The sequence below is a fragment of the Motacilla alba genome, chromosome 1, assembly GCF_015832195.1.
Source record: "Motacilla alba alba isolate MOTALB_02 chromosome 1, Motacilla_alba_V1.0_pri, whole genome shotgun sequence".
Taxonomy (NCBI): Eukaryota; Metazoa; Chordata; class Aves; order Passeriformes; family Motacillidae; genus Motacilla; species Motacilla alba.
The window spans coordinates 13,002,131-13,072,571 of NC_052016.1; the positions used below are offsets into that span (position 1 = coordinate 13,002,131).

The window sequence follows — 70,441 nt, forward strand, 5'->3', positions numbered from 1 at the left end:
TCCTGGTTCAGGTTGCCACTGACACACTGCTGCTATGCTCAGATTTGCTGTGGCAGGAAGCAGGTAACTTCTATAGAACAGGGTAGTCAGGAGGAAGAAATAACTTCCTCCTTTCCCAGGATCACAGTCATGTCTCCATGAAAGGAGGGCACAAACTGCACCAACAGAGGGGACATTCCTGCAGGGATTTCATCTGTTACTAGAAGCATAGCCTTGGGTGTATTGAGTTATTGCTTGAACGTGAAAACCAAAACAGGGAGATCATCTGTGTATGTGAGGTTCCTGTAGGCAATGTCCACAGCTTTACTAAGACAAGGCATGAAGGGTACCCAATCTAGACCTCCATCAAGGGACTTGCAAACACATCATATTTTCCCAGGGCTTTGGCCTTATTGTTGTCATAGCCTATTTTTGCATCTGGGTCCTACACTGGATGCTCTTTACCTTGGCTACTCAATTTCTCTTCCTGCCACTCAGCCCTGTATTCCTGCCATGGCTGGAGCGAGGTGTGGAGGTTATGGGACTCATCCCAGCGCAGCGCTCCAGCTTTCAGCTTCCCGTGGTGCTGATGTGCCACCAGCAGCCCAGTGCTCCCCCCATGGTCGTGCCGGGCACGTTCAAATCTTCCTCTCCCCAGCTATTTTTTGGGACAGATAATGCTTGCAGTAAAATCAAAAGGTGATGACACTTTCTTGTTTTAAACTCAGAAGGCTGTTAATGATGCAGCTGCACCCATGGGTGTGGTGGGAGCCCCTTCCCCGCGCCGTCACACTCGATTATACACTCGATCACACACCAGAGCTGGGGGCAGAACGGGAAGGCCACGACAAGTCCCTGTCAGAGGCAGGAGGGGACAAGGATTTCCCACCGAGCAGGGGGACAGAGCTGGTGCCATCAGAAGCACTGGGTGGAACTGGGGAGGGGGAGGCGTTTGCTGTGCGCCGGAGGGAACAGGGGGAACGGCGCTGTCGGCAAGGGATGCAGGCAGGGATGGCAGCGGCAGAAGGGACGAGCTGCTCCTCCCCTGCCTTCTGCCCGGCCGGCTCCTTCCTCCGCAGGGCGGGCACACAAAGGCTCTGCGCTGGGAGCGGCTCCAGAGCCCGGCCCCGGCTCCATCCCGGCGGGCGGGATGCGCCCAGCCTACCTGCGGGGCTGATCCCGGCTCCTGCTGCTGGGCAAAGGGCGCTTCCTGGGAGGGGCGGGAACCGGGGAGTCCTGGGGGGGCTTCTCCTCTGCACCGGGATACCCCCACCCATCCCCGGGATAACCTCCCGCATCCCCAGGATAACCCCCCACCCCAACTCCAGCCCCGGGTACCCCCCCGCATTCCCGGGATAACCCCGCCCGCAGCTCCACCGCCTGGGTTCAGTTTGAGAAATAATGTTGATGGCACACCGGTGCAGTCGTCTTTATCCTAAGTCAAGGACTTTTTATTTTCTTTCTTTTCTTTCCTTTTTTTTTTTTTTTTTTTCTTTTTTTCTTTTTTTATGTGTTATGCTCTGCCAGTGAGGAGCTGCACTGAAGAAAACTGGGAGGGGGCATAGCCGGGATGGTGAGTGGAACTGGGTGGAGGGGTATTCCACACCACAGAACTCATGGCCAGTGTAGAAACTGGGGGGTTACTTGGAAGTGGGACCAATCTGGTTTCAGGAAGGGGATGGTGAGCAATTGTGTTGTGCTGACTCTTTTCTTTTTGTTTGTTTGTTTTTTCCCCTTTCCCTTTATATTATTGTTTACCATTATTATTATATTTTACTTCATTTTCAATCATGAAACTGTTCTTATGTCAACCTAAATATTTTACTTCTGATCCTCCCCACTGACAGGGCTGAAGAGGAGAGAGAGGGGTTGAGCGAGAGGTTGTGTAGTCCTTCATTTCCAACTGGGCTTGTACCACGGAGCAAGCAGGAGCTGTGACATCTCCCTGCCAGGTGTGGCTTCAGGGCAGAAAGGAAAGCAGCTGGTGTGGGGGGGTATAGCACTTAATCAGTGGTAGAAAACAGGACACACAGGAGTTCCTTGTGAGGACACCATGCTGTGCGAGGTGGGAGAAGAGATAGGAAGTCACTGTTCTGGAGTTATTTGCCTTATGTGGAGTTTCCCCAGTGGAAGGAAATGTACACATGTTTTTACACTGTGGTACCTGCTCTTCTTAATTTCTTTCTTAACACATACCTGGAGGGAAGAAAGAATTAGACTCTGCATGTTTCCATGAAACGTGGTGGAAAATGGGAGAGCTTGGGTGTGTTTGCTTGAGTTCTTCCCACGCTGATGCTGGAGAAGCGCTCCCTACACAGGAGGTGACGTGGGAAGGGATTTGCTTAGGCATGGCAACACTTGGGTTTCCCTGCCACCTTTCCTGAGGACCGTGAGCAGGTTTGCAGACAGAGGAAGCCACCCTGTGGCCAAAGGCATGAGACAACAGATGGGTTTCCCAAAGCTGTAAAACAAGTTGTTTTTCACTGTGACCTCGGTATCCCAACTGATGAATACACTGCATTTATGGATGATGGTTTTGCCCCCAGGTTATAATACAGAAAATTACCCAGCCTTTCTAGGAGCTAAAACACCCAAGTACCTAGTTTGTGCTTAGCAGTGGTACAAAACAGGCTGGCCATGAGTTGAGGACCCATAGGATAACAAAGAAAGGAGTGTTTTTTCAGGAATGTGAAAATCATGGTAACAAAGAGAAAAATACTCTAAAAGCCTCCAGATTCCTTTTTCACTTCAAGCTATTGTTAGCTGGGCACAAACAATATGAATTAGTCAGCAACCTTAGTCACTGTGTACCCCAAAGTGTCTGGGAATTGCTGTAAGAGACAGATGAACAGGGTTCAGTGATGTCCTGCTGAGGCTTTGTTTGTTAGGGTTAAATTATCAATTTTCATTAAAGACCTTTTCTGTTGCAGAAGTGAAAACTGATACAGGCTCATTAGACTCCATGGCTGTGTACAGATGGAGAAACAGTTGTCAACAAAATAAGATGGGAATACTGAAATAGAATGAAAGGGAAAACATAACCCCATCAATTTACAAAACACTACAACTGGCAGGCACATTGCTGTATCCTCTTCATGCTTGTGCCATGCAGCATATTTGCTTACAAGTGTGGAGGGTTGGAGATCACTGTGCTCACAGGCAAAGTATGAATGCACGCAAAAGGACAAAAGGGGAAGGTGGCTGGTTGCTGGACCTCCATCATGGGAGGTTTTTGGAGTGTGGCCCTATTGTATTTGTGGGGTGCCCCATGGCAGGAAGGAATGATGAATCTGACTCCATGTTCTTGAATGCTAATTTATTATTTTATGATACAATATTATATTAAAGAATGCTATACTGAACTGTACTAAAGAATACAGCAAGGATACTTACAGAAGGCTAAAAAGATAATAATGAAAACTCGTGACTCTTTCCAGAGCCCTGAGACAGCTTGGCACTGATTGGCCAATAAGTCAAAACAATTCACATGAAAGCAATGAAACAACCACCTGTTGGTAAACAATCGCCAAACACATTCCACATGTGAGCACAACACAGGAGAAGCAAATCAGATAACTATTGTTTTCCTTTTTCTCTGAGGCTTCTCAGCTTCCCAGGAGCAAAATCCTGGGTGAAGGGATTTTTCCAGAAAATATGATTGTGACATGGCCCTGCCTAACCTGATCTGGTGCTGGTGATAGTCCTGCATTGAGCAGGAGGTTGGATTCCAGAGGTTTCTTCCAATCAGCATTCTGTGTATTATTTCAGCAGTTTCTGAACTATTACATATATTTTGAAATATGAGAACTCGTTTTATGCCATACTGTCTCCATCCTGCAGACAGTTCAATAATTAAAAGTTGGTAATTTGGGAGAAATCTTCAAGAAAAAGATTTAGCTGTCTTGAAAATGTGTAAAGCAATGAAATGTACAAAATGGGTAATGAGACTATTTCGAGGAAAAGGGAAAGAAAGTAACTCCAGGTTGATATAAATGACAAGCCAGCATTTACTACATCACTATTAAAATAAAACTGCCTGAATCTAGACAGAAGGTATAAAAAAAAATCTTGCATTTCAAAATATCTGTAATAGTTCAGAAACACCACCATATCAAGCCTTGGCTCCATTTTTTTACAACATCAGAGCAATTTCAGTCTTGATTACTTTGAGCTTCAGAGGGTTAGTGACTTAACAATCACCTTTATTTTTGGTTTTGTTTTGACAAGACCAATGTATCAGTTTTAAAAGTCTCTATGCTTTTATTGTTAAAAAGTATTTTGTCTCTAAAAATACGACGATGCTTAAATAATTGAGATTACCAAACTCCCATGTTGGAGAAAAACAATGAAAAAGCCCTGTTGGGAATGACAGAGTAAGGAGAGCTACTGAACTGTTTTTCCACTTAGCAGCAAGCTCTAGCTAGTCTTAGCCTTTGCATTTCTCTTGGTATTGCAGTGCTGAAAGGAACACCCTACCTACCCAGCAGCTTTTACAGAAATTCATTTACGCTAAGCAAAACTGCCATCTAAATAGAATGAAGTAAGTTTAATAAAGACATTTGAAGAACTGTGGCTGTCCACTGAAGATTGTTTCTTAAACTTAGGTATTGATCAACCATTTTCACCTCCACTGAAAAAATTTTTGGCATGGAGTGATACATCAATCACTTATATGCAGAGAGCACCAGCACTCTGAAGAGCTGCTAAAAGAGAAAGAAACAAGCAGAACAGTTTGCTGTCTTACTCTTCTTCAAGCCCATTTGACAGGAAACTCTATTCCAAGCATTTCAGCTCCATCAACACATGCAGTTTTCGTAGCCTAGAGAAGATTGCTTGTTAATACTGCAGAAAGTTAAGTGCTTTCCAAGCAGATAATGGCAGCCCTTGGTTTGGATGTGAAGTATTAAATCTTCCCTCTCTCCCAGTGGTTTATGCTGTTGGAGTTACAGGCTCACAGGTTGGAAGGCAGCCCTGGACTCCACCTAGTCCAACTCCCTGGTGAAGCAGGGTCAGCCAGAGCAGGCTGCTGAAGGCCAGGTCCAGTCAGGTTCTGAGGATCTCCACATCTCCATGGCGTTTAAGGGGAAAAAAATGGCAGAAAGCAAACTGACACCAGGCTGATTGAAAAACTGGAAAGCAAACAGTTAATGTATTAATGCTAAAACACAACTACCTTAACCTAGGCATGTGCTTGTGGAAAAAACAAGTGAACAAGCAAACCACCAAAAGCCTGCCAGCATCACCACGTCATGTTCCATTTTTTTGTACTTCAGGGCACCTTCCCTGTGTTTAGAGGAGATGCACATTCTTTACACCAGAGCAGGTGTCAATAGTGTGAGAGGATTCCATCTTAAGGTAGTCATATTTTGTTTGATTAAGAACTGCTGCTTTGAGCTTCTTAAACTGAGGTGAATCTACTAGCAGCCTTAAAAATGGGTGCAGAAAGAAGAGTTTTCTGTCAGGACATTCAAGGGCACCTGTGACAGACTGGGACTGAGGTGGCCATCAAAGCGATTCCAGACACATGGTGAGGGCAACAAAGGGGTACCACAAGCTTCTTGCTAGGTTTGATTAAAGCTTACCCAGACTGGATAAATTGCAGATTTTCCAAATAAAAAATGATGGAAATGCGTGCACTTCCGTGGACCTGCTGTTTTTAATGCCCTGTTTTGTTTACCTGACTCCCTTTAGGAAAAAATTGACCTCTGTGCTTGGTCAATTACATATGAAATGCAAAATCAAAGTGATTTTCACCAGGTTCACCACTTTGGCAAGTGACATGAACTTGAGGACATTTATCACAGGGGGTTTTCCTAGGTAAACACTTGCGTACCAGCAGTCTGTAGCTGACATGTGTGAGGGTTAATGTAAGGAATCTGAGAGGGACCCTTCCCTCACCCAGAACACAGAGTAGCTGTCATTGTGGGATTTTTAAGACCCCCTAAGGAAAATTCAAGGAAAAAAATCCCTTGTGGACATAAAGGAGTGTAACAGCTAGGGGAGGAGAATCAGCCAGGGGCAGCAGAGGCATTCCTAGCTTTGAGTAACTGGAAAAAAATATTAAAGAGAACAAAGAATAAGTGAACACACCTGTGTGAATTTATCAGAGATAGCTCCCAAGACTCCTGGGACAGCTGGCCAACACACTGGTGCATCTTGTCAGGAGAGGCTGCGTTTGTATCCCCAGAAAAGCTAGTCAGTTAGTTACATTAATTGCCTAATTACCTGTTACCTGGATTTTTGGCCATGCACTTACAAAACCAGCTAAGGGCTAAGAGCTGGAGAAACCCTAGAAAAGCAACCAGGGAAAGTGCATTGGGAAGTTTTTCAATGGGTGCTCAGTTTTGTTACCTCTTTAGAGACAAGATTTAAATAGTTGGCTGGTTAAATGGGCCCCAAGTTGTAGCAGGGGAGGCTCAGATTGGATATTAGAAGAAAATTCTTCACTGAAAGGATGGTTAGAAAGGACTGGCATACTGACTCACACTGAAGATCCTCTTGAAGATGAAGGTCTGCCCATAAGAAAGGCAAGTTGTTGAGTGATACTTCCTTTGTGAGACCCTTCTAAGTGCAGCTTATCTGTGCCCTCACTGCTTTCCCCAAAGGTTGTGCCCCCCAGCTTTGTGTTCATGTGGTTGCAGTAGCAGGGCTCTCTTATGTTGTAACTTGTATTGTCATTTACATCACAGTTTGGCAGATTTGTTTTAAATAGTGTTTTCCTTGTTAATATCTGAATGTGATATTCTAGTAAACTCCTTTCTTGAGCTTTCTGTATCTGCAAACAATACTACCTACTGATTTCTTAGTTTTAATGAAGCTCAAAATGTAATCTTAGAGGTCTAGAGGGAGAACTGAACATATGAAGGGTAATGTGCCCTTAAAATATGTAAGTTTTGCAGTGAAATACTGTGGTTGTCACTCTTGTTTTTCACAGAGGCATTTCAGACTGCTTCAAGTATAATGTGGTCTCCCTTACTTCACTGACACTTGCCTGTGGGAGGAAAAAAGGCTTGTTGAAGGAATGTGGATGAAACACCCTCAAGTAAAAGGCAAACATCATAGATCATGGCCTGCAGTTGTCCCTTGAGTCTGGCATTGATGAAGTTTGCTGTTGTCTGCCAGTGTATTTATAATACCCAGACAGATTTCAATATTGTACTTGGTGATTTGTGAGTCAGTTCTCTCATTATTTTCTGTTTGTGCCAAATGAATTAGGAGATCAGTTCCACTGGGGATGCGGATTCTGTGTCAGAGCATTGATTAGATGTTTAGAAGAAAACATTCAAAAAGATCATGCTGAGCAGCAGAAGTTAGGCAGAAGGAAGTGACCAGTATTGCATGCATTTTTCCAGCAGTTTTCAGGGAAGTAACAAAGCAGTTCCGATGAAGCCCTGTGTATGGAAGGACATCAGGCAGATAACAGCATTGGGAAGCCAGTCAGATTGGGTGAAGGGAAATATTGTGTACATTTGTGGGAGAATTGGAAGGGGAAGCACGAATGAGGTGCTTGTTATCTGTATTTGACTTGTTTTTCACCAGAGAGAACTCGAAACTTGTTTTTAATCGCTTTAACTCTGCTTTGTTAATTTTTAAAATTACATAAACATCCTGGGGTGTGCTAAGAAAGCTGTATGAAATCTGGGGAATAAGACGTTCTTGTACTGAAGGGGTCAGTCTTTCCCCACTTTTTTCCTCAGGCAGTGTGGTGTTGAACGACTTCATTTCAGGTTATGGCTGATCTAGGGACTGAGCTATATTAGCATGGCTATTTGTTTAAATATTTATTTTACCAGCCTCATCAGGGTAATCACACTATGCAAAGTAAAAAGGGAGCAGCCTCGGGTCCCTCTGCAGCTCCATTTCCCGGGGAACCCATGGGCTGACAAGCTCCAAGTGCATCTCTGCACCTGAAATTGCCTGCAGCAGCCTTATCTGCCCAAAGGTAATGGCACATGCAAATTATCTGGGCTCCAGTGCTCTGTGGGTGCAAAGAAATGATTAACAGTGATTATGAGACTACTGCAGGCTGCTGCTCTGGGAAGGTTTTGCTCAGCAAGCCTGCCAAGGGAGGCTGGAGTTATTCAGCTGCTTCCTCCTGAGCTTTCTCTGATTACAATGCCAGCCTGAGGATCCAACCAGCAAGACAAAGCTTAAAACAAAAAGCTTAGGCATGGCTGCCTGCAAACACCTGCACAGCTACAGGCACAGCTGTGCAGGCACACAGTTCTTCAGAGCATGAGAGTAATGAAGGGCACAGTGGTTTTAGCAAGACTGGTGCTGCAAGGCAGCAACTTTCCACTTTAAACTTGGTGTAAAACTGTAGCCAAAACCCCAACTAGCTCTGCTCATCAGGTCATGCTGCTGGTTTGTATTGTATTTGTGGGGTGCCCCATGGCAGGAAGGAATGATGAATCTGACTCCATGTTCTTGAAGGCTAATTTAGTATTTTATGACACAATATTATATTAAAGAATGCTATACTGAACTGTACTAAAGAATACAGCAAGGATACTTACAGAAGGCTAAAAAGATAATAATGAAAACTCGTGACTCTTTCCAGAGCCCTGAGACAGCTTGGCACTGATTGGCCAATAAGTCAAAACAATTCACATGAAAGCAATGAAACAACCACCTGTTGGTAAACAATCGCCAAACACATTCCACATGTGAGCACAACACAGGAGAAGCAAATCAGATAACTATTGTTTTCCTTTTTCTCTGAGGCTTCTCAGCTTCCCAGGAGCAAAATCCTGGGTGAAGGGATTTTCCCCAGAAAATATGACTGCCACAGGTTTGGGCTGTGCGAAGGCTCAGCCACTTACTGGCTGCCTGATAAACGTGCTGCCTTGTTAGCCACATGAGGAGCACCCCAGTTTAGTGTGGCAGGCAGAGGAGCTGTGCCATTGCCAGCAGATCTGCAGGAGGGTGGTGGATTGGTGCCTCTGGGCACCTGCACTGCTTGTGGAGGTCATTTCATGAGCCTTTGTGTAGATTGTTGTGCAAGGATTGATCCTGGGGAAGGTGCCTCTGAGGCTGCACTCTAACCATCTTTGTTCCAGCAAAATATGTTAATTATTGGTGTAGCTGCTCTCCTTCAGAGATCTTGGGAAGCTGAATGGCATTTGCTGCCAATGGCACTGACAGACATCCGGCTTTTATCTGCTTTCATTAAGCTGCCCTGTTCCTTTAGATCTCTGCACTTGCTGCAGATGGTTTAGACTTCTTGTATTTGCTGGCTTTTTGCGCTTGTTTCTTGCTATTTTAATATTTAATTTGGTTGCTTTTGTGTTGAAAGGAGCTGGTTTGTGGCTTCCCCCTCCCTTTTCTTATGAATATGTAATCATAGGTGGTTTGTTTTCCAAGTGCTGTGGTTTTCACAGCAGTCTCCATGTTTGCAGGAATCAGGCAGTAAAGAGACCCACAAAGCTGTGGTCAAACACATCCCATGAAGGTAGCAATGAAAGTTATGGGGGCTCTGGTAAAGTTAGCATGTGAGAAGTGCTTGACTTGTTTGATTGGATGGCAACACATATTTTTAGTCAGGCTGAAGTCTTTCAGATGGTTGCCTTTGAGATTTGTCTCATTTCTGTGTGTCTGTAAACAACAGCAAGCAGGTTCTTTTTTTTGGATAGTCACTGTGAGGCAGCTGACATTTGTTTCATTGTAAGGCTTTTGGAAGTGTGCTCTTCTCTGACCATGAACTTGCTGTATTGGGATTCAAGGCATTGCTTGACAAGCAGGGAGACAGCCTGTTCTCCTCAGCAGTTCTGTCTGTTTTTGGTTCTCATCCTGAGTGTCAGCCCCAAATGTGCAGTTTGCCTTGTTCCTTGTTGAAGGCAGTGATTTGTACAAAACAAAGCAGCAAACACAGGTTCAATCAATAATTCGCTGCTCAAGTTGCAGCCTTGGTGCAGTGCATGTACTGCAAAGGGAAACTTCCTCCTGCAGGCTGCCTGTCAGGCTGGGAAATCAGATTCTGTGAACTCCAGAAATGAATTTACTTCCTGAGGTGACTGCTCAGCTGGCAGAGAGGCGTTGGAACCACAGGCTTCTCCAGAGACTTGCAGGAGTTTGGCTTCTTCACGTATGCTCCCTTGGCACATCAAGGAGTGCTTTGCAGAGTCTCCTGTGGCTTCATATGGCTTGTCACATCCAGAGGCAGATCTGGAAGCTGAGGAGGGTGCATGGCACTGCTTTGGGTTTTTGTGTGAGGTGACACTATTTCACATGAATTTCGTTTCCTTGGGGGAAGCTCTGATGCTGCAGGTAACTGTAATGTAGGGTTTCTTTCTGAGAAATTTTCACATATTTGATGATAAAGACCAGACACAAACAGGAGCTTTGGCAGTGTTAGAGGATTTTTGCTGAGGGCCAGAGGAGCAGTTTTTAGTCCTGACATGCAAGTCCAACTCTAGCAATTAATCTTCCTTGGCTGACCTGCAGCTACACCTTTGGGTTTCCTTTGCCTCTGAAAAATTGCCTGACGATGCGAATCTCCAGTGTCATATTTGTGGCATGGAAAAAAGGGAAGCTCACCCACAAGTTCATAGCAGACACTGCTGGCAGCTGATTACAGGTGTGGTTTTTTTTAATGAAACAGCTGTTCTAGCTAAGAATTCTCTGCTCAGATTCAGTAAGGAAATAATTAGCATGCAAGAATACTTGGATCTAAGTTAATGGGATTTGAAGGTTACTTGATGAACAAGCCCATGAAGAAATGTATGCAAATTGCAAAGAAAAGGTCACTTCTCACATGCTAACTTTACCAGAGCCCCCATAACTTTCATTGCTACCTTCATGGGATGTGTTTGACCACAGCTATTTAAAAATGATTTCATAATTATTCATGTTTTATAATAATTATTAAAATATTAAATATTCTTCATTAGAGACTGCTTTGTGTGCAGTTGTTATTTTTGAAGGTAAGAAAATTTATGTAATTCCCTAGTGGCAGCATGTTTTTAGGCTAATCTGGTTTGGAATACCTGGTTTGGCATGGATGTGTTCTTAGATGTTTAGGCTTGTGGGTTTATTAGCTGCAGGACCAGAACAACATTTCAGTGCTGGGTTGAAACAAAATTATGTTCCTAAAGTGTTTAAGCATGCTGCACTTGCTGTTGTTAAGCAGCTTCTGCTTGAAATGAATTCCAATGGGAAATAAGAGGCCTTGGCTAATGGAATTACGTCAGTATATTTGGAATATGAAAAAGGCAAGCAATTAAAAATAGAATATTAATTAATTAAGCTTACAGCTTCCTCTTAAAGATTTAATGTTTGAAGGAGCACTGTAATAAACTCTAGCAATATAATAATAATAAACCAAATATAATTTGACAGAGTTGGCTTATTAGATATTATTAATTGAGTATGAGTTGAGAGTTGTGTTTTAGTGTTTACAGGGAATAGAAATAGCTGGTTCATTAGCTGTCAGTAATACTTTTTAACATCAGTTTATGCCTTTTGTGCCTTTATTTCATAAAAAATCTTGACAGGAGTTAGCAGAAATTTCTCATTTAAGCTTTATGAAACTGCTAAGGAGGAAGACTGGTACAAAGCCTTCTGTGCATAGTTCGTGGCACTTGGACAAGCCAGGCTTTAGTGCTTATTTAGAGACCATACTCTTCAGTAGCTGGATTTGGAAGTGAATCCCAGTTCTCACTTTTAAATCCCAGCTCCCAGGTGACGTTCTCAAACCCCCATCATCGTCAGAGTTTCAGCCTGATGCCTAGAATTGTGTTGAGCTCTTTCTTTGTGACTTTTTCCATGTGCTGTGTTTTCAGCTCGCAGTGATGTGTCCATGATAGATGGGAGAGCATGTGGCTGTTGTTTTTTGACCTTGGAGCAGCATTTTTGGATCAACTGTCATCAAGAACTAGGTCCTCACAGTGCTGGATGCACAGGAACACTGAGCTTGGCCACCACATTCCTGTCTTCCCTAATGGGGCACCGGGGCTCCACATGCTTGGGAAAGAGGATGGGGGATGGCATAAGGCCACGGTGTGCAACAGCTCTCACAGCTTTGTCTCTCCAAAGAGAGTTCCAGGTATGTGTGTGGGTGGAAGTTCTCACTCTAAGTCCTTGTCTTTCTGTGTTGGGCTGCGTGATCAGACACTTGTTTGTGTTTTGCTGTGTATATTATATGTTGAAGTTGGCAGCTGCTGCCTCTATTTTCCAAAAAATCATCGAGGTTGGAAGAGACCTTTGAGATCATCCAGTCCAACTCTCAACCCAGCACCAACCATAATCACTCCTAAACCATATTCCCAAGTGCCACATCCAGATGCCTCCAACACTTCCAGAGATAGCTGCCCAGGGAGGTGATGGAGTTGCTTATTCCAATGCCTGTCCACTCTTCCAGTGTAATTTTTTCTTTTTTAATATTTAATGTGAACCTCCCCTGGCAAGAGTTCATGTCAGTTCATTTTGAGCTCATGTGATAATTTAAATGAGACTCCTGCATGTTATATTCTTGATTTAAGTTTTGTTATCCTTGCAATTAGCATTTACACTTCTGCTTCAAGACTGAAAACAAGATGTTACAATTAGACTTTTAAACCCAGCCATTTAAGCTCCTAAATGTACTGAGCTCTTACTGAGCTTCCTTGTTTAATTGTTGGGTGCTAATTTTAAATTCTTTCACATCCCATCTTGTTATATATATATTTTTTTTGTCTCTATACAGTGCTTGACTTTGCCAGCTAGAAATTTTTTAAAATTTGTGTTAACATAGATATTGAGGTCAACCCAGGCCAGCAAGGCTTACTGAAAGCTGCCTTAGCCTTCATGAAGTCTGACCCACAGTGGAATAATGTGGAGATTTTGTGACCAACAAAATACTGCTTAGGACTCTCCTCCCTATTCTGAGCATCCTGGTCTGTGAGATGTTTTTGGTTTTTACCTGGCACAGAAGTTTGAGTGTTATGCCTGCTTCTGCCTTCTTGCTTCCCTGTCTCACCCCCCCCCCCCCCCCCCCCCCCCCCCTCTGTTTGTGATTTCAGGGCTGCTGGAGAGCCACAAACTCAGTACTTGCCTCTCTCCCCAGTGATTCCCTGTCTTCCCAGCCACCTTCCCCTCTGGTTCCATCATTTTGCAGTCGGAGTAGATGATGGGACTGAGTTTCCTCCTTGCACTGCTCCTTTGATGCTGTCAGTACCCAGCCAAGCACTCTGGCTGCCCTGCCCTCCTGGTAGCCCTGGATGTCAAAGGAAATTTCGTGTTTTGTGTTTCAGTGGCTTGAATTTGCCATCTCTGACTCAAGCCAGAGCAATACAAGAACATGAAGTAGAAAGTGGGTTCTGATGACACTGCTGTGTGGAGTGACTTGGTTTTTGTGCCCTTTTGTTAGTGCTTTTACCCTGGTTCCTGGAGACAGGAACCAAGGAATTTTTTTTTCATTTACTTTGGATGAGAAGACAGAACAGACCAATAGGAAGCTGTTTGAAATATGTCCTATCTTATTTTGAAATAGCTAAAGGACTCAAATGCCTTGTGGCAGGTGGTTTCAATGTGGGCAGAATCTTTGCTAGTCAGAACAAAATAATCTTGGCCCAGAAGCAGTTAGATTTTTAGAAGCAAGCAATTATCATTTGTATGGGAGTTATTTTCATTCAGACTACAGTAATTGTATAACTCAGACGTGCCAAATTCAACTTATGACAAAAGGATAGTGTTTGTTTCTGTTTCTGACATAGCAGCTGTTGCAAATGTCAGGATCCAGTTTTGTAGGGAAGCTGTTAAAAATGACTGGTTTAGTTTTTTGCAGTGTCAAAGACAATATTCTAGATGTGTCCCTTGGCATTAATATATCTGATGGACACTGATTCAAAACACACTCTTGCTATGACTTGTGACCTCCCAGTTGGATTCTCTCTTTCTAAATCAAATCCAACTAAAATGCTTCCTCAGCCTGACAAAGAAATGGACCTTCTTATGGTGGGGGAACTGTTCAGGGACCTCATTTTTTACCTGCTGCCTTTTCAACAGCAAGCCCTGGCTGTGTGCAGGCTCCCACTTGATAATTTGTAAACCTGTGTGGCAGTGCTTCCAAGGTAGTAGGAGATTTCAGAAAGCAAATATATATGGTTTCCTGTGCATCCCTCCTGCACACCTTGTTGTGGTGAGGAAAATCTGTGTAAGCATCTGAGATGGAAGAAATGCTGTTAAAATGAAAAAGCTATTTTATTACAGGGCAAGGTATTAAAGCACTCACAGTGAATCTCGCTGTATTGGCTTCAGGCTAGTATTTCAAATAAATATAGTAAAGGAAGAACATTTCCAATTAACAAGAGATAAAAGGAATAATCCTGCTTGTGGTCACTCTCTGTGGAATGTATCCCAATAATGAGCAGATACGTTTTTCTTCCCTCAGGAGCATAAACATTTAAAGGCATTACAGAACTTATTGGTGAAACCACATTCTTGAATCTAACAGAGACAAAGCTGAAACACTTATTTCAGGTGGTCTGGGGAAAAAAAGAAAACACAGAAATGGCTTGGACAAATGCTTCATGCTTTTGATACCATGAGGGATATGGGAAGAGTTCTGGGACTGTTCTAGACCATCTCAGACTAGGCAGGATGCAGGAACATGACACTGGCAGATGCTCTACACAGGTAAATGGAAGAACCTTTCCCTTCAACACCAGGGTGTGATCTGCAGGGAGCAAAGGGAGCAGGCTCTGCTGGCACCCTGGGCTGCCTGTGTAAGGTGTGGGCAGAAGTGATTCCTGCATGGGAGTGCAACACTAGAGCATCACGTGTGAGCTGGGCTGTCCAGGGAGCAGATGTGTCTTTTTGGGCTCCTTTCCTGCTGTGTTTTGTAGTTCTAGGAAGTGATGGAGGTAGTGGGTAAAGTGAAGTGAAATTCAAATGTTCTGCTTGAGAGACGTGGCAAAGACTGAGCTTTCAAATTTACGCTTTTTCTGAGTTTTCAGTAAATAGACAAATCTAGTAACTGTAGAAACTTGGCTTCAGCTGTCAACAGACATTTTTGTTTGCTTTCTGCTTTAAACAACATACTTCCTCGTGGAGGATGTTACTCAGCTCAGATTTCTATAATTACTTATGGAGCATCCTGTAGTTAGTTCCTACCATGGTGTGAGTCCCCATACTGATTATTCTCCTGCCAACACCAGACTGATCAGTGAGGACCCAAGGAAAACAAGTTAGACTCTTATGGGAATGCTTTGCAGGGAGAGTTGTAATGATGTTTGGGTGAAAATGCTTTAAAATGGCAGGTACAGGTCACAAACTGTCCTTGCTGGTGTTTGATGGCTGTTCTCCTGCAGAATTCAGTTACTGCAGCCCTCCAGGACTGGAGAATTTGAAGGGTGACTGTGTTATTTTGAGATTTCTTAATTTTTGATTTTCAAAACTGATCACAATATCCTTGCTGAATTTTGAGGTAGTAACAGCCATGAGGTGGAATGTTGGCAGGTTGCTCTAAAGAGAGGGATTAATAAAGAACAACTTGTGCTGGGCTGTCAAAGGGGAAGGTCTGGAGCTGTGCCTGTGTTAACCACAGGGTGGCAAAGGCAGTGCAGAACTGCATGTCTGAAAATGCTATAAACATTCTGAGCATGAGGGAAGAGGGCAAAAGTGTGTCTGTGTGCTGTCAGATGACCATGCTTAGTCTTTCTTTCTAGTTGTTTATAAATTCCTTAAAAATCCCTTCTGATGAAGGAGGGGCCTCATAATCATGAAATAAACACTTTGGAGTTCTGTTCTTGTGTCCCTTTCTTCCTCAGTTGACAAACATCTCAAATCAATCCTGCAGCAGAATTTTTAACCCAGATGGAACCCCCTCATCCACTGTTTGGCTGTGGTATCTCATGGGTAGTGTCTGATCTGTGGGACAGGTGAGTTCATCTTCTTCTGTCATAGTGCTGGGACCCAACCAGAAAGAGGTGAGGTGGTGGCAAGTTGAATTTCTGCAATTCTGCATAATTCATTCAGTTTGGGAATGAGACAAGGCTTAGGGAGAGGTACTTCATTGTTAGAAATCTGGAGTAATTGTAGAAAAATTGGTGGGTACCCATGGATTGTCAAGAAAAAGGACTCTGGATTTGTTGAGATACCTGTCTGGCTGTGGCTGCATTTAGGTGCAGAGACTAAAAGGGGCCATCAGTGGGCAGTTTTATCTGTGGCTGCATAATGTGTTTAATGCTAATATTGAAGACCATTTTCCAGCTCGGACTGATTTGTGCTATGTTTGGAGTAGTTGGTGGCATGATGGATCTAATGACCATTACACAAGCCAGTCTTACAAGGTAAGGTAAAGAATGAGAACAAAACCAAGTCGTCTCCTTAGTCACTGCTATGCATGCAAGCTCAGACAGCTGCTGCAGATGTCTCCGTTTCCTTTGCTTCCCATTTGCTCTATCACTCCTTCTGTTCCTCTTTCTGCACCTTCTGCTTTCCCTTCAGCAGCTATGTGAGCCCCCAGTCCTTCTGCAGAAGTGGGGGCAGCAGCAATGGTGCCATTTGGTCTGGCAGATTTGGTGGTTTGGCAGCAGCAAATGCCCAGGCTCCAGGAAGGAGTCTGGAGTGAGAGGCTCAGTAAGTGATTGGAGGAATTTTTACTGCGTGTGACCCTTTTTGTTCAGATGTTTGATGGTTCATGGAAACTCTGTTTACCCCATAAAGAGAAAGTGTTGATTATGCAGGAAAATAAAGAACTGTCTGCTGGATGGTAGGACTGTGTGGGCAGAGCCAGACACTTCCTATTACCAGACAAAGGCAGGATCAGATGCCTTAAAATTTTGCTGAAGAGGTTTTAAGAAATAGTTAATGAGAAAAAGGGAAAATAGTGCTGACAAGGCGTTCACTAGGTGGTGAAATGAACCCAGAAGCCCTGCCCAATGGGTCTTTGCTTGTCTCCTTATTTGTAGATCCCAGATGTTAATAATTTTAACCAATGTTTTCTGTTATGGGAAGCTCATGGAGGAGATATTAGTTATTGGAACATTTGTGTGTAATGTAAGGGATGAGTTTAAGATAAAGCAGAAGAGAAAACAGCAGGAAGAGAAGGCTGGCTTGTTAGCAGCTGCTCTGCAAGGCAGGAATTTCACAGGACAAAGGAGTAATAATGGAAATAAGGGAAATGGAAATTTAAATTGGAGAAGTCCAAAGGATTACTGCAATAAAGCCAAGACACTGGAAAGAGAATGTCCTGTGATCCTGAGGCAGGAACGATGAGAGCAACAAAGCGAAAATCAAATCAATCGGGAGCCGAATGAAAGCAATGAACAATGATCAGACCAGACCCCCAAGCCCTAGCAGTGGAAGGAGATACAAAAGTAATCACCTTGGGGGACTTCAGTGAACCAATTATAGATTAAAAATTTGGAGATGAAACTTAAGGCATGTCTGATAGATACCAGCAGAGTTTATGTGACATTAACAAACTCCCAGGAAGGATCAACAATTAAGGGTAAAGTAAATGTTGTATGAATAGAAGGTAAAGCTACCTTTGTACCCAGGATGGCACAGGTACGTCCACAGTCTGATAATCATTCTTTTTCTGCTGTTGGAACCAGCACCAGCAAACTTGGTGGGGAGGTATTTGTTACACAATTTTGGACACAGTTGAAGTGCCTCACCACAAGGAATTTGTGTGTTCACATTGTGACTCTGTGGGTAATGTGCCAAAACATGATGGTTATGTGACTGAAGGGGGAAAGAAATATCCCAGGGACTCAGAGGTGTCCCGTGGGTTGTTAAGGTCAGCTAATCCAGTACAGCTCAAAATGCAGGGAGGCAACCTCCCTCCTTAAAATAGTACCTGTTATCTCTGGAAGCAAGGGAAGGTATAAGACAAATAATTGAGGGGTGTCTCCCTGTAATACTCCTGTCTTGCTGATTAAAAAAATCTGAATTAGGCTTAGATGAAAGATCAGTTTATAGATTTGTCCAGGACTCTAGCTTCTGATACTTCAACAGCTATAAACATGATACTGGCCAATGCAAAATGTTTTGCAGTCATTGATTTGTGCCCAGCTTGTTTCAGTATAATGGTGCATCCAGAATATCAGTATACTTTTGTCTTCACCTGGGAAGGAAAACAGTAAAAGTGGACTGGATTTCCTCAAGGGTTTTGCAGGACTGTCAACTTTATTTTTGAAAATCCTAGGCAGATTTAGAGGAGAGTTAACCAGTAACTTTATATTAATACAGTGTGTGGATGATGTGCTAATGGCAAGTACAAATAGGGAAAATTGGAATACACATGTAATGTCAGTTGCTTTGAAGCTAAAGGCTATCTAGTCTGCCCAACCAAATTACAGTTCTGTAAAGAAAAGGGAGGGTATTTGGGAGATACCACATTACTGAACAGAACCATTCCAAGACGTGTCTAAGCCTACAACTTAGGAATAGAGAAAAGTTGTGTTCTCTGTCCCACCCTCAATCATTAGAGAGAGTAGAAGGAATTAACTGAAGCATTAAAGACAGCAAAGGTTTGTGCAGAGAGCTAAATGGCCAGATGCTGTACCTGTATTCCTGTTGCTTCAATGCACACGAGGTGCAAAGGCCAAGTAAATTGAGACTGGCCCAGCACAAGTGTTAAGTGGCTGGAATATTTGAATTATCATTTGAACACAATCTTGGCTGCAAAAGTACTCCAGTTTGTTGCCTTTTTTAATGACTTGTATTACTGGAGAGACCCTGAGATCCAAATGTTTGATAAGTACACACAGCTCTCCTTATCTCTAAGGAGATAAAAAGAAATATGTATGTAGAAGGGTTCTAGAGGAAAGAACCAGGGGTGGATGTTAGCTTGATCTGTGGGTCCAGGGGTTGCTCTCAGTGCATGGTCAGACATTCATTTCATGTGGTGCCTCCATGATTGCGCTTTCAGAAAATCTTACTCATTTCACAATATCAGGCTATGCAAAAATTTAATCTTGTCTTAAAAGGCCTCAATTTTTTGCTGTTTTGGCCCCAGCCAGACCACCTTGTTAAAGAGTGTCATGACCAAGGACTTTTCAATCTGCCTTTTAAGTCCTACTTGTCTTGCTGAAGCTGTGTTTCCAGCTTTGATCCTATAGAACACTATTTTTCAGCCTCTTTCAGTTTGTGGCTCTTGTAAATTTTTTTTTCAATGCTGTTCTGTAGCCTTTACAATGAATTTTAGTCTGTTGTGAAGACAGCCATTATCCCAAATGTCTGCATTTTCTGAGCTTTTCTAGTAAGTAATACAAAATTAAGTCACCCAGGGGTTTTGGTAGTTTTTTCTTTTTTTAATCAAAGAATATTCTCTGCTGCTTAAAGGAAACTTTTTAAAGCTCTTGAATGCTTTAATTTGCTGCAGGTATCAGTGGCTGCAGTTTCTTGTGTATGGTAGCAAAGCTTCAGGAAAAAGCACAAAGTCTTCTGAGTGTCACTTTAGGTTATTCATGCACTAAAGTGTGACAGATAGGGAATCCCTGTCACAACCACCTGCAATCTTGTGGCTGTAAAGCTGTTCTGCTGGCTTTTGTCCCCATTCTGCACTGTATTTGAAGATTTTTTTAAAATTAGTCTGGTATTAACCTTCTCCTAACCACAGCAGATGTGACTCTCAGGCTGCTCAGTGAATCCTGCAGAGAATTTTAACCTGTGAAATCTCATTGCATTTGTAAATAATTCTTATTAGTTTGAAGGTGGCAACATCAGTGAAATTTCCAAAGTTCATCTTCCAAGTTGGGGTTTTGCAAAGTCTGCTTTCCCCTCAAAATGAGGCAAGACAAAGCAAGGAGGAAGAGGAACATGCTCCTGCAGTTAGTGTTGCTCATGTAGTGACAGGATTGAACCCATATGTCTGAATAGCTCTGCAATAATAAACCATTTGGTTTGGGTTTTATTCTTTCTTTTTTTTCCATCAAATGCAAAGCATTTCACCCTGCACACAGCTAAATATAAATTGTGTCATTTCTAGCAGTTTTTCTGTATATGGGCTCTTCTTTTTCACTTGTCATCATGGGGCAGGCTGGGAGAGTCGTGTCAGAGGAGCTGTATGTGCTTGTAGGATGTTGGACATTCCTTCCATCTCTTAGCAAGAGAAGGATGAAAATATCCATGGGTGCTCTGAAGAAGAGTGTGCATTCTTATTGGCCCTGTCTCTTGCAAGTGCTGGACTGTGCCTTCCCCAGAGGTACTAGAGGATGGAGAAAACCACATGTACCTTGTCTATAATTAGGTCTGGAGCCTTTCTGATCTCAGCACGTTTCTGCAATGTCCCTTTTCTTAATTTGTGGGTTTCTTTAAATGTCCCTGTCATGGAGATATCATCTGTAGTTGAGGCTCTGACATTAGCGTTTGCTTTTATTTTTGCTTGCTATTTCTATTGCTATGATCAAGAAAGGTCTTGAAGATAAGCATAGCTCTCTGGCTAGTTTAATGTACCAAAGGAAGAGTTTATATACATATGAATATTTATCACTCTCTGGGGTGCTGCCCCACACAGAAGCGTTTCTCAGGTGTGTGCCCTGTTCCTGCCTTGGATGGATGGACAGGAGGGCCACTGCAGCTGTGCATTGCTGGAGCTGCAGGCCTATTTTCTGTTTGCATGTGTTGAGTTTCTGCATTTAGCTCTGCTAGCTACCTCTGAGTGAACCTGGGCCTGTGTGTTTCCCCATTGAGCACTGACACACATTAATGACAGTAAAAATAGGTGTGCTGCCTATGCTTACCAGCCTGTGGAAAGGGAGATGTGCAGAGTTGATATGTACAGATTTCTCCATAATATTTCACGGGTTATTTCCTGCTTTACTTGCTAGCTCAGGTTTTCCCATCTCCCATGCTCCATCAAGGCCTTATGCCATCTCTGGAATGAATCTCTATTCACCTTTCATGAAGCCTTCAGTGTGAAGGGGCAAAATGAGCCTGTGAGCTTGCAGCTCACCAAGTAAAAAAGGTTTTAGTTCACCTTCCAACTACAAATTCTTGGTTTTTTTTATTTGGCTCACCTTTCCTCCCCCCTTTTTCTACTTGTGATTTCTGCTAAGCCTTACAAGGTGTTTTTTGTCTGCAGTAATCACGCAAAGCTCTGTGTCTTTTTATATAAAAAGGGGAACTGAATTCTCTGCCTAGCCAAGGGTGCACTCATTAGCCAATGCTAGAAATTAATGCCAGATCTCATCTAGCAGTTTCATTATGTGTGAAATTTGAGAGTGTTGCTCTTAAAAGAGGCTGCTGATTGATGACAACAGAGATTGTGTGTGTGCTGTCATCTTTATCCCGGCTGTGATTCCTTTTGGGATTTTTTTTTAGCTAGTGAGGATGTGAGGGACAGAAGAAGCCTAATGGGACTTCATATACTGTGTGATGTATGGGGCACTTGCAGTCAGGAATATTGAACTCATAAATGTGCTCATTTGCCCTGGAGTCACCGAGAGGGAGACGAAAAGCAGGACACCGCAATGTCACAGTCGTGCAGAGTCACTTCTGTGACAACAGTGCAGCGGCAGAAGAGCTGTATTTTTCTTGGATTTTACTGCAAATGGGCTTTGCTCTCGTTGGCTGGAAGAGAAGGTGAACTTGTGCTGGATTAGTCTTTATGCAGACCCCTTTCGCACCTTGTTTTGCTGAGATTCTGAGGTTTTGGGGTGCTGTTAGGAAGTGACCCTGCATGTGCTGTCTGTTCTGTCTCGTGTCTCCACCACAGAACTGCAACCCTAAGTCTACCAGCTTGCCCTTCAAGCATGAAGGTGAAATGAAGTTGAATGTGCACATCCGAGGCATATGGTTAGCCCCAGTCTTGCAGTGGTATTTGAGAGAGATTTTCTTCATGTTATTTCAGCAGCACAGAAGGAAATGAAAGTGTTTCTTACTGTAAATACTTTTTTCTCTCTCCCTTCCTCTGCACTGCTGTGAGTGTCTGAAGACTCACTTCACTGCTTTTCTCTGAGAAGTCTATTTCTGTCTCATCTTAGATCAATTTAGGCCTGTCCTATGCACATATGATGAAGACAGCATATTGCTGTGATAGCCTTGAACTAAATTTGTAAGTTTGGGACACTGGGAGCAGGAGGTGAGGTGCAGTTGTCATTGATAAGAAGTCAGAGTGACCAAACCAGCGGCTGAAATGTGGAATTTTTCAAGCATAGCCAGGTTGGTCTGCACTATTTTTCAAACACAATGCAAAGATTTTACCCACTTCTCAGAAACGTGTGTGTACATGTGAATGCACTGCCTGGAGCTTCCTTAAGGGGCTATGTCTACATCTGTGTCCAGAGAAACAAAAATATAAGGTTCCCAGCTGCATCCTAAACCCGGCTGTTGTAGTTATTCCTCAGCACATCTGCTAAGCATCTGAAAGCATCCAGATGTTGGCTCTAATGATATACCAGTGTACTTCCTCCAATGAGTGAGACAGTTCCTGCTGTTGCTGTGTTTGTGTAACCCATCATGGCACTTGTTGCAACGCCCAGTGCACTTTAAGCCAGCTCAAAAAGTGCCAAGTATCTGGCCCTAGGAGGTCTCCAAATAACTGGTTCACAGAACTTCTTCAGGATTGGCTTTTCAGTCTCATCTTTGAGATTTGCACTCCAAACAGAGCTGGGGTGGCTTCTGGGCTACATTCAGTTTAGTTTTGCAATGCAGCTTAATTTCCCATAAGCTTTGCTCTGCCTGGGGTGGCTGTATGGAACCTTTCCTGCATGGAAGGTACCAGTCAGTCACTAAAAGAGCCTGGCAGAGTTCACTTTGGCAACACAGCCTTTGGGAACAGAGGGAGAGCCTTGTTCCACACCTCCTTCCTGTTGGTGAGGTGTCAAGGAGTTATCATTTTTAGTATTTCAGAAAATCAGCTGGTTTTCATGTGCAGTGCTTTATCTGACTGGACTAATTTCTTCTCCCTGGGTGGGGATGCTGCACTTTTATAAACTAGGAAAGGATGAAAGAAATAGATGTTTCTCCTTTGCCTGCTGCATTAGCATCTTCTTAAATGGGGTGAGCTGACCAGGAGATATTTTTGTCTCCCCTCACCTCTCAGCCCTATTCTCACACTCGCAGCTACCTTTGAGCTGCGGGACATTGCAGAGCACGTTGTGGCTTGCATTGGCTCAGCCCAAGCGAGTTCAGTCACCCAAAACCTTGCAGGTCTATTTTGAAACATCATTCAATCTGTCCACCATGGAGTTTCTTTTCTTTTTTTTTTTCCTACTCTTGCTTCTGACATCATTTCCCCAACACTATATTCACTGAGCTCTGTAGCCAGATCGTCTCCTCAGCATATGATGCAAGGAGCTCTTTGAAATGGATTTCGGCTCTCCTTTGACTCTGCTCTGCTTGCTGGTGATAATAACGGTCACTCAAGGTAGGTAGGATATTTCTTTATTGGGGTTGGCACAGATTTGCCTAGATGAGCAGACACCCTAATTTTGCTCCAAGATCTTTTAAGGACGCTACCAGATTTGGGGTGACATCAAATAGTGTAGCTGCTAATGCATGAAAGGGGAAGTCAGACCAAAGTAAGACAGATTATTTTTTGAGTAAAGTAACAATAACTAACAATATTGTACCTTCTGAGTGTCCTGTGTCTGTAGAAGCTTTTCAGTGGGGATTATGAGGTCCTTGTATGCAGAGTGCTGGCTGGAGAGCGACGTGGTCCAGCTCCCAGCACTTGGTGTGACCTTGGGTTAGTCCCCAAGCTGCTGTCACCCTGCCATTTACCCATCTCTGATTTACACACAACAACTTAATAATGTGCAAGACCTGTTCAAGTTAAAATTGTGACCTTACTCTTTGGGTGAAAGCAGCTGTGCACCTGCAAGCTGTTGTTTCTGCTACCCTCTGTGCAAGACCCATGGCACTGATGCCCTGAGAACCTTTCTTTGCAGTCTCTCATCTCTGATGGGGGCTGGTAGATGGTCATCTTAAATTTAGAGAGAGAAAAGACCAGCTGTTCAGCCTTTTGTTTCCCTGTTGTGCATGGTGTGTACACCATTCCGGTGCTGTTGGGGTGGGGGAAGTTGGATATTATAGAAATCCTCAGATTTTCTATCACTGGTGATCCAACTTGTCCCTAAGGTTGGGTCTGTCCCTCTTATGTCTCACCTGGGCATTTTCCTTCCTGGGAGGCAGCCAGGAGGGGATGGATGGGCATGGCAGACTTGCTCTCCTTTCAGGCTCTGCCATCTGGACTGGTGCACTCAGCGGCGACTCAGCAGTCTTTTCTTTGGAAATCCAAAGCCTGCAGAACTTCTCCAGCATGAGCAAGGAGGATAAGAAATGCTCTACAACTGTCCTAAATGATACCTTGTTGGCCAAGTGTGGCACTTCTGCCAGTAGATGGCTGAACTTAGAGAACGGCTCCCTGGTGCTGAGGAGTGTGGAGAAAGATGATGAAGGAAAATATGGATTTGTTTTTCAGAACACTGCCAGAAATTTTACACTGGAAGTATTTGGTAAGTGGCCTTCTTAGCAACAAAAAGCTTTTGAACTCATGAACCTGGTTGGAAGCCTGATGCCTTGAAATTTTCCCAAAGTAACTGCTTGAGCTTGCAGGAGCTATAGGTGCCTCTGGGAGCCGTGCCTATCTCCCTCCTGTACCCTGTAGCCTCAGAATCCCTGCTCCCTTTTGTGTGCCCGCTCATCCATCTGCAGGCAGCAAAGACAGAAGCAAAGTCCCTTCTGTACAGGATCCAGCTCATTGCTTGGGTTAATATGGAGAAGGCTTAGGAGGGTTTGTCCTCCTGCTGGACCATGCTCCAGGCAGACAGAGAGCGTTGCTCTGGTCCTCATTGCCGTTGTTCCTTTTGCAGGGCTTTCACTTACACAGGCTTCTAAGATAAATTGAAGCGCACGAAACTGTAATGAAAATGTCTGAGCAAACTGGTCTCAGTGAAGACAAATGAAGCCTTACACCTTTTGGGTGCAAACAGGCGGAACTGCTGTGCACAGTAGGTCAAAGATGTGACTCCTTGGTATGAAGAACAGGGGCTTAGACTGGAAGTAGTCAAAGACTGCAGAAGTGTCCTGGGTTTAACCTCCATTTTAGTGGATTTACTTTGGGAACATTTGCCTCCTCCTTCTGTTCTGTTGCCACCCCTAAGGCAGGGGAAATCTTTTGCTGCCAGCATGTTCCTGGAGGCAGAGAACTTTAACTGAAGATGATGTGCTAGCACAAGAAAGTGATTTCTGAGCTTATTTCCATGGATACATGTTCTCAGTGTTACTCCTGCTGTCCTAAAACCATACCAGTTCTCTATCTAGTTTGTATGTGCAAAGTGGCACATGTAGGAAATACGTTTGCTCCTTGTAGTAGACTGAAAGAGAGCAATTCAGGGAAATGTAGTAAGAGTAATGATTCATTGAATTATTTTGAAATGTCCTAGTCTGGATATCATATCTAACTGCAGATGTCTTGTGTTCGTGTCCATGTTGGCCATGATTTGCACCAGTTCCCCTCTAAAATGGAAGAAGGGGCAGAGTGACAGCAAAAGTACAAACCTCTGGTGGAGGGGAAGACTGAGTCTCCTCCAAAGCTGTGATTATCTGCTGATTGCAGAGGAGGGCTCTGGCTGGCACATGCTTTGGATGTTTCCACCATCTTCTCAGACCAGGGGCTTTTATTTTTATAATTTTTTTTCCAGTGTCAGTTAGGAAAATTAAAAGATGCCAGATTTTGGTGGCATCCCCAAAACGGGGATCAAGAGTCACTAGCAGTGTTAAGCATTTCAGGGCAGAGTGCAGGCACTTAAGAGTCTGGTTACTTGTTTCTGTGCTTCCCTTGATACAGTAAATGTGGTATTGCTGGGAAGGGAAGCTTCTGTTCAGCTGTTGTTCACTGCTGAGTTCTCTCCTCACCGCTCTCTTTTCTCTCCGTTCCCCTTGCCCCATGCTGTGTGTGACTAGAGCCAACCATTGGTATCCAGTGCTTCCCTGATGGAACTGCAGAGCTCTCCTGCAACGTGGCCAGCAACGAGATCCTGGTCTTTAGGTGGCTGCTGAATGGCACCCACCTGAAAGCCGAGGGGGCTTGCATTAAGGATGCTGGGAAGAAGGTTCACCTGGGCAAAACTGAGCCTGGGGAGTTTGTGTGTGAAATTTTGAAGGGGAACAGTGTCACGAGGACCAGGCCCATTACGCTGTCTTGCAGCTACGGTGAGTAATGGCATCTCCAGAAAATCTTCCTTTTGGTCTCTTGCAGCAGCAAACTGAAGGGTTGTTGGTGTCCTCAAAATATCAAATTCTTCTGTCTAGCATCTCCCTCCCAGAGTTACCAAATCCTGCCTCTAGGAAGCAACCCCTTGATTTCCTTCTCCCTCTTGTGCTTTGAACTGACACAGCCTACAACCACAGATGGGATAAGTTTGTTGAGGAGGTCCTTTTACCCAGCTTTGCAGCAAGGATGGGTCTCCATCTGTCTCTTTTCCTACTTTTTGGTGATGGAGATTTGCACCTTCCTGTGAAACAATCTTCTATGCTGCTTTAGAAACACAGGCTGCTTCCTGCTTTGACATGCATCCACGACCCAGATGCCTTCCATTTTCTGTGCATCCCTATAAAAACCCTTCCACTGGTACAGCCCTGTTGCTGCTGGACTCAATTGAGGTGTTTTGACTCATCTCTTTCCCCCTTATCTAGGCCAGAAGCACAAAAGATTTACTGATCTATACAAATGTCTCTCTATCAGCCCCATCCATCAGAAGTGGGTAAAGACACAAGCTATTTACTTATGGAATGTAGGTTTTTTCCCCTCCATATCCTTGCTCAGACATGTAAGTCTGCAAAAAGGCTGAGACTTTATCCATTTGCAAGCTATTCATAAATGCTGAATATTCTGCTTGAATAAGGCCAGAGTTTAATGAGAGAGAAAATCTGGATCCTTGGGTATTGTTTAATTTGCACCTCCAGTAGTGAAGGTTCTTCTACTCTCCGGCAGCAAAGATGGTATTCAAAATTACAGGCATAACTTAACCATAAGGTTTTTGACAAATTTTGCTGTAACATTTTAGAAATTGTCTGGGACGTTCCAGCTCCACAGCAAATACAATCTTTTCTTCTGTGGTTGGCATGCAGTTGAAGTGAAAGCACCCCTCCTGACCTAGACCCTGTGTCCAGTGTGGTGGCATTCATTAGAAATGCTGTCTGAGCCTGCTCCCTCTGGCACCACTGACCAATCTCTGCAGATTTGGCATTTGTGGCTGTGGAGCAGTGATCTGGATTTTGCCCAGTTAAATTGGTTGGAGGCTGTTCTGTGCAGTCAGACCCAAGCTGGCCGAGGCACTGGGGAATGAGGATCTCCATGTCCATGTGAACATCCATGAGCTGCTCAGTAAAGCCCTGTGAGAAATCACACAAGTGCTGTCAGATTCTGTGGTTGATCCTGGGTGGCTGTCCAGTCCCCTGGGTGCAATATCTGTTCCCCCCTTCCCCTTGGGAAGCTCACGAGGGAATTTAGTGATATCTCTTTTAGGGATGGACATGCACATAAACACATATTTGGAAGTGTCTGAAAGAAAGAAAGTGGCAGGGATTCCACTTATTAGTCATCAAATGCAACCACATTTGAAAAAAGTGAATTAAAGCAATTGCAGCACCAGTAAAATGAATTGAAGAGGGAAATGGGTTCATTTAATTTAATTGAAGGTTAATTAATTTTTTTTGTGGGTTATTATTTGCTCCAGGCAAAGGGCTGAATTTAGTTTTTCCACCATAGGTATATGATCTATGTAAAAACATCCAATTGGGCAACCTGTTGGCTGATGAAATTAATTTTGAATAACCAAAAAACAATTTGGCAGAAATGCCGTAAACTTACCAGGCAACACAGGGCTCTGAACACACAGGATTCAGAAGTTAAGAAGTCAACATATATAAAAGACTTTTATTGATTAACTACTTGTTCATTGCTTATTTTTAACACAATATTTTATCTCAAAAAGACATTATTAACAAGTGGCAAATTTTTAGGAAAAATATTCAGGAAAAAATTTCCAACTTGTATTTATACATTTTACAATACTCTCTAAGCATTCATCAACTAAAGTAATTAGGGAAATTATTTCTCAGTTGCTGAAAGTTTATCAATGTGAATATGGATTTTTTTTTTAACTTGGTAATTGTTCTTAAAAAGACTGGAACAAGCACTCTGAAAATACCACGAGCACCTGTGTGCAGTTGTTTTTACTGTCCCGGTGAGTAGGTGGAGTATGATGGTGTGTAGTATATCCTGGAACACTTAAAATTCTTCCTAGTCTCTGGAGATATGGAGCAATTAGTGCTTTTGAGGGCTTGAAATAAGCTCCAAATGAGCCTGTTGGTTGCTGCTGTGCAGGCATGTGTGCTGCTGAAAAGGAGTTAAATTATTCAGAAAGGGATGGCACAGGCTTACCTAAGGAGTTTTAAGGAATTTATGTTAAAATGGAGTTGTGTGGGGTTTTTTTGCATATGGCAAGAAGAGTTTTCCTAGAGGCTTCTCCAAGTTGGAGGAGATGAGTTCAGTGAAGGAGCAAGCCTGGATGGGTCTCTCTTGTGCAAGCCTGCGGTGCCCTGTACCAGCTGCCTGCTCAGCAGCAGTGAACGTGCGGGTCTGCCCCGTCACAGCAACCCTGAGCAAGGGCTGCTGAGCTGGGAAATAATCACCAGTGACTTGTGCTGCCCTTCTGCTCAGCCATCTGGAGCCCTCGCCCCCACTGCTTGTTCCGTGCTCCCAGCCGGGCAGGGGAGCAGGGTGGAATCCTTCCCTGAGCAGTAGCAGAGACGGGGAAGGATTTTTTCCCTACAGCTCTGGCTCGAGTGGCCACAGTCTTGGTGCCTGAGGCAGTGCAGGCTCTGATGAATCTTGCTCTGGGGTTGGACATGACTGTCCTGAGCAGATTCTCTGAGGGTAGAGTCTGCAGCTTTTCCTTCAGCATGACGTATAGTAGAAGCAGGTGATCTCCCAGCCAGGGAATAATGCACTCTGATTCCATGGCTCAGAAGGCTGAACAATTGCTTTATTAAAACTATACTATATGTAATGTAAATTAATGCTATATTGTAACGGTACTAAAGAATACTATACTATACTACTGAAAAACCCATGACTGTCTGAGACAGCCAGGACACAGCTTTGAGTGATTGGCTAATCATTCAAAACAACTTTCACCAGTGTCCAATTAACCAAATCACTTTTGGTAAAGAATCTCCCATACACATTCTACTTGTGCAAAAACAGGAGCAGTGAATAGAGATAAGAGTGGTTTTCTCTACTTCTCTCTCTACTTCTCACTGCCTTCCCAGGAAAAATCCTTGGGAAGTTGTGCCTGCTGGTCTCTGTGAAGAGAGCTGTGGCCATAAGAAGGTGGTTCCTTAGGTCTCTCTCCTCAGCTGCCCGTTTTCATACAGCTTGTTGAAATGTGTCTTTCAAACCACCACCTTCTCTGGTAAATTTGATTAAAACTTACAGGTTACCTCAGATGTCAGTGATCAGAGCAGCCAGAAGTGAATGCACACAGCTTAGGCACACAGGCCTCCCCTCTTAATGAAAAATTCCATGCCATAATTAGGCGATGTGACATAAATCACAAAGTGCCACAGCTCCCAGTGCCCTGATCCAAAATAAAGCAACAGTGATGTCAACAAGCTCTAATCTGGCTGCAGGGTTTCCCCCACTGGGAGAAAGGGGTTTGTCCACCATGGTAGCTAACAATGCTGTGTCCTTCCTGCAGACCTGCTGCGGTACCCGGGGTTCATTTACATCCTGGCAGGGTGTGCGGCGGGTGTGCTTCTCCTGGTGGTGGCTTTGCCTGCAGCCATATGTTGCTGCATGAAGAGGAGACACAAGTTCATCCCAGTGCCTTCAGGTGAGTGGGGAATGCTGTGACCCCCCTGTTATGAATTTTGGAGAGGGTTGTGTTTGTGCAGGCTGGGGTTGACATGGTAACCTGGAGTACCTTAGAGTAATCTGGTCTCAGCTGGGTGGCTGCTTGTCCTCCAGCCTGTCCTCCCTTGACCTGCTGGAGCAGAAGTCTGCTGCTGATAGGAAGCCTCTATGGCTAGCAGGGTCTTGAATTAAACCTCACTTTTCCTTTATTCGCCTCACACTTGTGCCCTCACCCTGTGCTCCTGGCCAGGAAAAAAACCCCACACCAAAACCTTTCCTATGGGCAATAAAATGGAACCTCATTCAGGTGTGATCCCAAAATGACCTGAAGGATGGCAGTCCTCTGTCAGCAGCAGTCCCTGAGAGCAATCTGCCTGTGCCACCTCAAGATGTGATTCTGCCAGCCTGGCCAGGCTGGTCTCTGGCAGGCTGGCAGTGACCCTCCGTTCTCGGCATCTGCCCGCTCTGGAAGCGGAGCCAGTGCCGCCTGAGGAGGGGACAAAAACACCTGTTGGGGGTCTGGCCTCACAGCAGCCCTGCCGGGGCTGGGGTGGGTGGGAGCTTCTTCCTTCAAATCTCTGGGCTTGGTTTCACAGAGGAGGAGAAGGATGATGGGTTGACAATGTCAGTGGTGTCCGGCGAAGGCACGAAGAGCCCCCCCAATGGAGACCGTGTCGAGGCTCCAGCTACCCAGACCGACCGTCCTCCCAAACCTGGTGAGTCCAGTGACCTGTTTGGGGTCAGACAGACACCTTCTTTAGGAGGGACACAGTGTTTGTGTGTGGCTGCTGGGGGTGGAAGTGACAGTAGAGAGGGGCCTGGGACGTGCCAGCTCAGGGAAGGTGCTTTACCTTCTCCAGGAGTTGCAGCAGAGCATTTTTCAGTACCTTACTCATGCCATGAGAGGCAGAGGCAGCCATCCCACAGAGGATGCTGCCAGCAGGCTGTAGGCTGTCTGTTCCACTACCTCCTGTGCTAAAACACATGCCTCAGAAACAGCAATCCCCTCAAAAACTCAGCAGTTTTCCTGCAATTTTCTCACCCTTCTCCCCTTCTCATCAGTAACATCTTATAAAAATTGCCGTTGTTTTTTAAACAGTCATCTTCAGGACAGCAGGAACCAATATGCTGAGCTGTAAACACAGCTAAATCTCATCAAAGCCAGAGGCTTGTGTATTTTCTTAAATTGAGGCTAGAGTGGGAATATGGTCACATTTTAAATTTTTCAAAGAAATTGAGCATAAACCCCCACAGCCTTAGCACAATATGGTCAAGAGAGTGTGGTGATAAAAACCCTCCAGAAATGTCCTGTTCTGTAAGTGCTTGATATTAGTACTCCACTTTTTGCATTATGTTTCCCTCAGTTTTGCTTCCCAAACACAAGTGCTGGCAACACCTTGCCTAGTAATGCACCATCATCAGCTGAAGTAGGTTTATCAGAGACCTCATGAACTGGAGCAGCATTGCATGGGTCATAGCCTGGTCTCAGCATTGCTGTCTCCATTTCTGGTGTCCTTCTCTGTATCATGCACAGCCCCCTCTAGCTCTGATTTATATCTAACCTTAGATGCTCTTTGCTCTGCTTTCAAAATATTATATACTACTCATGAACATACAGCAAGAAAGAGAAAAGAAAGGTCTTTCAGGTCATTGTTTAATATTAATATACTTCAAGTGTAGAGCTTTTAATAAAAAATTAAAATAGTATAAGTTTAACGAAAAAGTAGTCCATATTTAATTTTTTTACAATTAATTAAAAAGCAGACATGCATGTGGAAAGTAGGCAAGAACTAAATATTTGCTGTTAGCCAGCTTGAATTATACAAATGTAAGTGAACAGATTTGGCTTTAGTATTTTGGTACTAAAGGCTTGGTACTAACAGTACTAAAGTACTTTGGTACTAAGAAGCCAGAGAGCTTCAGTACCAAAGTGCCCTGAGGCACTATGGATGTCTCAATAAATAAGTGGTTACAGAGAAAATTGAAATTTGACTTGCAGATGCCTAGGGCGAGGGGACTGAGTGGAATAGGCAGCCTGCAGCATCAGGGATTAGGGGATGAATTTCCACGAGGGTGTGCCATAGTGTGGGCACTTATAAACCATTTCTCCCTTTTCCAGATGCTGCCCAGATTGGTCAAGGTGTTGAGCCCCAGCCACTGGCAGAAGAAAACTTCCCAGTGCAGATAGAAGCTGAGGAAATGCCAGCTGCTGAGGTCCTAGTCGATATGGAAAGCCAGGAAGATGCCTCAGACTGTTTCCCAGATCCGACTGATGACTGATCTGACAAGCTTGCTCTTCCACCCTGAAGCCTGTGACACTTATCCTTTGCATCCCATAGTCTCACTGTGTCTGGAAAATTTTAGCAGGGGTAAGAAGTGAGGTGTCAGACCTTCTGACCTCATTTAAAAAGAAAAAAGAAAATACAGGGAAAAGCACACACGTGGCCTGACAGGTTCACTAACAAACAAAAGGGGCAGCTCTTTGATGCTTTGCCTGATAAGAGGGCAGCAGCTAAACTGAGGAGCCCAGGGGCATGAGAGGGCTCCTCCTGCTCCCTGCCCACCCCATGCCTTGCCTGTCATTGCCAGCCAGGGGCAGGCACTACAAACAGGTGGGGGTGGCCTGCCAGTCCTAGGCAGAAGCCAAGGACTTGCCAGAAATTTCCTGAGAAAGCTTCTTCTTGGGAGACTTCAGGGCAGTTTTTTCACAGGCCCTGCCAAGGAAACTCAAAGGAGGTCTCAGCTCAGTACCGGCTTTCCTGGGTGCTTATCTGAGTCACTCCTCTGAGCTCCAGATTTGGCCCTCACCTCTTGCTGCCTGGAGCAGGAGCAGTGGTGGGGGCTTGAAATTTGGCATTTGCAGATGCTGTGTGCAGACCTGGGGTGGTGCTGGCTTTGCTCACCTCTTGGTGCCCCAAATGGCAGAGGGTACAGGTTACCTTTCATCAGAACCCCACTGCTTGGGCTGCCCCCGAGCTAAGCCAGCGCTGACACTTGCTTGCTTGCCTGCAGCAATTCAGGGCTTGGGGCTGCAATTTTGGCAGGAACCTTGATTTTAAGGCTGAGATTGTTCATCAATGCAAGCATTAGTGCCTTTAGTGTAATAGTTTAGCTACTGCAAGCTGATGAAGCTGGCCATCTGCCTGTGCATGTAGGCTTGTTCGGGGCTGTGTTATTTGCACAGACAGCAGCAACTTATAGAATCTCCTGGGTAAGTCTTGCTGCTAGGCATGTCCTGTTCTGCTCAGGGGAACTGTGCTTGTGGAGCAGCTGGGTTAGACCTGCAGGGAAGAAGGATGTGGTGAGGAGAGGGCAGGGACTCTGTCTCAGGCAGCAGGCAGCCAAGTCCCAGCAAAGCTGCCAGGGACTGCAGGGAGTGCTGCAGGATGTGCTGCCAGAGTAAGGTATTTACTGTGTAAGACAATTTTAGTAGTCCAAGTGAGGTGGTAAATTGGTTGTCAGTGTTAAATTAGCCTGCTGGGCTAGAAAGACATGGTGGTAAAAGCAGAGATGGTACAGACTGGGACCAAAAGGGATGGGAGGTGTGTACTGTATTCCTCTCCTCCCTTGTCGTTTTGTCCCTGTTTTATCTTGTGCTGACACTGTGAATCCCTTGGAAATGGATTTAAGGTATGTCTGGTGGAAGCCATCCAACGAGGGCTGTGAGCACCCCAGCAGAATCCAGATTAGACCGAGGGCTTCTCTGCCAGGGGAGGGAGCTGGAGGGATGGCTGCATGCTTACCTGAGAGTCCTTCATCTCTGTGTACTTGCCAAGGCTCTGCATCACTGACACCCAGCCATAGGTGATTGTTCTCGTTGTTTCCTTGTCCTGTGACTCTGTTTAGAAGATGTTTGGATCTTGTGTGCTGTGTTGGTGGTGATTCAGCCTGTCTCTGCTTTTAAAGGCTGCCGTAGGGAGCAGGTTTTCCACGGTAAGAGGGAGGTGATAATTCTTTTCCTTACGGTGCTGTTCTAACTCCTTTCAGAATAAACATTCCTCAGAGGCTGTGAGTTGAATGACAAAAGAAGTGACACGGAGTGCTTGGGGTGGCAGCGCAGAAGTGAATGTCACCAGAGCAGTGTCACCAAAGTGGGAGTACGCAGTCAGCATTGCTTCACTGCTGCACTTTCTGGCAGGGGCAGGAGGGGATAGTCGACTCCAGCACATGCTTCAGAGGCTGATCAGTGCTCTGAGCTGCACTGGAGACAACAGTGTTTCTGTGCTGAGGGTGAGAGAGCTGGGCCAGCCTTGTCCTGCTGGGCTGGGGCATCCCAGCTCCAGCTTATCCCAGTGCTGCCTTCCTGCTTCCATCCCTGGCAGGGCTGGGGGTGCCCAGCGGCTGAGAACATCACCACTATTTGTGACCCCAGTCCTGGAAGAATTTTTCCCATAGAGATGTGAGAGGTCTTTGTGAGACAGACTGAACCAGGGCTGGTTTTCTGTCCTTTACCACTGAAAGTGCCATGCAGCAAAGGGGCAAAATGTTCTGTTACTGTGAGGTCAGGAGAGAAGTGATGCAGCCTGTGCTCTTCCTTTAACTCTATGTGTTCATGCCCAGCCATTGTTCTCTTTCTGGTGTTTTTTTTTCTTTTTCCTTTCCCCCCATGATTAATTTTGTTCCAAATAAAAAGATCTGTTTTCTACCTTGTTTCAGAACCCTCCAAGTTTTGTTATTTAATAATTGTTTCTTTCTGGAAGAAAGAAAAATTGTTTCTTCTTTTACAGGAAGTACAGGCTTATTTTCAAATCTATACACAAACAAATAAAGGTGATAACAAGTTATTGCTGACTGGAACTGACTTGGGTGGCCAAAGGTGTGACTGTGTTCGAGAGGTCCCAGGATGAGGGAAGAGATGAGAATCTAGACTCCATTTTTCAGAAGGCTGATTTATTATATTAAGATATATATATATATATATATATTAAAAATGCTATATTAAAACTATACTAAAAGGATAGAGAGGATTCATCAGAAGGCAGGAAAGGGATAGAATGGAATGAATAACAAAGGTTCATGACTTGCAAAGAGTCTGACCCAGCTGCATCTTTGGTCATTAATTAGAAACAACCAGCATGGCCCAATCAAAGATGCACCTGTTGCATTCCACTGCAGCAGATAATTATTGTTTTTCTTTTCCTCTGAGGCATCTCAGCTTCTCAGGAGAAAAAATCCTGGCCAAGGGATTTTTCAGCAAATATCATAGTGACAGCCAAGGCCACAGAAATCATGAGAACATTCATCGGTAAGTCACCCCAGGAGAGGCTGTAGGACAGTGGCACAAGCTTGTCCCTGTTGGAATATGTGTCTTCATGTGTAAGAACATCTGTGTGCCCCAACAGCTCACCAAGCCCTGCTCTGGTGCCTGAACTGTGAGCTGCAGGGCAGGGATGCAGGGGACTGGTCTGGTTTTCCCATCTTTATCCCCTAAACCATGTTAGTGATGAGAAAGGATACTGGACAGCATTGCACCTTTTGCAAGGAGGAGGTGGCTCATTCTCACCCTTAGACAAGTGGGCCCAGATTGTGGTTAAAAGGAATGTCCTGTTATGATCCTATCAAATCCCTTGAGTTTACTGTAACAGGTTTATTCCCGGAACACTGGTGTGACTGGGCATGGGGGGGTCCTGCCGGGCAGTCTATGAACCCAGCACTCCCAGGAGCCATCTGCCTGTATGTCCAGGTGTTTTCAGTCTGCCCATGGTGCTGCATCTCCCAGGAAAGAGCAGGGACACTTTCCAGCCTGGGTCTGACAGGAGAACAGGGTATGGATGTGTGTGGCTATGAGGAATTTGACCAGAACCAGAGGTGCCTGTGCTGCCTCTTCGGGGCTTCTGGTGCCTTTGGTGAGGCTGTACCATGCCAGCCCTGCCTTCTCTGGGCTGCTGAGAGATTCCTTGGTGTCAGGGTGCCTCCAGGTGGCTCTGGCTTCCTCTGAGGAGCTGGTGCTTTCCAGGTGATGGGAACTGACCACCACATCATCCTCTCTGGCCGCTGGTCACAACTGGGCAAGGCTGGGAGTAGTGCAGCTTCTACCTCTCTGCTAATCAAGTGCTGGCAGGACAAGGGAAGCTGTGCTCTGTGGGAAATGTGGATGTTTTGGGATGTGATATCCTCCCACCAGTGGTTTGTGGCACTGTACAGAATAGAGGTTTGGATTTGTATCCGTGTCAATCTTTCATGGTGGGAAGAGAGGAGTTTGCTTGTGGCATGTGCTAAGCAGTAACTGACATTAAATGCAATATGTAATCTTTTCATCATGTAATTAATTTAGGTTATGAATATAAAAGGAGAGCAGAGAATGAACTTACTTGACTTAAGATCAAAGTGAAAGTAAAAGCAAGCAAGAAGAGTGTTGTAGAATGGTGAGTAGAGAAAATGGAAGATCTCTCTAGATTTCTTTAAGCATTCAGGATGAATTCATCCCCACAAAACTATCATGTCAGAAAAGCTCCCACATCCCAGTAATGAAACAGTGCTTTGTTTCTCAACCTCTACCATGGGCTGCTGTGCCTGATGTCCCTGTGGTTGTGTATGTAGCCCTTGGGGTGCTGCCTCAGAGCCCAGCACAGGAGCAGAGGCACCAGGGCCAGAGCCAGCAGTTTATGGGGAGCTGCAGGACCAGCCCTCCCTGTCACCCTCAGCTCTACAGAAACAACAAGAGTAGAAGTTGGTGAGTCTGAGAGCAGGTAGACAAAACTGATAATGGTCAGTGGTTGTGTGAACTTCTGATAGAAATCTCTGTGTATTTGAAAAAAAACCTCTAGATTCTAGGCATGTACACGGTAAGTTCATGTCACTTTTTATGAATTATTACAGCTCATTTCAAAACAAGCAAACAAGAGGCTCATGCGTAATAAACCTGTAGTAGGCAGTGTCACAGATAGACATCTTTAAAGCCATTTCTTAAAATGAAACAGCAAATTCTGGTGGTGCTGTAAAATCCAAACTGGTATTATTACCACCAGGCAGGCAGGAGTGAGGTGCCCCACAGATTTCCACAGGTAAACACACAGAACTGGTAACACAAGTGGGCAAGAACAGCAGCATCACCCATTTCTGTCTGAGGTGGAAGCAGAATTCTGTGATGTGTCATTGCTCATTGCAAAAGCTTGGATTAGTATTTGGATACTGTTTGTGCCTTCTGCCAGGCTGCTCAGTGCCTGGAAACTCTGACAACCACTGCATCCTCCATCAGTTTTGTTCAGAGTAAATGTTGCATTTCCTTTCTGTGAGATTACATGACTCATCTCCCCAGGCAGAGGATGTGGCTGGAGACAGCAGGGGTGTCTTTACTGAGAACCTAGAAGGCCCTAAGCCCTTCTAGATATTTGTACTTCTCCAGCAAGCAAATCATAGAATCATAGAAAGGTTTGGGTTGGACGGGACCTTAAAGTTCATTTAATTCCAACATCCCTGCTGTGGGCAGGGACACCTTCCACTAGAATAGGTTTCTCAAATCCCTGTCCAACCTGGCCTTGAACATTTCCAGGAACGGGGCAGCTGCAGCTTCCCTGGGCCACCTGTGCCTCAGCACCCTCACAGAAAAGAATGTATCCCTGATACCCCATATAAAGCTATTCTATTTTGGTTTGAAGCCTTTGCCCCCATGTCCTATCCCTGCATGTCCTTGCTGGAAGGTGTTAATTATATATATATAAAATTTAATAATATAATATCTAATTAATATTTAATGCATGCTGATGGCATCTTTGTCACCTGCATGAAGATATTTCCTGCCTGAGGTGGGATTTCAACCCCAAGCAGCAGAGGTTCCCCACTCTCCCATCAGCCACAAGGTCAGCAGGAACCTGACTTGATAAAATCATTCATTATACTTGCAAGTTCATGTACAGCTGTAGTCTGCTCATTGTGCCAAACACTAACATAAGGAAAGTTCCCATCTGCAGAGGTAGAAAATACGGGTGGCTAATGTCAGCTTATTTTTAAATTGATCTATTTTTCTGGTTAACATATTCTGTGTCACACTTAGCCAATATCTATGATAAAATACTGAATGGGGCTATAGTCTAAAGTGTGTGTTTTATAGCTAATATAAATATAGTTACTATTGGAAATTCTATGCAGAATTTTTAAAGCTGATGATGGCTACTGATAGTTTTACTATTATCTAACACTACAGAAACTAAATGTATTATGGGCCAAGAATTACTTGGAGGCAGTTTCCAGCAAATCTTTTGGAATTGCAAATGCAGTGCATTGGAGAGAAAGATTGTCTACTCCCATATCATATGCAAATGGAATAAAGAAATACAGCTGGGTGCCTGTCCTCCAGCCAGCACTGCTGTCTCATCTTTGGTTTATACAACTTCCTCTTTGAGGGCAAAACATATTTTCCCTAAACTGAGTAGTGAAGCAGTTTTAAAAGCTTTTTATTTGATACTGGAAAGTCATGTACCAAGGTATCTTCAAACAAACAAAAAAGGAAGAAAAGGAACTTGTGATGGTGTTTTTGTCTGTGTGAAGAGAATTGCAGTAGTGCCCTTGACAGCATGACTTGAAGCAAAGAGTTTGTGCTGCGCTCCTGTGAAAGCTTTCAATCACAGAGCAATAGGCATCAGATTTCTCCCCTGAAACAACCAGCAGACCTATGGTGAGGGAATTTGGGACAACAGGGGTGGGATTCAGGGATGTGTCAGGTGACACATTCAGGAAGGTGTGTGAATGTCAACTCAGTTCACCTGGAGCCAACTGGAGAAGTTGGTGGAGGCTTTCCCGAGGGGGCACACGGGGCTTGGAGCAGGAGCACTGCTGGCCGGAACAACCTCTGCTGTGTCAGGATGAACCGTGACAGGTCAGAGAGAGGAAGGGAGTGATGACACAGATTCAGTGACTGCTGTGCAGGATCCAAAGGGAAGAAAGAAAGGGCATGGGCTTAATGACTGAGGGTACAGAAGTGCTGGTGAGTAATGGTAGACAGAGATGCTTTTTCTTCCCTTAAATAGGTGGGGAGGCTGCAGGGGTCTCAGGCAAGGTATGTCCTCCATCATCCCGCAAGCTCTTCAGGCAGTATAAAATGTTTTTCTCCAGAAAGCTGCAGCTGCTGTTGTTTTCTCCTCATGCCTGCTCTGCCTGCCATTTGCCATGGATGGTGCTCCCCAGACAGATGCGCTCCTCTGCTGGTGGTAGGTCACAGCCCCACTGAGCCCCTCGGGTGATGCTTTGCCTGGGGCTGCAGGGACTCCTCCCTCCTCTCTGTCTTTCTCCTGAGCCATTTGAAGAGAATGTTCTGTGCTAATTTTAAGAAGCCCAAGAACGGGAGTAAACCCAAGTCTGATAGCAGCAAACAGGAAATAACCTTTCTTCTTCCTCCACCTCCTCATTCTAGCAAACCCTTTCCAGCATCTTTATCTTGATGACATTTTCTGGAACGGGTTTTGCTAGATGAGATGGGAGAAGGGTGATGGAAAGGCAGGACTCCAGCCAGCCTTTTGGGTACCCTGAATACAGGTGGGAATGTGCCAGCTCTCCTTCCTGTGCACAAGTTGGGCCAGGATTCCTCTTGCTGCCATGGCAGGTCACAGGGAAAGCTGTGCAACTTCAGCTTCTCTTTGTACACGTATCTGCCCAGCTGTCAAGAGTTTGGCACTTTTTTTCTTCCTTCAGATGATTTGGTGTCTGATAAGGAGTTTTGTTTCCCTGCCTTTTGTTGAGTGTTTAAAGCTTTGTTGTTTGGCCAGTACAAATATCTGTCTATAGCTTTCTCTGGAGAACCAGATGCAGATGAAAAGTCCTTTCTTTGCTGGAGAGAAAATCAGGAGGAGTCAACACTGCCATGAGTTTTATCTCATCTATCTTAAAAAGTCCCAATGGTTAAATAGCCTCAGCATAAGAAGAAAGTAGATGCTCATTTTTATACTGAATTACTGATGCTGAAGAGCTTAAAGGAATATCAATATAACACAAATAACCATGGCAGCTGTGGTTCTAACCCAGTGCATCCTATCTGTGAGGGCACAAGGCATGCACAGTAACTTTCCATTGAGGCTGCACAGTAAACTTCCTGCTCTGCAAAGTGCCCACTGAAGTTCAGCAAATTTTTACTGAGTTGCTGAAAGCCATGTATGTAGGGAACACAAGACACATTAATTAACAGAAAGCCTGCTCCCCCATGATGGAAGTGTAAAGGGATGGCTGAAAAGAATGGAGACACCATCTGACTGTCAAGAGTGCAACAGAAAGGCTGCAAGTACTGCCGTGGTTGAAATGCTGTGAAAAGCCACAAATTGCCACCAGTGCATCACACGAACAGGTGCTCATCTGCATCACACAGAACATCCTGCACCTGCCTTACTGAGATCTTAAAAACCAGAAATTCTCAGAAATGCAATGACACAGCACCTTAGCCATTACTCTCCCTGGCAGGCAGCAGCAGCTGTGGGATGTAGACATTTAGAAAGATGGGCAGTTTTGTGCCTGTGCTTTCCTTTGCTGTGGGAAACGCTCTTTGCCAACACTGGTGGGGCTCCTGCTGCAGATGTGGAGTGTTTGCCCCAGAGCTGAGCCCATCCTGCCACTCTGTTGTCCCTGCTTGGTGCTGCTAGCTGGCAGGACTAGGTGAGGTGATGCATTTAAACGCAGGAACAGGCAAACCTCAGAGAGGCCAAAACCAGGTTTACAGGGCACAGGAAACTCATAGGATGAGAAAAGAAGCAGGGGAAACTGAGCTGCTGTCAGGATCTGCACTGAGTAGGAAGGGACTTGAATTTTCACTGCATCTCATGGCTCCAGGTGCACATGGTGCAAAGGGCATCTGTATGTTGGAGGTTTTTTAGGTTAGGGTGATTTTGAAAGGTGGAAAAATTTTTTTTTTAATTTGTGTTTTTAAAGAGACTTAGTAGTTTTTTGTTGTTTAGTTTTAAGGTTGTTTATTGTAAGTTATTGAAAAGATTTTTTTTTGGCCTGCTGCGTTTTGTTTAGCAGGTTAGCTAGAGGCACACTTTTTGTTTTTGAGGTTGGTGTTAATTTTATTTTAAAAATTATGTGTACTATATTTACAATTTTGTTCTAATAGCTATCACTTATGTTACACAGTTAGCTTTTACTCCTAAACTAATCTGTGAGTGCTAACATCACTTAAATCGTGGAGGCTAGGAAGAAGAAAGAAGAAGGACAAGGCATGCCTTGATTTCTCCATCTTGGAGCTTCAGACTCCCATGTACAAAACTTGGACCTCAGTGTACAAGGCCTAAAATTCTCTTGTACAGCCCTCAAAAATCCTTCTTTTCACTTTGTGACTACTTTTATTACAATATTTAAACTTTTGTTACTTGTAATTTTTCATACAGAGTTGGTAATTTGTTCCATGGGTTAAGATCAAAACACTACGTGTTTTTGGCTGCATGCCAGGGTCTCAGAGCCCCCTGCCAGGGTCTCGAGCCATCCAGGGCACCTAGAGGGGTGTCCTGGGTTCCAACATCTGTATAAGTGGTGTGAAGGACATCAGGGCACTTTTCTTGCTTGAGAGAGCAGCATCAAGACTATGCTAACAGGTCATTCAGATGTTTCTGAGACATTTACATCTTAATTTCCCAATAATAACAGCCAAACCTCCTTATATGTATGCATAAGGCCACAGAGTGGTCCTTTTGTCTTGCTATCACAGGTCCACTGTCTAATAAATAAACTACAGACAATTTTAGGATCCGCAGTGATGCTTCAGAGAGGCTTATGCAAGGTCTTCTAGGAGGAGGGACATTTTATGCCCACATACATTCCTCCCAGGGGCTGCACCAGTAGGAAAAATGCCAACGTCTTGCATTTGAAGGGAAGACTTTCCTTTGTCTGTGGGAACTATATAAAGGCCACTCCTAGGAATAAATGCACCTAGTACTGAAATATATTATCAGTTGTTTGTGCTCGGTCTCCTGCATCACTTGTCAACCTCCCACCTGCTCATTCCAACTGTCCCTCACTCCTCTCTGAATTTATAGTACTGTAGTAGAATAAAATACTGTGCAAAACATCAGGTATACATGCATTTATGAAGCTAATGGTTTCTGGGGAGTGTCAGATCTTGTCCAAAAGATTACTTAGATGGTAGCGACAACTTGTCTTTCCTGGATATATTTCTAGGGGCATCTGTTCTTGTATTATCCTTCTTGGGTAGCTAGTCAATCCACTCTCTCATAATGAAAGGGGCACACTGTACTTAATACAGGTCTTTGTGTATTTACCACTGCCAAGACTAGAAGAGGCTTTTATGGTCATTTATCTGGCTTCTGGTATGAGACAGATTGATTGCAGCATGCCAGCAAGCCAACACCTTTTGCAGCAGTAGTAATGTCACTGAATTTGCTCGAACAAGATGCTGAAAGTTAGCTCCTAAATCTAGGGCCATTATAGATGATGTAAATCATCAGCAAGACTGAAATGCACCATCTGCAAGAATAACTGATGGGAGGCTGCCATCTGCTCTAGCCTCAGTCATTGCTGTGAACCACAGACTGCTTGGTCTAAGGGGGATTATATTCCTTCAGACCAGAAATAAAGGGTGTTTTTTGTGAGGTTTGGCCGTTGACACATGCTTACAGCTGAAAAAGAAGAAAATGTGTCTGAGAGAGAACACCTGGGGCTAAAGGTTTAACAGCATGAAGCTGTGTTGGGGTGGGGGGTTTAGGTTGGATATCAGGAAAAGATCCTTCTCCCAGGGGCTTTTGGGGCACTGGGATGGGCTCAGCAGGGATGTGGTCACAGCTTCAAGTCTGTCTGAGCTGAAGAATTGTTTAGACAATGCTTTTAGGCTCAGGGTGTGATTCTTGGTGCTGTCCTATTCAGGGACAGGAGGTGGTGAATCTTTGTGGATCCTTTCCACCTCAGAATATTCTATGATTCGATGTGGAATTATGGACATTGCAGGGAAATTGTGTCTCTTCAAATAATCAGATGAGGACTATTCTGCATGATTCATGATTTGAAAATGTTCACTTACTTTTCTTGAGAGAAGGACGAAAAAGTTTGTGCAGACAACTTTTTTAGTATCAGTAGCATGTGTATGTGTGTGTGTCACTGTGCCTGGAAGATTTCCATTGTGTATGGGCAACTCAGGGCTCTCAGTTAGCTCTGAGGCACCAAGTCAGCATCCCTGCTAAACCCTTGGCTAAAGCTCTGTTTTGAGTTATTGATCTTCACATTTCCACCACTCGATTCAAGCTGGAGTTTTTCCTTTCTTGGCTCTGTGTGAGGCAGAAGCGAAGAGGAGGCAGGATGTGTCCTTCATCAACCAAATGGCAGAAACTCTATGGAGCCAGCAGTTCCTTGGCATTTCATAGTGCAGGGCAGCACCCCTTGCTAGGGCTGACTTTGCTTCTTCCTTGCTCCAGCCACTGCCCACAACTCCTCCTGCTTTGTGAAAAGCTATAGTAAAGGGGAATGTGCCATCAGGAAGCCCTTAGCTGCCATCCAGGGCAACCCAGATGGAGCCCAGTCTTGCAGGACAGGGTGCAAACTTAGGAAAGCTCCCAAGAGTAAAGTTACCCTTCCCCAAAGCTTCCCCTCCACATATCACCTATCTGACAATCTGACACTTCAATTAAAATCACATTTGCTCTTCTCCTCACACACTGTGCCTCATCAAAGGCCTGGTGAGAGATTTAGAGGTGTGAAGGTCTTGGGTGATGCTCAGTGCAGGATGTCTGACTCACATGCGAATACCACTTACTATAACCAAAGTTTCATACCAGAGAAGATGGTAGAAACTATCAGATGGGCTCCAAATCTACTTTTTGTAGTCTTCCTTTTCTAGTAGATCAAATAACAGTATTTTTTACCACAATACTTTTTTCCTTTTTTTTTTTTTTTTTTTTGTTTTGTTTTGTTTTTTTTTTTTTTTGTTTTAAATAAGCCTCAGGCATGAATGTTTATTGGCTCATCACTAAGCGGAGAACTTAGAGCTGGGAACAGCTGCATATTGTCTCTTGAGATGTTGCCTTCAGATGTGGGGGGACTCTGTCACCTTTACAAGGAAATGTGAGTATGATACTTACATTCCCTGTGAGGAAACTGTGTGCTGTCTTACAAAGAGCAGAAGTGTAAAGGAAAGAGCAAGCCACAAAAGCAAATGTACGAGTGCAGCGCTTTGTGGCTTCTGCAGTGGAAACAATGCCGCAGAGAGAGAGCAGAGATGTGCAAAGACACAGCCCATTGTTGTGCCTGTGCTCAGTCCTCTGCTCTCCTGCGTGTCAGAAGATGGGGATGTGTAACAATGCAATGGGCTAAACAGGGCTCAAGCATCCTTAGCTTGATGCTAAGGACAGGCCTAACTGAACCAGGCCTAGCAGCACCTTGCTGGGAGACATCTACTTTTCTATAGTTGCCCATTTTCTAGCTGGTGTTGTTTAATCCCGTGGTGTTACTTCCTGTGTGAGGAGAGAGGGTGTGAGAGCACTGTTATCTACAGCTCTCCTTGTCCTGCCCAGCACAGCTTGGGCCAGTGTCGGGGCTGTGGTCACACACAGCTCCAGCCACAGCTCTCTCTGTGCCACTCCCTCCACCTTGGAGGGCATTTCTGGCTGGTGCAGGGGCTGCTCTGCCAGTGCTCTCTGCTGTAGCTGTTCTCAGGATGTTTATCCTGTGCCACATCTCTGAAGGTACATGCTAGCTTCTAGGGTTCCTCTGTGGCAGCAGCCCAGAGCTGCTGTGCTTTCCAGAGACACCTTCAGGCACCTTCTCCTCAGTGTCTTCTCCTGGGGCTCTCCTTGAAGGGAAAACAGAGACATCAGTGCAACAAGTTAGAGTGCTTCCTTCCATGTAACATCCAAAAAATCCTTCTTCTAAAATGGGGATCACAGCCCAGTCAGGACTGCAGCAGGATGTTGCCTTGCTTTTCAAGAGAGGAAGGGTAAAGCTGGCAGAATATTGAAATTTCCTCGCTTGTCATCTGGCAGGAAGGCTGAGCTTAGAGGCATGGGCTGCTTTGTCTTTCTCCAGCTGGGTCTGATGGTGCAGGAGGTTTCAGAGGCTGGTTAGAAAAGGGGCTGCTTTTGGGACAGACCATGCACGTGCCCGGATCTCGTGGGGAGTTCTTGCTGCAGGTGAGTGATGTGTCCCTTTTGCGGGTTATGCTGTGCTTTTGGCTATTGCTACTCAAAGTCTTGCAAGTGGATTTTGAGCACATGCACCAAGTACTCAGGGATAACAAGGCCCACTGTCACTTCTGGATGTCCAGTGACCATGGGACATCAGCCATTGAGCCCTCAGCCCTTCTCTCAAGTGCTTCTTTGCTGCTCACAGTGAGCTCATTTTTGAACAGACATTTTATATCCTTTAGCAATGGGTTCTTGCTCCTGCCTACCTGTGGCTCCAACAGCAGCCAGGATGTTTGGTGAGCTGGTTTGCTGGACCATAGACGCTTTTGGTCTGACCTATTTCAGCTGTGACTTTAGAAGATTGTGTGTGGCATGTGAGCATGCCAAACTGATTAACTGGTAGTAGTGGCCTTCATTATGCATACAGGGAATTCTTTTACACCTGGTTCTACCTCTATGGAGCTTTACCCGTCTTCTCTCTCTCTCTCTCACATTCACACAGGCACACATCTTTCCCTTTGCATTTCATTTGTACCATGACAATTCCCATCCCAATGTGTTGGCAGGGTGAACATGCCAACAAACAGACAATGTGCAGGGGTACTCTGGAAGCAGGCAGGGGCTTTGAAGGATGTTTCCCTGAAGAAGAAGGGAGACAAAATTGAGCAGAGCATGGACAGTGGTTTCAGCATGCTGGGTCTCCCTCTGCTCTGCTTGATGGACCCAGCAAAAAACCTTCAAAAAATGAAGCAGAAATCAGGGTTGCTGCCTTTGCCCAAATTTCTTTAGGTGCTCTGGCTGGAAGCAGATGTGTCCAGGAGTTTGACACAGTTTGCTTGGCTGAGGAGATACCTGAGCATGGCAGCCCCTGTCCTCAGTTTGTGTCTTGCCACAGAGGGTGGAGGTCAGGCACAGAAAAGTGATCTTGGTGCTGTTGTTTCCTCTCTCCTTTTGTGTGTGCCTCCCTTGTGTGTTCTTTGGAAGGAAAAAATAGCAGAAAGAAGGAAGAAAAATTAGGTTTTCCGGCAAGAAGTGTTTTTTTAAATCTCATTAATAGCAGTAAAAAATTATTAAGCTGGAGAAGGGGAGGGGTCTTACAAGACCTTCCTTTAACCTCAAGGAAGAGGAATGACATGAATGAACAAGCAAGATTTATCTACTCTTGTACATTTCTGGTGCCACCGATTTCCTTCTGAATTCTTTCTTTGCCTACATCTGTGACAAAAAGCTGGAAGATTTCAGTGGCTACTGAAGCAGAGGAATTATGGTGGTGAGGATAAGATTCAAAATCCTCACCACTCCATCTGTTCTTGTATTGGAATCAGGAATAAGGACTTCATTAGCTTCTCTCATGTTTTTGGACCTAGCTCCTCACAGCTTCTTTCCTTGCCATCTTTCCCACACCAACCAGCTTCAGGGCTGGTTTTTGGCTAGATCAAGGCAGTGTTCTCATCCCTTCCATGCTTATCCCTCTCACAGCTTGCTGGAGTGGCTGGCCCTGCCTGCAGGAAGCATTTGTGGCTCTGGCCAGCCCCTCATACGCCAGATGTTGATGCCAAGCTGATCCTGCTGGTTTCCAAGGGAAGTGTGTCTCCTTTCCAAACATTGTCCAACAGCCACCTGCTCCTCACTGGGAGTCCTGGGCTTGCTCTCCCCTTGCTGCTGCTGAGGCTGTGAGGAAGAATTAGGATTCCCATCACTCCCCCACGCAAAAACTGCATCTCCAACTAGGATGATGGCATGTAGGTGCTGGAGCTGAGCTCTTCAGGTGAACATTGAGGAGGACAAGGGTCCCATCTGGCCCTCCAGCTGGGTGGACAAACCTGCATTTTAGTGCCCATTTTCTTTGTGTCTCCATGCAGACAAAACACCCTGTTGAGGCTGATTTCCGCCTCTGCTAGAAATGAGAAGTGCTGGAGGAGAGGAGGAGGGCGCAAAGGCTGCACCGACATGTCCCATCACTGCTTGCTCACAGCAGAAAATCTTTTCACCTGCCAGGAGCTATCACTAGACAAGGCAACACTGGATGTTTTTTGACCCTGAAAATGAACTTTAGGAGGATTTTCCTAATCAAGTGCTTGCTGCTTTTATTTCCCAGTGTAAAATGTGAGTTTTTCTTTCAGTTTTTTGCTCTTTTGGGCTGATGTTAATGCATTTTAAAGCGTTTACAACTTGGTGGGCTGCTACTGATAAGGAACTTGTTCCACTTTTCCAATGAGTGAAGACATCTGGGTTATTGCTATTATTATTTGATTTAATTTTCAGCCAGGGGGAGGGCAGGACCTGAGTTTCCTATTCCAGTTATAATAATAAGCTGTAAAGAGTTTTGGTTTTAAGTTAATGAGCCTTAATTTGACACATGTGTAATGAGAAATGTCAGCATACAGTTTGCTTTCTGCCCTCAAGGCAGCTTGTACTACATTAGAGATCCAGTTCACTGTGCATTATCGCATGTAATTTCCTTTTCTTATCAAAGATGTGCAAATCTTTTGAAAGTGCAATTTATATTCTTCCATAAATATTAACAGAGTGATATATTTCAGTGTCTTCAGTGGAGCTGAAGTTTAAGATGTGAAAACAGCAAGCAACTGCCTATATTTTTTATAGTTTCCACATTATTGTTCTCATTATTTTTTAAAATATTAATCTAAAAACTTAATTAAGGTGTTAACTCATAGATTAGAGGTTTTAAGAGATGGAGACAATACAAGCCTGCGTAATTTTCCCCCCTCTGTTTCATTCCACTAAGTTTGTATGTATGGCTGTTTAATGCTTTGCTTTTCCTTCAGAACAAAATTAATAGATCAATAAGGATTTCTTCTTTTTATGTACACAATCTATAAAACATCTTCCCCAACAGAAATAAGGATTATTCCCTTGAATGAAAATAGTTTCAGAGACTTCCTTCTCTAAAATTACTCTGGGAGCTTTTTCTTTTAACTCTTTCTTGTGACTGTGAGTGAGCTGTAGCCTCTCAGTTAAAACCTTTCTGCCCTTTGGAGCACGTTTTAGTGGGCATTTTTATCAGAAGTGTTGGTTCATTGGCTAAACAGATTTTTAATATCATATATGTGGGATACTCAGCTTTCCACTAAAAAGACTATAGGGATCAGATTAATATCTAGAGATGTCTCTGGTCCACAGAGATGCCATTGAATTATACTTGAAAACTCAGATTACTCTTTTTCTTTACTTTCATAGAGAAAATAGAAGTATCTATTGTGTCTATCTAAGTGTCCAAGTGTCTCTTATGCAAAGAAATCCCATTACTAGCTCTAAATACTTGTTCATGACTGAGCAGAAACAAGTATCAGAAATCAAACATTGGAGTATAACGTGTAGAGTCATCAGTGTGGGGCATAGCTGCTTCCAAGGCTGTTTGGTTGATAGCTTTATTTCAGGACATTTCATTAGATATATCAAATACCTTGCAAGAAAGGCAATGCTGGAAAAACAACCTCTCTTTGGAGGTGGTGAATTGCCAGAAGCACTGCAGCATTAATGTTCTTGTTGCAGAGGCATGCTATTTTAGTTCTCTGATTATCTCTAATATTGTTAGTTTAATGAAATAGCCACTGGGTTTCAGTTTCCCCTCTGTGGTGTCATTTATCATTATCCTAGATACAAGGAGTGAAGGGCTGTAATAAAAATATGCATAAACACAAGTTTTTCTCTCTGTGGGGAAAAAAGTACTTAAAATACATAAAATTAGGGCAGAATAAGCTCTGTGTGGTGGTGGGAAGGGAAATCTCCTGCTGCTGATTGGCTTCAACCTGTAAATTGAGGAGGAATGAACACAAGAAAATGACAAACTAAATAAGCTGTGGCTCTGAGCACGTGCCTTCAGGTCTCAGTGAGCTTATCCCACCTGACACCTGCACGCAGATTTTGCCCTCCTCCTGCAGGTTTGTCCACCTGCCATGGGGGTGGGGACAGTTCCTCACTTGAAATAACTTCACAGCAAAGTTTCCCAAGTCCTGGCTCATCAGAAATGGGGCGTGCAAAGGCGGTGGCTGAAGCAGCCTGGTGGGGAGCGGGCAGAGCACCCGGGCACTGCTCCAGGAGTGCATCATCCCCACTGCTGGAGACACGGTGGATGTTGAGTGAATATCCCCTTTGGCAGCCCCATGCTCAGGTGCTTCCCAGTCCTGAAACCACCTTTGGGAAGCTCCTACTCTTCACTGCTCTGGAGAAGGGACCTGGAATCAAAGGAAAAGATTTTTTGGTTTTTTTTTGCAATTGCTTTTCTTTTAATGACTCCTGTAGCCCCTCAGATGCTGGTAGCTGTTTCTTCCTGCCTTACTTGCCCCATCAGGACCCTATGCTAGAAAAATCAAGTGGATGCATTCCAGTGGGGCAGAGTAACTGGGATGGGAGAGGGGGGGCACTGCTGTGGGTGTGCCTCCAGTTCGAGCCTTACACTCACTCACAGCTTGACGTGGGCTGCTATTATTATCATCATTGCTATCACAGGGGTTGCTGAAATGATTCTGCTGTCCAGGGTTGTGACTATTTTTGCTGTTTGCAGTTCTGGGTACCAACCTGTGCCATGTGCAAAACACAGAAGTGACCTTCTTTTCAGGAAGGACTAAGTTCATGTTAAAGTGAATGGGAGGCCATGAATCTTGGCATCCAGAGTCACTCCAAGTAAGTCAGCCAGGGTATAAATTCAGCTTTTGAAAGCTGGGCTCTTAGCTTTCTTGCCTCTCAGAATTAAATTGGATGCTGGCATTTATTTAATGAACAATCAAGAAATATTTTGCAGCTGGGGAAGAAGATGGCTTCAGTGAAGCAGAGAGGTTTAGGCAGCCCAGGAAGGGGGTGGCATAGCAAATGACAACCTTTTGGGTGACTGCTGTGGCTGCTGGAGACAACTGAGGGGCTGGCTGTGCTTCCCTCAACAGGCTCCAGCACCAGCTGGATTTACAAGGCAGTGAATGAGACAGCTCTTCTCGGCATCACTGTTCCTGGGAGCATCTACGAGGCAACATGGTGGAGAGGGGGACAAAGGCTGGTTCAGGTCAAAGATAACAAAACTAAGCACTTTGCCAACAAGGAGCAGTGCAGGTGTGCCATACTCCGAAACGGAACGCTGCAAATCCAGCGTGTGGAGAAGGAGGACAGTGGAAACTACATGGTCATGGTTTATCAGCAGGATGGAAAACTGAAGGCAGAAGAAAATATAATGTTCTTTGTTCAGGGTGAGTTTTTGCCTTTCCCATACCATGCTCAGGACAGCTGAACAAGACTTGGTATTCTCTGCTCTCTCCCACAGCCTTTCCTACTCAGTGCCCTCCTTTCTGATTAGGAGTGGGGGGACTTCTGTAGGACATACCTTTTCTTCCTGCCACGGACAGCAGCCTCTCTTCTCCCTTCTCTTGCTCTGATTGATGGCCTCAAATCCCTGGCTTCTTCCTGGCTCCCCTGTTTGTCAGCCAGCAGGTTTCTAGCTGTGCCCAAGAAAGCAGCTGTGAGCCCATTCACACTGACAGCAGGGTGAGGGCGGTCAGCCCTAGTGTAGCACTACAAACAGTGCTGAGACCCTGAGCTGAGGTGGGACCCTGAGAGGGGCTGGGCTCCAGCAGCATCCTGCTTCCAGAAACCTCTGCTAGGACCACAGCAGCCTATGTGAGGTACAGCTGTGGCTGATGCACTGTGGCTTTCGGGTATTTCTGGTGCCATTCTATGGGCACTAAGTTATGGCTTTTGTTCTCTGGCCACTGGTCCAGCAAGCTGAGCAACTTGTGCTGCCAACCCCTTGAGGAGAGCTCAGGAGTCTTGATGGCACTAAATGCCTGCATTCAGGCAATGGAATTCCACTCCATTTTTGCTCTAACATACAAAATAGCCAGCAGTCACCTCCCCTGAGATAAACCATAATAGGAGCTGAATTTGTAGTGGAAGAAGACTCCCGCACCCTATCCTTGCACAGCACAACACAACAAATAGAAAGGCTGTGCTCTTTGAAGCACAGTTAAGCACACACCTGAGGTTTTCAGCTGCTTGTGTTCAAAGCATGTGGGCAGCCTCCATTCCTGTGCTGTCCTAAGAGATCAGAGCAGTAGCAGCCCAAAAGTTTTGGGGTGAGTAGGGATGATGAGGATTGGCTATTCTGCTCCTTAATAGCTGTGTGACCTCTCCAGACCTCAAAGCTGTAGGACAGCATGGGTTTTTCCCCCAGTAAGAGGATAGCTTTGTTTTGTCCTTCTTCAGTCATCGTGCACACCTTTGCCAACATCTTGAGTTTGTGGCACCAGCTGGGATTGCAGAAATGATGCCTTATTGAGGCAGCAAGGACAGCTGGAATGGTTTTAGCAGGGTTTCTGTGCAATGGGAGGCCCCATGTCTAATGGGCTGCTGAGCAGTGAGGGTGTCTCTCTGCTTTGGGAGCTATTGCTGTAAACAGATTCAGGAAGTCATCAGGGCCTGATGCTTCTTGCTCATGTTTGAAGCCACTCTACTGTCATTGGGGTGTCCTCATTTCAGGTCAAGGTTAATGTTCCAGCCCAGCTGTGTGCTGCATCATTTCCTCTGCTGTGCAGCAGAAAGGTTGCATTACCTCTGACACATGGTTTTGGAAGTCCTGTAGTAACTGTCGGGTCCTAGAATAATTTGTCATCCAGGCTGGCCCTTTGTTACTAGGGCTGGACAAAAAGTTGTTAAAAAAAAAAAAAAGAAGATTGTCCAAGTGATATCCTCACACAACCCCAGCACCTGGACTCTTAATGTTTCCCACTGGAATGTTTCCCTGAGTAATAGGTTCCAGTTTGCAGAGGAGGAGTGGGCTTAACAAGGAAAGGATAGCTGTGGATGTCGTGGTGTGAACCTTGTCTCTGTGTGCAATGAGCAGTCCTTATTTGCTTTAGAATTTATGATCTCCATAATTTACATAGCCTGTAACTAGAGGTGGCATGTTTTTTGTTTATCTTGTCTTAAAGGTAGAAATAATTATTTTTTATTTGCTGTCCCTGCCAGTTGGCCTTACTTGAGAAAAACCCTGCAGGCTTTTCCGTCTCTTTCAGTGCCACCAGTGATAGAGAAAGTGGAACCAAAAGGGAGCAAGTTGTTTGCAGGGCATAAGAAGAGACAGAAATCAGTTTTTTTTCTGTCATAACCTCATTGAGAGCTGAAGTGTCTGTTTTGTGCTTTCCATTCTGGGTTGATGGCCTTCCATGCTCTGCTGTTGTCCCTGCTGAGTGCTGTTGGTAGCACACAAAGCATCATAAGGAGCTTTTCATAGTTTTTCCTGCTTTAGAGAAAATCTCTCCCTGATGGGCACAGGTGGAACAGGATCAACTTTACTTGCACCAAAACACAGGGTCCAGAGGGGGAGGGGGGTGTGGCTCTGAGTTCCTTCCATCCACTTCAAGAAGATTCAGCTTCCTCCCCTCACCTGCCTGGTGTCCAGCTCTGCTTTACTGGGCCAACTATGTAGGCTACTGCTCTCCATTTTCTTTATTATTGACTTGTTACTTCTGCCATAGAAGTTCTAATTTGCTCTTCCTTCTTCTGTGATCTCATTAGCTGGTGATTTGGATTTATTATCTGTTCTGCTTAATAGCCGAGGCTTTCAAGAGGAGAAACTCTCTCAGACCTGCCTGTCCCTTCCCTTCTTTTTCAGAACCTGTCCCTCAGCCAATCCTCATCGCTGAATGCAGGAATAAAAGTGTATCTGTCAAGTGTGAAGCCAAACAGAAGGCCAAGGATGAAGTATTTACAATACAACTGACCCAACCCAATGGCAAAAAAATCCAAAAGAATGCAACAATGCTGGAATGGCACGGGTGGAATTCTGGGACGTTCCGATGCGTTGCTAAGAACCAAGTCAGTGAAAAAATGGCTGAAAAAGTAATTAACTGCTCAGGTGAGAAATCTCTTTTGTCAGAATGTGCTAGGGTGGACCACTGCCAAGGGCAGTGGGATGTGAGAGGGGTTTTGCTCTTCCCCTTCTCCTGTGGGGAAATCCATTATATTTTTCTCCTCTCCCTACCCATGTCTATCAGTGTGGTGGTTGCCTGCTACCCATGGGTTTGGATGAGTTCTCTCACAAGGGGAAAAATAAGTTGCTTGGACTCTTCAGCTTGGCCTAGAAATGAGGAGGGAAGTTATGGAGGATTTTTCTTCAGGGTTACACGGGTCAGATGAGCATGGTTCACATGTACCATGGTTTTCCTATTCAGTCGAAGCCTCATCTTTCTAAACCACAGATGCAACAAAAGGACTGAAAGGATTGCATTTTAAATGGGAAAGTCATGCTGAAAATGATTCAGTAGGCAAAAGAAGTCATCACAGTTGTCATCCTCCCACGTAAAAATTCTGTGAATTAAGGCACTAACAAAGGACAGATCACACTGGTATGACACTGGGTGTGGTGTTCAGTCCAAAGTTCAGAATTCCAGTGCAGTGCTAGGGAAAAATCCTTGAATTTGCCAGGCTTGGGCTCATCCCACCCAACCACAAGTGCTCTGCTGGAAGCATTCTCTTACTCTAGATTTCTGCTGGAGCTGGTGGAGAGTTGAGGGGGGGCTCACAAGAGCTGGCTCAGTATTTCCAATTTTTACCAATTTCTGCCACAGTGAATTTAGGGAAAGTCCAAATCTGAAGGACAGCCCATGGTGTGAGAAGGGAGGGAGCAAGCCTTAAGGCAGAAAGGCTCTACTGAAGTGATCCCGGTTGTGCTGATTCTGACTGAAGGGCAAAGAGATGAGGGACAGGATGGCCACTGCTCTCCTGTGCAGCTGTTGCCTCCTAAATAATCCTCTTGATTTCAAAAATAGCCAAGCAATGTATTTTTTTTGCTGCTGCCTGACTGATGGACTGCACAGTCCCATTGATGATTGATGTTAGCATTGGGAAGGGGCAAGCAGGATGTGGCATGGACTTTGGAGCCAGGTATGAAAGTGTGCTGGATTAGATTTAAGACAGGGCGATCTATCCCAAACACCTTGTCTATATGAGGAAATGCTGGCTGAAGCTGCCCATGCCAGGACACAAGCCAGGCAAGCACAGGTCTGCCTGCACTGCTGCTATGGGCAGACACTGGGCATCATCTAGACAATTTTGATTTCACTTTTTCTCACCCTTAAGAAACACCCTTCTATCACAGGGTGAAGAGAGTTTGTGTTTTTTCTCACATCATTAACAGAGAAATACCAATGATCTTTAAGGTACAAATATAGCATATCTCAGACACCAAAAACCTCCTAACACCATGGAGCACTACTCTTCCTACCCAAACTAAATAACTCTCAAATTTTCTGTGTAGTGGCAGGACTTTTCCAGCTCCACAGCAGATGAAAAATCCCTCATTTTGCAGTCAAACCTCCTTCTAACCCTGCTGCTCTCTGTGAACACTTGATCCTGCCTTTGAGGTCAATCACCTTGAATTTTGACCTTTAGAGGCAAGGTACATTTCAGATGGGCTTTAGCTCAGCCAGCTTTTCACAGAAATGTCAGTATATGTGAATCTGTCTGGGCTCCTCTTGCACTCATCTGGGAAAAACAGGCACAGAAAAAGCAAAATACACCTTGGTGTAACACTGGCTACTAAAACAAGTGGCAATTTAAATACAGTGAGCTGGCACACATGAATGCTCTGGTTTAAATTTTCTGCAGAACTTGAATCCATCAGGGAGCAATCAAAATTCTCAACAATGAGGAACAGCAACTTTCTGCTGCTGTTAAAACAGGTAAAAGGCAAAGGGTGGGGTGTCTACTGGCCTGCCTTTACAGTCAATGGAAGAAAATACAGAATTCTAAGCAGATGTTGTGCAAGTGATTTCTTTCCATCTAACATCCTCTTTCATCCCCTTAACTAGGCAAGATGGACTTTTATCTCATCTTAAGCATAGCAGGAGGTGCAGTCTTCTTTGTCATCTTTGTGATTTGTCTTATTTATTGTATCAGAAGGAAGAAAACAAAAAGGAATGAAATTTATGGTAAGTGTTTAAGAGGCTTTGTTTTGCTATCCAGCCACCTAAAATATTAGAGCTTCCCACTGACAGCAACCCTGTGGTCAGGAGCATTTTCTCTGCCCTGACATGAGCAATAACCTGGTTTTAGCATATGGTGAATCTGTGTAGATCAGCTGGCATTGCCAATCTCACTTTCTGATATGTGCTTTGAGAAAGCCACTTTAGTATTATTTTACATTATGGCTGTTCTCTTCTGAGTGGTACAGATCACTGCCTCAGCTGTGCAGTGACACCATGTCCTCAGTTCTTGGGCCTGGATTCAGCTGGAATTAAGAAAATGAGTCTGAGAAAATGAAAACTAATATTTTAGTGATTATTTTACAGTGACTAGCCTCTCTGAAATAGTTTGCTGTGAGTTTAAGGCCAACTCAGTGTCTCAAGAGGTAAATCCCTCAATCCCTAAGTTAAGATGAGCGATATTTCAGAAACAGTGAATCAGTGATCATAAGTCAGTTGTATGAATTTACTTCTTTGTGTGTGAAAATTAATGCTGGCAAAAGGGATCTCTGGCTGTCAGGAGTCTGGAAATCCCAGCACAGACAAAGGCAGGGCAGAGTGCTTTGATGTTACTTCCTAGGGTTAAATCTCACTTTCCCTTTGGTAGCCTCCAAAAGGGGACAGAGCAGCTCAGGCTGGGGGTGTCCATTGATGTCTCCCTGATAGAGGTGGTTCCCGCAACAGACAGGGCAGAGCTTTCCCAACTGCTCCAGCTACCTTGATCTCCACCAGGCAGCCAAAACCTTCCATGTTGGCCTGGAAGGTGCAGGCAGAGGTGATTTTTGCTGTTCTCTGGCACAGCAGGAACCCCTGAGAGTGGCAGCTTAAAACCCCATATTTGTTTTTTTCTTGCTTGGGCCAAGGACATTTCCATGTCTTTTTGGCTTTTGGTGGATGGGTGACTCTGGGGTCCTTGTGTTGTTGCAGACGAGGAGCGAGCGATGCAGACTCTGCCCATGGACCGTGAGAGGGAGATGCGGGAGCTGCCTCCGGCTCCATCCAAGCCCACCCCGAAGCAGCTGCGAGTGCAGCAGCGGCCGCTGCCCCCGCAGCCCCAGGAGCCTCAGCAGCCACGGCCCCAGCCACGGCCCCGCGCACAGCCACGGACTCCAAACCCCCCGAGACAAAGGCCCTGAGCAGACATCCTGGGAGGAGGGATGCTGGTCTCTCTGCTCCACCATTTGCTGGGAAAAGAAAGTTGGTGACAGCCAGGAGCCCCTCCTGCCCAGCCCTACGTAATGCTCAGCTATGTAAAGGCAGCTTTCCCTGCAGAAAATTAGAGAGAGCATCAAGTGGAGACGAGGAGACTCAAGGTGATGGGCATTCATCCCTGTGGCCATTTTTCCATCATGTTAGGATATGGATATGGAGCACTGAGCCCTGAAACCTCTGTCTTTCTGTGGTTCACTTGCTTTTACTGCACCTTGTTGTCTTCATGCTTTTTGGATGGTTTTCACCAAGAGGAAGCTAAAGCTCTACTGAGACAAAACGGACCTGCGGATCTTACAGGGTTTCATCTCCTGCTACACATTAGGACAGCTCTCTGGCTTCAGCATCAAATACGTGGCCTCCTGGACCAAAAATTAGTTGTATGTAATGAAATATTTGTCTGAAGTTGAAAGGATTTGCGTCATATAATGCAGAGAAGAAAATACTGAAAGGATGTGTGAGAACCTTGAAGGACCTGTGTTGGAAAAAAGACAAAAGGGAAAGGGAGAAAAGGGAAAAGTTCTTTTCCCTTTTCTCCCTTTCCCTTTCTCCACTGTGTTCAGAAAAGATACTGTAGGCTTGGATTGCAGCAAGGGAGAGTTAGGTCAGTATTTTAATTTTCTTTTTAATGAAACACTGAGAGAGATTTCTGGGAGAGGTTCTCCAGCACCAGGGTTTCAAAGGGTGGATGAGACAACATTCTGCGAAGCCTTTTTGTTCTGACAAGGACCAGGAGAATGTGCTACACCAGCTCTTCAGGGACAGTTTCAACTCAGTTTTCTGCGACTTTTAGGCAAATAAAACAAACCTTTATTTTCAGCATAAGTCTGTGGGGCTACCCAGACAAATTTTTTTTTGCTTAGAAGAGGTCTGGTCCCCTTTGGCTTGTGAAACAAAGCATTATAAACTGCCAACCCGTAGGATTGCTGGTGGCACTGTCTGAATTGTCAGGGGTTCACATCCCAGGGTCTCCTGCTGAGGGCAAGGCACTGTGTTTCTTGATTTTGCTGGTAACACCTCAGGTATAACCAGGGGATGATAGAGAGCTGCTGAGAGATCTGCATCCCCAAGGGAGGAGCTGGACTGCAAAAAGTGCACCCGCATCACCTTTCACGTGCTGGACACTGCTCGTTCCTCTAGGCATTGGGCGTGTCCATAGCTGCCTCTACAGGACAGTTGAGGAGCTGAGAGCACAGGCCTGTTTTAGAGCAGTGTCTGCATGGGTACACTGACCTATCTGGGGTAAAAAGCAGGGCAGGTGAAGGAGAAGAGAGCTACAAAAGCCACAGAGCACGAGACATCCAGCCAGTTAGCTGATGTGTCAGGCAGAAGAATACCCAATACTTCTTTCAGGCTGGCCTATCCCACATGTGCCAGGGAGATAAAACAGCCGTGCTTTGTTTCTCCTAAGAAGTATGACTATTTTTATCTTCTGGTATAAGGACAAGGAGGCAACTTGTCTGGAAAAGGAAGCCTCTGCCTCCTCCATAGCTCAGTCACTTCACTTGAACTCTGACAGCAGGAACAGCCCTGGGAGTGCCACTTGCTCTCTTGCCTTAGCTTTCTGCAGCTGATTTTCGGGTTTTTGCTATTTAAAATTGCATTTGGTAAATGTTTCATGGTTTATTTTGTAGCATACCATATGCTATATCCCTGTACTGAATAAATAAAGAGAAGACTGGGTGCAGAGGATCTTAGTTCACAGCTGTGCTGGTACTTCAGTATCTCACTTTGATACAAAGGAGGCAACAAAAACATTTTGGTTCCTGAGCCACGGAGGCAGGGATGCAGGAGGTGTCACACCATCCCTGGGAGGTGCTGGGGTGCCAGGAGCTGGTGGGCTCAGGCTGTTGTGGGTGAACACAGCTGCTCTGCCTGTCCTGTGCTGCCAGAGCTTTACTGGTTCTGCTCTGTGGTTACAGGTGTGGGGAGGGTTAAAGGTAAAGGTGTACCTTTCTGGGAGAGAGGGAGGGTTACTGAGGCCTGAGAAAGATTTGTCCCTATTGCGTTTATTTGCCCCAAAACACAGTCCTTGGCAGGCAAGAAAATACTACTAGCCCAGAGCATGCCTGTGCAATGGAAAGCTCACCAGGGCAAAACTTATTTTTTATTTACTCCTTTTCTTTTGATAGTCACTGTTGTTTTTGTGAAGTCTCATTGTACAAGTATTGTCCGTTGCAGCACATCAGGAAAAACGTGAGACATCACAAAAACAATGGTGACTGTCAATGCTCCATGACACATTCAGAAAAAATGCTGACTTATCAAACAAGCACCGAGCAGAACTTCATTTTTCTGAATGCATGTTGTGGGGCATTCAAATCTTGGGCTTTTATGCTGAAGTGGATGTTTCAGTTCTGGAAAATGAGCTGACATTGGGACCTGAGACATAACAGGATGTCCTTGGCTGTAGTGGTTCTTGCTGTAACCTTTCTTGGTTCTTCTTTTGTAGATGCTTCTACCACTGAGTCATGAGGTGAAGTGTTTTTTTCCTACTCTTCTTAAGGGGCATGAGATGAGATGATCAGTGATCATTGTCCTTTTCTGTCTGCTGCCTCATCCTCCTGTTTGGAGAGCTGCAGTTTCTGCTGCCTGGTATTAGCAGGGATCAATTTTGTTGATGGTGTGCTCCAGAGCCAGTGCTGAAGGAAGGGAAGGGAGGCTCAGCCCCGTGATCAAAGCAGGTCTGTAGTTATGCTGTGGTCCTGTAGCACTCACCAGATGGGCAGACTGAGCAGGCACCCAAAAGAGCAATGGCTGGTTCTGTAGAAGATACAAATCCTCTATCTCAACACTAACCCATGAGGAAACAGCAGCACTTGCTGCCCAAACTTGGCCTTTCTAGTAAAATAGCCAGAACCTGCTTGTACCTCTGTTGGACCATCCAGAGGGAGGTTCTCAGGCTTCTGGCACAGGCAGTGTGGGAGAAAGCTAGATAATTTAATTTCTAAACTAAAACTCTGAATAAAAAGTCAAGTAGGAAAAAAACATAGCTAGTACAAGCCTTTCTTGAGATGCTTGCCAAACTGATGCCATGGGGAAAAGACACTGATTTTGTCCTTACTCTGCTACAGATATTCAGGTATGCAGCTGATAATGTAAGAGGTCTGGCCTCAGGATTTTGGATAAGATCAGTTAGTAGTAGCTGTCAAGCTCATGAAATACCGCTGCTGGGCAATCCTATCTCATGCTGTGGGAAGAAAGATAAGGGTTAATTGAAGGAGAGCACAGTAAAAGGCCCTGAGCCAATGAACTGGCCTCCTGGTCTCCTCTGCCAGCCTCAGCTCAGAAGAAGAGTGCCAAACCCAACCTTCTCACTCTGTCCCCCAGCAAAGTGCTCCTTCCCTCCCTGCAGAAGGGAGTTTACCACAGGACCTTTTCTCATCCTTCCAGCCTGGTTGCCTTGAGCCATGGATCAGCTGAACCATGGGATCCTTTTCCTCCCTCAGAGGTGCAGCTTCAGCCTTTACCCTTTCAGAGACATGCCAGACCCTGGTGCTTGCCCCAAACTGAAATTCCCCTCAGCTCCCTCACCAGAACTGCTCTTCCTTTGTGGACAAAGGAATCAGGGAACAGGAGAAGGAGCTTTCCCAAAGCATGACATGGCTGCTGCTACCCTGGACCTTCTGATGGAGCTGGGAAGGTGTGAAAAGGAGCTGTGAGCAGAAAAGGGCAGCTACCTCACATAGTGATCAGTAAAGCATCTGCCAGCTACTGTCCAGGGCTTCCAGGCGGGGGTTCAGGGGCAGGGATCAGCTGAGCTGTCCCAATGAATAAGCCAGGCTCCATGCATGGGGCACACAGGACAACAGAGCAGGTGAAGAGGACGGGCAGGCACAGAAATGGCTGCTTGAGAAGATGAGCTGGATGATCAGGAAGCAGGATTTGAGTCACATAACTTCGTCACACTCTCAGTCCTAGGGTGTGACTTTTCTTTCTGTGCAGAGCTCCCATCTGAGGTGTGATGTACCCTTTGGGCAGGGGCATGAGCTGCCTGCCTTGCTGGGCCTCCTGCTCCCCCCTCCTTTTTTCATCTGAGGACCAGCTGCCTTGTTCTCACCTCCTTCTTCCACCATTACTGTCTATTCTAGTTTTCCTTTCCTACAAAATGGTTTATTCTTCCTCTTTCAATGACACCTAGGCACTCAACCTATGCACATGTCAGCCTGAAGGAGGAAAGGGGACTTCCAAGGTGTCCTCATGGCTTCAGAACATGGTTCCTCGTGATCATGCCTGCCCTGGGAAAACCCTCTCTGAGTTGCTTTGCTGTTGGCTGCCTTTGCCAGTGCTGTCAGGAACAATTCCTGGCTCTGGAAGGAACCTCTTGGCTGCCTTCTGCCATGGAAAGTGCACAGCCTGGACCTACTCCCCTTTCTGAGTCTCACTGGGCACGTGGTGAACCCTGGGCATGGAGCCCACGATGCCATGAGGCCCTGCTAAGACAGTGTTTGATCCTGCCCACCTGCAGGATCAAACTGTCACCAGCATTGGCCCCAGTGAGGTGCCAGAGCCTTGCCTGCCTTTGCTTTGGATGCTATTGTTCGACAGTTTGTGCCTCGGGTGCATCTGAAGCGTAGTTTTGAGATAACAGGAAGAGATAATGCCACAACTGAGATGCTCATTGGTTGTGTTTCCCACACACTCATTCTGCCTACATAAAAACAGCTGGCAAGTGTTTCTGGCTGCTGCCTGGCCTCCCACACAAATGCCTGCTTTCATTTCCAGCCCTTTGCTGTGGGGCAGGGGCAGGCGAGTGAGCACGGTGTGGAGGCAGAGGGGTGAGAGGAGAGACGCGCTTGGCGCGGTCACTGCTGTGCACTGAGGGGAACAGCTCTGAAACAGCACTGCCTGCAGGCATCCCCGGGCTGCATGTCCCTGTTTGCCACTCCCTGGCTCAACAGCAGAGAAATGGGGACTGGCAGTAAGGCATTTGGACAACTGGCCCTTGTAGAGCCCAAGATGAAATGTCTGGGATCGCTGCTCTTAGCAGCCGGAATTAGGCAAACCCCTCTTCCTCCGTTAAAGCCAAAGCGAGCTTTCCCATCAATAACGGCAGTGAAATAAAGGCATGCTTGTTTGCCAACAAGTTCCAATGGAACGGTCTCCAGCTTTTCTTTCATAAAACATGCATGCACATCATGTGCTCCCACGATGGGCTCTTTGCAAAGCCTGTGTCAGTCTCTTCCCCCTTTGGCCGGATGCCCCAGAGCCCCCTGTGCTTGTTGGCAGGTTGTCTGGAGGATCCTGCTGAGCAGTTCCTAGAAAGGAACTCTGTGCCAGGGCACTGGGGGCTTGCCCTGCTTTGCCTTGGCTCTGCTCTTACTCCTGGCTCATCTCACAGTGACCAGTGTGTCCTGTCTGTCCCTTGTGACTTGCCCTGCCCTGAGCAACAGGCACATGACAAACCAGGGAGAGCAAGGGCAGTCTGTAGGCTGGGGATGCTCCTGTGATGTTCCTATTCGTATTCCTGCTGGGAATGGGATTTCTCCTCTTGTATGAGAAGGGAGTAGCTATCAGTTTGTGCTGGCACTGCTGTTTTACTCCATCTCTGCTTTCCTGGAAGTTTTACAGCTGTTAAAGGCACCACCTGAGGGAGCTGTGTCTCCGGGAATGGCTGTACTGAGGAAGCTGTCTCCAAGAATGGCTGTACAACACCAGGCTGCACCAACAGCAAGGGGGGACACAGACACACCGGTCACTGTGGTGACCAATTCTAACTGGCTTCAGTGATTTCAGCAGCCAGGGCCACTGTAATACACGGCAGAATGAGGATGTGGTTCCTACTGCTGGTAGGAAGTGCTGGTATTTCAAACCCAAAATTCAACCAGGAAAACCTCCAATGCTCTTCTGCTGACCTTACAGTTTCTACAAACTCTATTTTTCTTTTAGCCATTTGTAAATGGAAAAGCTTAAGACAAGACAAGCTTAGCCTAAAGCTATCCACTGCAAAAGAGGAACCAAGAACATGGAGATTTTTAAAAAGCACTGTCAAGAAGGAAACTTGTCTGCTCAGCAAGTGACTTGTAGGAGCCTTTAGGCCCTGTAGTGGAAATTAAACACCAAGTGTTGAAGGAGTTTATCAGAATCCAAAGTATTCCAAAGGGTGTGTTTAATAAGGAAGAAGGGGTGAAAATAAAGGGTGTCCCCATCCTGTTTCTTTCAGACATCTTGTCTTGCCTAGAAATTCAGGTCACTGGTGGGCTGCCTTGTCTCATGCTGCAGAAAAGTCCCTGACTATTGCTGTCAAACAACACTCTCTTATCAGGTTCATTCTTGTCCTTCTTACCCCTCTTCCTTGGCACAGGTACAGTTTGGCTGGGCTATGTTCTAGGGAAAAGAGGCTGGACATGTAAGTCTCTGAATATCAAATGTTGTCTGCAGTAGGCCTCCCTGCTGATGTTGGGAGCATCACATCAGGAAAACTGGATTTCCCTTAAACTGGAAAACCTGCAAACTGCATCGCCGAAGAGCCACAGGTGCCAGGGTTAGAGGCACTATCAACTACATGAGGAGAGGCAACCATAGAAGAATCAGCTGTGAATCTCCATTGTCTCGAAGCATCTGTGCTAGGGAAGAGCATCTGTGACAGAGCACCTTAGGCAAATGCAGGCGTGGTGTCTTATCTAGAGATGAAAAAGTGCACCGCGGCTGGCAGACACCGGAGCAGCTGTCTCAACTGACTCAACACATGTACACACATGTTAAGCAGCAGGAACTGCTGGTCCTCTCCCTTTCCTGGAGTTTTGAGGGACACGTGCTTCTGAAGGCCTCATGAGAAATGCTACAGAAGAAAGGTTTACAGGCCTAGATTGACCAGAAGGGAAGCAAAAGCTCTGCTTCTCCAAGGTGTGAAAGGAAGATGCTGCATCCTTTGGGGAGAAGACTTCTGCAGGAAGCTGGGAAGGAAGAACTGGTGCAGATGATAGTTCTCTGTGGGACAGGTGAGGCTTAGCCCAGCTCTGCAGACTGCACTGCAGGTTCTGAACCTCTGTGGGCTGAGTCTGGGGATGGGCATGGCTGCCTGGGCCTGGACACTTGGCCCATGTCCCACGTGGGACCCGGCTGCTCTGCTCCTTCTCCCAGCTCCCAGTGTCACGTGGCTGCGTGAAGAGCAAGCGGTGGTGTCACGGGGCAGTCGTGTCCTGGAGGCAGAAACTTGTCTGCAGATGGTGTGGTGGCACCCAGCCAGGAGCCCAGGCCGTGGATCTCTGCCATGGGTCCCTTGGCAACTTTGGCAGGCTGAACACCTACCTGCTGCCACTTTAGGGTCAGCCTTTTGGTCAGGGACAGCCCAGAGTGGGCCAAGATGGATGCCCTACCTCAAATGTGCCGCTGAAGACATTTCCTGGGGAGAATTGTATGCACAAAGAATGGGAATTTCATGCTATGCACATTTAACACCCGGAGCTGTGGGTTCTGGGCTATAGTCTCTTCCTTGGTTGGTGAAGAGTGTGGCTGAAGGGGGGGACACAAGGCTGGACTCATGCTCAAGTGGCAGCTGGACCAGGGGGCTGCTCAGGGAGCTGCTTGGACTCACTGCAGGAGAAAGGGAATTTGTGGGCTGGCCATACCATGAAGACTAGAGTTTAGGGATGCAGCACCAGTTTGTGGTGCTCACCTCTAGGCAGGGAGGGCAGTTTACAGCACAGAACTATCTAGCTGGTGTGAGCCTGGGGTGCAAAAGAACATGTTGGTGCTGTCATCTAGTGGGACCACATGAGCACAGCTCAGCCATGGTTCTGTGCCCTTCCTCCCATGCCTTTTATTCCTCCCTTGCACTAATTCACATCCTGACTATCAGGCCTGTATTTTGTTGCTATAAAGCTTTTCCTTGAAATAGGCAGTGTGAAAGCTGTTATTGTTACAGGCTTCACACACAGTTTATGTCAGGCTTGTTTATCACAGGCCAGGATTAAAGGGAGCTCATCCAAACTCTTGAACTCTGATGGCCCTCACATACCCTCAGTAGAGTGCATTTTGTGCCTGTAGAAGAGAATAGATCAGCCCAGTGCACAAACACTAATGGTTAACTGCCCACCTAATTTAGATCTCATTTTGCACCCAAAGTTATCAAGACTAGAGACTTCTCTTAAGCCCTTGACTCCTGTTATTTGTATTTGAGACACAAATCACTATTGTCTGCTTGTGATCTTCACTACGATCAGTTTCAGGTTTTGGTTCCTCTGGCAGCTGCTCAGACATGTCCTAACCACTTCCACAACACATGGCAAACCTCCCTGTCTGCTGCCTTGAAATTTCCCAGAGGGTGCATTGAGAAAACTTGTTTTCCGGAAGACAAAAACCAATGTCAGAGGCTCAGAGTTTGGGATGTGTTCAAGGCTGAGGGGCAATGGAAGGGCAAAGGTGGGATTAGGGCCATGCAGCTTATTTTAGGTCTTTCCTGGCCTGTAATGACTTTGTCCTGTATGTGTCTCCTTGTTCCTCACAAAGCAGAAGGAATCCTGGAACATCTGACACTGCTAATTCTGGTGGAGGAACTGGAACACAGACCACAGCTGAGCAAGGGGCAACAAGGAAGTGAAAGCACTCTCCCCAAATGAGCAGCAGTGTCATGTTTTTGTCTTTTAGAGATGCAGGGATTTCTTCACCTTATTTTAAAGAGAACTGTAGAACAACCCACATGCTATTCTTCTCTACCCTTCCTTCTTACCCTCCTTTTTTGGGAAGCACATTAGTATGCAGGTTATGTCTGTGTAAATACAGAGTTTATTTTCTGAACAATTCCTAACTTTATTTATCTTACTTTTTTCTGCTGTGTAAATCGCTCCTTGCCCCCTGGTTAATTATTCCAGCTCATGGTGTCAACTGTGGAGGCTGCAGAAACTCGGTGGTGCAAGCTGATGGTGAGTAGAGGAAGGTCTGGATGGGATTCTGTTTCCACATTTGGGGTGGTGTGGAGGTCATCCAAAAAAAACCAACCAAACAAAAAAAAAAGGCTACAAATCTTTGGGATAATAGAATCGTTTAGCTTGGGAAAGACCTCTAAGGCCTTTGAGTCCAACTACTAATCCAGCTCTGCCACATCAGCCACTAAATAATGCCCATAAGTGCCACACCTACACATCTTTACAATACCTCCAGGGTTGGTGACTCCACCACATCTCTGGGCAGCCTGTTTCAGTGCCTGACCACCCTTTCTGTGGAGAAATTGTTCGTAATATCCAATCTAAACCTCCGCTGGCACAACTCGAGGTTGTTTCCTGTCCCTTGTTACCTGCCCCCATCAGGCAGCTGTAGAGGGCGAGAAGCCCCGAGGAGAAAGCCCCGCAAGGCCAGGAGAGGGCACCTGGAAACAACTGTTCAGTGCACGGCTCTGCTGCTGGGCTCTTCCCTTTCCCCTTTTATTTTATTTTCGCCTCCCCCTCGCCCCACCTGTTTTTACACAAACCCTATGAGCCGTTTTCATCTTCCTGGGAGCTCGCAGCTTTGTGCCATCAAAGAAGAGCACAAAGCTCCTCTCATTGTGCGGGGAGCAGCCGGCCGCGCCTCTCCCGCCTGCATCCCCTCTCATCCTGCCCCAAATTCTCTCCCCGGCTCCACGCACACGCCCATGCTCACCCCACGTAAAACACAGGGGCACATGCAAGTGTATTGTCACCACGCAGCAATTCAGGGGCCAAAACTTGATCCTTTCTCCCCCCCTTCCTGAAAAAAGCTCTTCCCCAAAACGTGGACTTCAGTAAAAGAGCATCTGCGTTCAAACCACGGTAGCATTTCAAGGAAGGAGAAAAACGCCCCACCTCACTGAGCAAGAACATCAGGCTGGAAGCAGGGCTTGGATGTGCTTTTGAGCTGCCACTACACCCTGGCTTTTGGAAAACTCGTTGGAACAGGCTGCCCAAGGAAGGGGTTGAATCATCATCCCTGGAGGCATTTAAAAGACCTGTAAAAATGGAGCTTAGGGGGCTGATTTAGTGGTGGGCTTGTCAGTGCTGAACTAATGGCGGGACTCGATGATCTCAGAGGTCTTTTCCAACCTAGATGATTCTGTGACTCTTATTCTTTGTGTTCATAATGGTTGCATGTTGCTCCCTGAAAATCCAGGTTTTCTGAAGGTTGAAAACTGAGACATCAGACTTCAAATCAAAGGTGTCAGGCTGGAGAAATGTTCAGAGCCCTGCTGCACTGTGGGGTGGCTGAGGTCAACACCAATTTCAGCCAGTTTATAAAGCTCCTGGCCATTTGTTTGCAGTGAATTTTGACACATGCAGTCACATTGCAGCATCCCCACCCTGCTTCCCTTCTGAGACCGTGAGCATCCCATGGCCTTTCCCTCTCTCACACAGACATGTGCAGAGATGGACTCCGCTCATCTCCAGTCCCAAACGTGAGCTGTTTCCTCCTCACTTCTCATGGGTGCTTGCAGATTCAGGCATGAAATCTCTGCCAACAAATACTTTTCACACGCTTTGCTGTGTAGCTTTGCTGTGTACACTTACGTCCTAATTGCGTCACTTCCCTGCAGCTCCCTTCCTCAGCTGAGCACCCCCTCTTAGTCAATGCATGACACAAAAACATTTCACGTGCCCAGATAGTGCTCACATAACTCACATTACGTGTACATCTTCACTTATTAAGCACAAAGGCACCGCCTGCTCTGTACTAAACTCATACTACAGACCATGTGTATACAGGCACCTTTTCCATACAACTTCAAGTTAAAAAAAATTTGTTTTCTTTGCACAGGCACACACGTACTTTCCTCTCTCTGGAAAAGACAAGCCTTTGTTGTTAGGTTGTGTCTGCTCCTCTGGTCTTTCTTTCCCCCCTTGTTTCTGATTCTGTTTTCTCTAATGCCTGTCTCTCCTGCTTGTTCAGGCTGTCAACTAAAGCTGCAAGGTGCTGCAGATGTGCCACTTGAAATCATGTTTGTCCAAGGCATTTTCCTGGGGGCGACATGTGGCTTGTTAAAATGGGCTCCGTGTGTGCTCCCTCACTGAATTCCCCTGCCCTGTTTTAAGGGTACAAATGCAGCATTTTGACAAAAATGCTTTCCTCTTGAGGGATGCTCTCTGCTGTGCTCTGGTGGGAACTCCCCTCGAGGAGGTGCAATATCTATCTGTGTTGTAAGAGCTAAAACCTGGCAACTGCTTTTGCAGACCCCTGCTGTTGCCAGGATGGGCTGGGTGGCTGTACCCAGCCTGCCTAAGCACACCTGTGCCCTGAGAGAGGTGTTGGATGGGTGGGGGAGTGTTGCTCATATGCAGCAGCTGAGGGAGAAGCAGAAAGCTGGGGTGCAACAAGCGACAGCGACGATGGCGAGTGATGTGCGTGGCTTGAGTGGCCAGGAGGGGTTTCAGGGTGGCTTTCTGGCATCAGCAAAGGTGTGTGGCTTTTAGGAGGGCACAGCTTGTGGTAGGGGGTCCCTGTTGGTGGAATGGGAGCAGGCAGCCGGGCTGTGCTGTGCTGCAGCACCAGGGAAGGGGAGGCCATGGGGGTATCCCCTCACTCCCATGCTGAGCGCTCAGCACTGCACGCCAGCCATTCCCAGGGAGGTCTCTTGCACCTTGCTGCTGTCTGGTTTGCCTGCAGCTCTCAAGGACCAACCTTTCTGTGGCTTTTGCAAGTGATGGAGCGTCTGTGCCCACAGCTGCCAGTCTCTACAGAGGGGCAGGGCCTGAGCCCAGGGCGAAGGGCATCAGCTCCACCCAGAGTTCAGCTAATTCCCCAGCTGTGCTCTGCATTTAAATAACAGCTTCCTGCTGCTTGCAGTTATTTGCCTCTGACGGAGAGACCAGTACTCTAAGGAGGTATGTGGATGACACTGAGAAGTGTTGGCTTTATGGGTTTTGACTTGTGCAAAACCAGCTTATGGCCTTGCATACCTGAACAGTAGTGGTGACCTGCCCCAGTGCTAAGGCAACATGAAGTAAAAAGAGCTGTGGCAAGAGTCTCCATCCCTCCTCCCCGTCTGCACTGACCCCAAATGCATCCACATGTTGTGAGAGGCTCCACTGAAGCAGATGAACAGATATTAACTCACCTGAAAGGGATGTGGTGCAATGTGATGTAGTGTGGGAGGGAGTTCTGAGTTTGAGGATGTCTCTGACTCCTTTGGAGAAGGATAGCCAGGCTCTGTGGTGCTCCTGAGGGTGGTAGCATCTTGTGCTAAGCAGCATTTTTGCCATGAGAGTGATACTGAGGGGGAGCCTTTGAGTAAAATGCATTCAAAGGTACTGGCTTGTCCCTGCACTACTGTGCCAGCAGCACCCTTGGTGCTCAACCCAATTTCCTCCCCTAATGGTCTCAACCTGCTGGGTGTCTCACTGGGGTTAGGGTCCTAAATTGGTCATGTGCTCTTCACCTTTTTATATTTATTTTTTTCTCTTCAGAACAGACATGAGGCAAGGAGCAATTTCCAGCAGTTGTACTGTGCATCCTTCATGGTCTCCTCAGGACAGCTTCCTCAGAGAAGTGACACCAGTGCTACTTCCAGTTCTATCCCTCTCTTCATGCCTTTGTCCCAACCTTATGGTGAGTCACAACAGTTATATTTATGTCTAACAGAGCCAGGTTTTCTATAAGCTGTTTTATTTTTTAAGGAGCTCTCTCATCTGCTCAGTCAGGCGATGGCAGCTGGCGCTACCACGATGGGGAGTATCTTCAGCTGCCTTTGCTCTGCCTCTCCTTTCTTGTGTACACTAAAACAATGGCTCTGACTCCCCACCCCCAGCAGCTTGCTGACCTGGAGACCTCTGGGCATAAACAAAGCGCAGCATTAGTGGAAAATTGGTGCAGCCCCCAGAAGATCCTTAGGAAACACATGAGCCTGGATGGAGCCAGCTGTTCTGTGTGGGAAGGCCAGAGGCTAGTCCAGATGATGCAGAGCAGAAAGGCAAGCCAGAGCTGGAGCACATTATTTGTCTTGTGGCTGAGGAGTGGCTTGGGCTGGATAGGGGTCAATGGTGCTGGGCTGTGTTTTATGGAGCGACCTTCAAGGCAAGCTGAAAGAGCTGTAGATGTCAGGTCTTGGCAAAAAGGGTGTTGCAAAGCCCACAGCCCCAGGAGGCTCACAGGGCAGCATGTTGCTGTTTTAGCCATTAGCTGAGTCTTTGCACAAGTTTCCTGTCACCTGCAGTTTTATGTTCAGGGGGAAAGGTACAAACCCAGTACACGGGCAGTTGCAATTGCTGGCTGGTAGGCAGCTCCTCCCTTTGCTTCTGGACTGGCATTGTGGGACAGAAAAGCATTCAGGCTACCCAAGGAGAGAAAATCTCTTCTGTACAGCCCCTTGCATCCTGAGGAGGTGATTCAGATTTGAAAGGTTGTTTCTAACATAATCTTTCTTCTAGGGTCCCGGTTGGGTGTGACTGTGGGTACTGTGAAAGATATGTGTTAAGTAGGGTGATTTGTGGTGCTAACAGAAAGGCCACAGCCTTTTAGCCTCCTTAGGAAATCCAGCTAGGCTCTGCATGTGTGTTTTGGGGGTAATCTGGCTCACACACTGAAAGCCCTCCCTCATACCACTGCCATGGCTCTGAGGCTCAAAGCAGAGGGTGAGGCATCCTCTTTGTGAAGTGAGTAGAAATGGTTCAGCTTCCCTTTAGAAGTTTCTGGGTGACCAGCCGTGTTAACACAGCTGCAGCTGTGCCTCCACAGGGATGTTGTTTTTACAAGCTGAAACCAAGAACAATTCCCTCAAAGATGCACTGAGGATAAAAGTGATTATGCAGTAAAGACCAGTGTTGTTGCTTGAGCGGTGCTTTGGCTCAGACCCCTTCCCTCAAAATTGGAGAGCTGTAGGATCAAAGCTCAATTTAGGCTGAAAGGGACCCCCTGGAGGTGATTTAGTCCAATCCCCAATGAACCCCAAATGCAAAGGGTAGACTGTAAGGCATCATCATGTTTCTGAGTCGAGAAACTTTGAAAATAAATCTTGGCTAATTGGGATTAAGTGGGACTTTTGTAGTAATATAAGAGGGGCCAGAGGTTTGGCTGGCTGAGGATCACATCCATCTTGTAGGCCCAAGTCACTCTCTAGAACTGTGGTGGTGCTGGGCCAAGCATGATGCCTCAGTTCATTATGAATAATTCTGCTGCCCTCACCACTCTCAGCTACGTCTGTCTGGGACAGTGTGCTCTGTGCCCATCATTGTGGTTGTGCTTTCCTGGTTTGGGCTGGATAAATAATGGCCTCTTTGCCCCTCTGCAGTGACTGTGTGGCAGTGCAGTGCAAGAGGCACAAGAGCTGCATCACCTGCTGGTTTGATCCTGGTGAAAGGGTGATGGGAACGTGGTATGTGGGGCAGGCATGTCTGGACATGGAAGCTGTGAGAAGGCCACCATTGGTATTCTGTGGCTTTGCATGGGTGGTGGTTTTGCCTTGCTGTTGTTGTTCCCTTCTCCTGGTGGTGTCCTGGCACCTCTCTTTCCACCCTTTTACAGCCAGGGGAGGAAAGGAGTGTGCTTAGAAACCTGCCTCT

At 45.7% G+C, this 70,441-nt stretch overlaps 2 protein-coding genes across 3 annotated transcripts; both read left to right on the forward strand.

Annotated features, from left to right (window-relative positions):
* Positions 1 to 1,337: 1,337 nt before the first annotated feature.
* On the forward strand, positions 1,338 to 34,420 carry LOC119707909. 2 transcript variants are annotated; one of them, XM_038153554.1, is made up of 7 exons: positions 1,338 to 1,552; positions 11,760 to 12,022; positions 24,087 to 24,365; positions 25,816 to 26,064; positions 29,616 to 29,750; positions 30,367 to 30,486; positions 31,890 to 34,420. In XM_038153554.1, exons 2-7 carry the CDS (start codon positions 11,794 to 11,796, stop codon positions 32,048 to 32,050), a joined length of 1,173 nt encoding a protein of 390 aa, XP_038009482.1. In that variant the 5' UTR covers positions 1,338 to 1,552; positions 11,760 to 11,793; the 3' UTR covers positions 32,051 to 34,420. The 2 variants fall into 2 exon arrangements, with proteins under 2 accessions (XP_038009482.1, XP_038009491.1); XM_038153563.1 differs by lacking the exons at positions 1,338 to 1,552; positions 11,760 to 12,022 and adding an exon at positions 22,498 to 23,275.
* Positions 34,421 to 46,725: 12,305 nt separating this feature from the next.
* On the forward strand, positions 46,726 to 56,505 carry LOC119709064 (T-cell surface antigen CD2-like). Its single transcript, XM_038156366.1, has 5 exons — positions 46,726 to 46,923; positions 49,722 to 50,018; positions 52,439 to 52,681; positions 54,636 to 54,755; positions 55,716 to 56,505. Exons 1-5 carry the CDS (start codon positions 46,863 to 46,865, stop codon positions 55,922 to 55,924), a joined length of 930 nt encoding a protein of 309 aa, XP_038012294.1. The 5' UTR covers positions 46,726 to 46,862; the 3' UTR covers positions 55,925 to 56,505.
* Positions 56,506 to 70,441: the final 13,936 nt, after the last annotated feature.

Coding starts and splice junctions, on each gene's coding strand:
- LOC119707909 (XM_038153554.1), top strand. CDS start 11,794: ATGTGGCTGTTGTTTTTTGACCTTGGAGCAGCATTTTTGGATCAACTG. Junction 12,023..24,086: donor CTCTCCAAAGAGAGTTCCAG/GTATGTGTGTGG, acceptor CTCTCCTTTCAG/GCTCTGCCATCTGGACTGGT. Junction 24,366..25,815: donor TTTTACACTGGAAGTATTTG/GTAAGTGGCCTT, acceptor GTGTGTGACTAG/AGCCAACCATTGGTATCCAG.
- LOC119709064 (XM_038156366.1), top strand. CDS start 46,863: ATGAACTTTAGGAGGATTTTCCTAATCAAGTGCTTGCTGCTTTTATTT. Junction 46,924..49,721: donor TTTATTTCCCAGTGTAAAAT/GTGAGTTTTTCT, acceptor TTCCCTCAACAG/GCTCCAGCACCAGCTGGATT. Junction 52,682..54,635: donor AAAAGTAATTAACTGCTCAG/GTGAGAAATCTC, acceptor CCCCTTAACTAG/GCAAGATGGACTTTTATCTC.